Source organism: Neopsephotus bourkii, unplaced genomic scaffold (genome assembly GCF_033783945.1).
Source record: "Neopsephotus bourkii isolate Nb327-2 ecotype Australia unplaced genomic scaffold, CSIRO-AGI_Nbou_v1 NB_1328, whole genome shotgun sequence".
Classification (NCBI taxonomy): domain Eukaryota; kingdom Metazoa; phylum Chordata; class Aves; order Psittaciformes; family Psittacidae; genus Neopsephotus; species Neopsephotus bourkii.
The window spans coordinates 1,855,364-1,927,452 of NW_026901808.1; the positions used below are offsets into that span (position 1 = coordinate 1,855,364).

A 72,089-nucleotide genomic window follows, 5' to 3' on the forward strand; every position below is an offset into this window, starting at 1 on the left:
AAATGACATCTCCAGGGCAAAAAGTGACACTGGTGTCTCTGGAGCATAAGTCTAAGGAAAGTGTTCTTCTAATGGCAGAGAATTCATTGGCTCTGACGATTACTTCACAGAAAAAGGAAACTCTGGGGCTGGAGGCTCAGAAAGCATGTTCTTGAAAGGTCTTAAAGTAGTTATCAATCCTGGGCCCTCTCTTTGGACTGCTGGTGCTACACCACTAGGAGTGGTTGATCTGCTACCCAGTTCCAACAGGGTCAACAGGCACACTGTTAGTGGAAGTGGTGTTCCCACTGCAGCCCAGGTGTGAGTCAACAGACCAGTTCTGATTCACAGTCCCTGACCAGATAGCACCACCAGTCTCCGTATATCTCTAGGTCCTGGGCAGAAGGCCTGGTCGTGCCAGCATGGCAGCAGCCAGTCTCCCCACCTGAGACCCTTGTGGAGAGAACACATGTAGCAATCCCAGCCACTCTGAAAACACACACAGTACAATGAATGCACTGCTCACTTCTGCTCCCTACAGTGCCCTCAGCGCCAAGGTCTGCATTTTCAGCAGTGGAGTGATAACCTCAGAGATCTGTTCATTTGTTGCCCGTGTTGTAAGAGAATTAGGCCACTGAGTGGCATGGCTCTTTCAACACGTTCAGCTCAGCAGCAGTCTATGCTTCAGATCACAGAGAGAGGAGTCGAGCAAGCACGGGCAAGAGAAGGAAAGAGTCAGTTGATGCACACTATATGAAGGACACTACAGTAAACACCCTCTCTGTTGGGACTTAATAACCAACTCCTAGTGAGTGAACTGAGCGCCTCTTGCTAATTCAGGTAGCTCTCTAGGAAAGTGGATGATGCCTTTGAGCACAAAGACAAAACCCCTCCCGTGCTTACCGTTCACCTGCTGTAAGCTATGCTGTGACCCATCCACGCCGAGTAGTGGTCTGGTCCAGTATTTGTGAACTCTTTAACCAGCCATTATTGGCAGGTTGTTATTTGAGGATTGAAGACTGCTGGGGAGTGACAGAATACACCTGATGAAGTCAGTCAACAGCATCTTTGCCAAAAGTCTGACCATCATGGTAAGAAGGGCTTTAAAACAGAAAGATTGGGAACTGGAAGCTATGATCCACAGTTAGGTGAGGAAACACAGATTGGTAGTGGAAAGCAAATGATGCAAGTGTATGGGAACAAGAGAGATGTCAAGAATGACAAGACAGGGCAAAAGGACACACATCTCAAATGTACATCCACAGCCTGAAAAACAAGCATGAAGACCTAGAGCACTACACACAGAACTGCAACATCACTGAACAACTGAGATGTGGTGGGATAGGAGTAATGTGCGGGATGGATAGAAACTCTTCAAGAATGACAGGAGAGAATAGGATGAGCGAGTTGTCCTCTATGTGAAAAGGCAGCTTGGATGTACGGACCTCTCTTATGGGATAAATGACATACTGGGTGAGAACTTGTGGGTCAGGGTCAGAAGACAGTCCAATAAAGATCATATTGTGGTGACTGTTACAGATCACCTGATCAAGGTGAGAAAGTGGATGAAGCCTTCCTCTAACATGGAGGTCTCGTGATCACAGACTTCTCAATACGTTGGTGGGGGGTTCAGCCTCTCCAACATCTGCTGGAAGGGCACAGTGAGATGTAACCAATGCAGGAGAATTTCAGAGGAAGCTAGGGGTAAGTTTTTTACACAGGAAATGAATGGGCCAAACAGGGAGGACATACAGCTGGATCTGATATTCACAAAGAAGGAAGAATTAGCTATGGATTGTCAGTGGCAGCCTTGGCTGTAGTGACCACGAAATAGGGTTCAAGATCCTGAGGGAAGGATGGTAAGTAGGACAGCACAGATCCTGGCCAAATTTGGCTTTTTCAGGCAACTGACAGGTAGAATCCCACGGGAAACAGCTCTGAAGTGTAAAGTAGCTCAAGGAAAGCTGCCAAGGACTTAAGTACAGCATCCTCCAAGCAAAGTGCAATATGCAGGATGTCAAGTAGATTTATCAGGAGATTGGACAGTGTAAATAAGGAACTCATGACTGAGCCCCAGCGCAATCGAACGGCATACAGAAGGTTGGAGCAGGGATAGGCAACAAATAAAGAATTTCAAAAGATTGCTCAGGCACACAGGGATGGGGTTAGGAAAGCCAAGTTCCAGGAGAGCTGAAATTTGCAAGAGCTGTGAAGGGTGATAAGAACTTCTACCACGCTGTTAGTAGTAAAAGGATGAGCAAAGAAAATATGGGATCATTGCTGAATGGGGTTACTAAGCTATTTAGTAACACTGGACACACAAAAGGCTGAGGCACTTCTCTTAGGCATCTGGGCTGAAAAGTAGGGTTCAAGGAGAAATATCAGCAAACAAGTCAGGGATGATTTGCTTGATTTCAATCCATCAAGTCCATAGGACCAGACAGGCTCACCCAACAGTGATGAGAGAACTGGCCCATGTTGTCATGAGGCCACTGTAATTTTGAAAGGCTGGGGAAAGGCTCCAAAAGGTGAAGAAAGACAAACGTTACACCCATCTTCAAAAAGGGCACTGTCAGCCTCACTGCAATCCCTTCAGAAGTTATGGGGCAAGGCCTCTTGGAGCACATCTTGGGCACATGGAGGAGAAGATGGTGATTTGGAACAGTCAGCATGATTTTTACAAAGGGAAAATTATAACTAATCATCTGATTGCCTTCTATGATAAAACTCCTAGATTTGGGGTGAGGAGAGAGAAGTCACTGGATAGTTCAGCTTAATGGTTAATGGATGGTACTCTACCTGGAGGCAAGTAATAAGTGGAATACTCCAGTGGTCTATCATTGGCCCTTCCCTGTTCATTAACTTCACCAGTCACCTGGAGGATGCACCATCACAGAGTCTGAAGATGAGACCAAATTGACAGGGCATGAGGGAGAACCAGACAGTATGCTCAAGGGCACAGCAGCTATTCAGAGGGATATAGGCAGCTTAAAGGAATGGACTAGCAAGAACCTTCTGGAAATCCACAAGGACCCATGAAAAGTCGTGTAGGGAGAGCCCCCTGCAACTATACAGCTTGGGCACTGCTTTGGTGGAGAGCAGCTTCGCTGAGCAAGAGCTGGAGGTCTTGGCAGACAGCAAGCTAAACATAACCAACGGTGTGCCCCGGCAGCAGACGCTGACAGCCTCCTGGGGTGTATTAAAAGGAGCACTGCAAGCAGGATGAGCAAAGTGATTATCTCACTTGGCATTCCTTAGACCACGTCTGAAATACATCCAACTTGGGGCCCTTGGGTACAAGAGATGCTCGTCAACTGGAGTAAGTTCAGTGGAGGTTCAGGATGATCAAGGGGCTGCTGCACATGCCCCATGAGGAGAGGCAGGGCTTCTATAGGCTGGAGAAGAGAAGGTTTGAAGTGATCCATAGCAGAAGAGCAAAAGATAACAGGCATAAATTTAAATAAGAGAGCTTGTACTAGGATAGATGCTGTGAAAAACCTGTTCACCCTGAGAACAATGAAGCATTAGAACATGTTGTCCAGAGAAGTTGTGGAGCCTCCATCCTCTAAGGATTTCAAGAGCCAACTGGATAAAGCCCTGGGCAACACAGTAATCCCATAGACGACTCTGAGACCTCCTGAGGTCCCTTCTAATCTGAATTATTCCATAAAATTAATGGAGTTCTCATTGCTGTTGGAGTTTGCCTCAGTGCCCCTTTCCCAGTGGGCCTGGTGGCAGACACACCATGGATTCTGTGTTCAGGTAGAGACTGGAAGAGTAAGTTCTAATGGTTTTTAGTGGAAGTTATATTCAACATACACTTGTTTCATGATGAGTTACAATTGTCTGTGCATCCTGGGACTTGTTTATGTGAAGAATTAAGAGATTTCTATCTTGCTTTGTTTTACCAGAAAGTACCTATTTCTTCGAGCTTTCCCCCCTTCTTTTAGTGTGTCACTGGAATGGTTCTGCTGATGACTGCTGGACTTTTGGGAATGCCAGTGTGGCCTGACAACAGAAGGACTTTTTCCAAGGCTAGTGGAAGATGCAGAAAAGACACTGTTGCTCAGGAAGTCCTGGAAAAGGAAAAAAGGGGGTATGTGGAAGGCTGTGATGCACTGATTTTTTCCATGTAAGAAGAATAAATGTAACTGCAATAGCAGTTTGACAGTAACACCATGACATCAGGCCAGTGCCAGGAAATGAAAGTGGATGCTGTTCAGAGCAATTCTTCCTCATAGAACTACAATCACAATGTACACAACCAACACAATTATTGCAGCATGGCCTTAACCAGAGTTACTGATGTGATATGATGGCTTCTGTGCAGGAGTCCTCTCCTGCTGATGCCAAACAAGGGAAAATCCTGTTTAACAAACCCAGTACAGTCTACCATCTGTAAGCTGCCTACAGCACTGAGAATGGCTGGGACAACTTTAGAAAATGCTTCCTTCTTGTCTGTTGCACTCATGTCTGCTTCTCCCTTCTCTTTGGGCCCTGGCAGCAAGCTACTCAGTGAAGGACCTCTTGAGTACAGGTCACGGAGAAACACAAAGGGGAGTGATCAGAGAATGAGGTACTCACAGTCATAGAGGCATCATAAAAAAGCTAACTCTTCCACATGACTACATGGAATTAAAAACTCAAGGCCTAAACACAGTTAAATGCTGAGCCTGGGACAAAGTCTTCGCCTTAAAAAAAGCCAGTGGACATTTAAAAAGTATTTACAAATTTGTATGCCTTCATTTCCCAATATATTAAATTAAAATATTAAGTTGCCTACATGATACACTTCATAGGCTTCACTCCTTCAGTGTTCAAAGGGCTCTAAGATCTTAGGAGGATAGACTGATACAGGAGTATAAAATATATTCTTCCTGATTAGCATGTTATTGATCAAAATTTCTCATGTATTTGGAAATTCTCCCTGAACTGACTTTTCAAACCCACATAGCAGAGTTTGAGTACATGTGAAAAATAACCCAGAGACCTTTGTTCCAATTAAGCTGAAGAGATGGAAAATTTATTCAGAACGCTAGATGAATATTCTTACTTTAAAAAAATCTGTAAGGCTCTGTAAGATAATAAGAACATGAAACCCACCGAGTATAAATTCTTCTCATGTCAAATCTCTTTGGGCTTCTGATCTGGCTACAGCACGAGATGGAAAAATGTACAATTTCAGTTCTTAGATAGAATCATGTAATCATAGAATAGTTAGGGTTGGAAAGGACCTTAAGATCATCAAGTTCCAACCCCCCTGCCATGGGCAGGGACACCTCGCTCTAAACCATATCACCCAAGCCCTCGTCCAACCTGGCCTTGAATAGATAACCTATAAAAATATCTGTGTGAGATACGTAAAAAGCCATTTACCAAGGAATGTATGTAATCAACATCCCCTTAAAGAGAGGTATGTTTTCAAAATCCAACTGCATTGAGAGCATTAGCAAACCTTCCAAGAATTTGAACATGGCAATGTACCAATGTGGACAGTTTTCATTTCATTCTGTAATACAAGACCCTCTGATAATGTCATAGTCAGTGACTGATACTTGCAAAGTAAAAATGCAGTCCACTTCGTAATAGAACATACCTTTCATCTTGTCCACTGGCTAGTCCGTAGAAGATAAGAATCTACAACTGCTCCTGATGGTGTTTTTAATATTAAGAAACCTAGTCCTTGTGAGCTTAATCAGATTAAATGTGATAGGCTTGACATTGATATCATATCCAGTCACGCTAATGTGATATACAGTAGCTTTATTCATTATTTGAAAATCTGGTTTTATCCAGTTTCTTAAAAGAAATTTGTCAGTGGTACAGGTTTTACTTATCTTTGAAGAATTTAATTGTTGTGATTTAACCAAACTGGACATGGATCAGAAAAAAGAACATGTTGAAGTGCTGTGCTAATGAAGTCTTCTGCCTTGGCTGAATCAGTTTATATCTTGATAATCCATTCTACTTAAACCAGAAGAGGGAAAAATTTCAGCTTAAATTTGCCTTATTCTGTAATTATTACACCTGTTTTACAAAGCAGTATCTACTACTGACTTCAGTATGTTTATGCCTATTTCACAACAGTGTAACAGAGAACAAAACAAGGCCCAAGTATTTTAACTCTGCTCTTCTTAGCCTTCCCTATTCACACAGCTAAGTTGTATATAATTGGTATGTAAGAAATGAGAAGTTTATGCTCCAGCAGTGTCCTTGAAAACTGGAGCATCTGTCCTTGTCTGATTGCCACTGAGCGCCAGGTAGAGCCACATAGACCTGAGCTGTAGAAGATTAAAGCACTTCAATCATGCTGCTTGTAAGTGCTAGGTGTTGCTCAGAAAATACTAAGTCCACGTTTTCCCTGGGCACTTATAATCAAGAGTATTAAATTTATGCAGGAATTCATTATGATTTTCTAGATAGTTGAAGAACAGAAATTTCACAGAAGATAAAATACAACATAGTCTTTTATACATTAATAAATCACAGTAGTATTTGCAGAGTTATTCACAGGAGTATTGGAAGTTCCTGGCTTTTTATGATGAATTTACAGACTTTAAAATCTTCTTTAAAAGGACTACAGATATATCGATATGGAGAACGATTTCAGTTTGTGTAACTTACACAGTCCCACCGTCATGAGCTCACCTCCTGAACCAGAACTGTTCTGAATACTTTCACTTGTTCACAATCAGAGGAAATAGTAACTACAGCAATTGCTCAGAGGTATTTTCATTGCTTGTAGTGGCCTTCAAGGGGGATGCCTGCATTTGCAGTCTTTCAAATGGCTTACTTGACAAAGAGGGTCATCAAGAGTTGCATATCTTCATGAAGAGGTTACTGCCTGTCATAGGAAAAGGGGAACAGCTGGTTCACATCGTGCATTTTAGCCACCTTCCTTCACCATTGGCATAACATTCAAGGCATTCCATAATCTCTGGTTGTGACAATGGAGACCACCATTTCCTGGGTTCCCAATGGCTTGCTTTGTCTGAGCAACAGTGCTGCATACATAATGCAGCAACCAGTTGGACAGTTTTCTGATTTAACAGGTAGGTAAGACTGAGTAGCTAGAACAAACACATCTGATGAATACATATAGGCTTTAAAGAGTTTCTTATAAAAAGAGAAGTCCAAATAAAACCTTATCTTGCTTGTTTCCAACACTTATTAGGCTAGATAGGGCTTCCAGGAAACCCCAAATGTATGGATGACCCAGCCAAAGCTAACAAATTTAGTGCTCTGATAGACAATGAGGAGGTCAGAAACCCTGCAACCATTGGTTCCAAAGCTTCCAGGTTCATTCACTCTTCCCAGGACTTCCAGTCTCCCTGTTCGCTTCATCCTTCTTGAGCTCCAAGCAGAGCACCTAAGCTGTCCATTGCAGTTGAGGCAGGTGTCTTGAAGCCGAGCCCCCTGCCTCAGTTTCAACATTTTTGAACACTGTTTTTAATAAAATATTTGTATTTATCTTAAAATATGTATCAATATATCTTTCCACATCAAATATTGACATTTCTACATTCTTTTCAAACATAAGTAATTTTCATTGCACACGCAAGTTTCCACCAAGGCAAGTTCTGCTCCCAGTTATTTCATGTATTTATCATTATGATATGCTGGTTAGACAGAAAAGTACAGCCCTCCTCATGTTACAGGGAAGGAACAGGCAGCAGACTTACTAACTGGTAAAGAAGACTTGAAACAAGACACACCATCACAAGCTTGCAGCTAAGCAAGGGAGGTGGTAAGCAGGTGAGACAAGGTGATGGGAGCAAGAGAGGCCTTGGGAAGGATTAAATAGGTGTAAAGGGGCCACCTCAAATGCCCATACACAAACACAGGCAGCCAGAGAAATGGGATCAGCTAGAGTTCTGCATCCAGATACACTATGACATCACTGGAATCACTGAGACATTAAGAGACGGACGGACGAACCACGGACAGACAGACAGATGGATAGATGGATGGATGAGACAGACATAGGCTCACAGAGGAAATACTAAAACATTGCCCAGGCACTGAGAGATGATGCCAGGAAACCCAAAGCTCAGGTAGAGTTTAAACTTGCAAAGGGCACCGGGGACAAGAAGAGCTTCTACTACTACATTAGCATTAAAAGAATAAACAGATGTGGGCCTGATGCTGAATGGAGTGGGTGATTTACTGACAGTGGTCATAGATAAGGTTGAGGTACCCAATGCTTCCTTTGCCTCAGTCTTCACCAGCAAGGTCTCCCGTGTTGTTGTGCCTGGAGAGGGGAGAAAAGCAGAACTGTCTTCCCCTCAGGAGAGTATCGAGGCAAGAATTTCTTGAGAAAACTTTACTGGTCTAATGTGATCAGATCACACATGTCCTAATGTCCTATAAGGTGAGGTTGAGCTTATTCAGCCTGGAGAAGGGTTTCAGGAGCACCTAATAGCAACCTGTCGTGCCTACAAGGAGGCTGAAACATGGAAGGTTCCAGTTGAACACGAAGTAGGGAGTGTGTGTGTGTGTGTGTGTGTGTGTGTGTGTGTGTGTGTGTGTGTATCACTAGGAGGATAATTAAGCACTGGAACAAACTGGCCAGTGACACTGGAGAACTTCTGTCCTTGGAAATTTACAAGATGTGACACATCTTGTGTCACACTGAACAATGTGCTCTGAATTCCTTGTTGACCTGCTTTGAGCAGTAGGCCAGACTAGAACTCTTCCAAGGTCTCTTCCAACCTGCATAGCTCTGTCAGTTGTTACAGACAGTTTGAGCTGCCTGAGATCCAAACAGAAATGGTGGGAGAAGAAATGGACTCAGTATTTGCCAAGACTTCAGCTCACCTCTTCCCCTTCCTGACACATGTTCTTTCTCCTGAGCTCAAAATAGCACAGTTTTCAGAGACTACACATACACCATCACATCCAGGAATTCCCTCTAATTCCCAGGTCTGGATCTCGAACCATACCACCTCCTGAACGCACCTGGAGCTCTTGTATCACCGTTATGAGACTCCATAGCATCCTCATGACCTAACCCTGCCTTGTGCTTCATAGTAAATCTCAGGCACGTCTTGGAAAGCTGATATGCTGGAAGAGATGATAAACTGAAGAGCCAGCAGCCAGAACACTGCTGTACCACAGTACGATTCAACACATAAATTAGGACACAACTCCTCTGCTGGTTTCCTGATCTAGTGAAATTTGTGAGAACCCCCACCTGAGGGATGGGTAAGATTCCTCCAACACTGTCTGTATAACCAAGGATGACTGACCGTTTCTTCCGCATTGTCACCTTTTTCTACTGGACTGTTCATTCTCAGTCTTCTGGATTTTCAGTCTTTTCATTTCACACCCCCCCGCCCAGTATTTCCCTATGGGAGGAAAAGTGTTGAATCTTTAGAATTTCAGCACCAAATAGTACATTGTTCCTTGAACTACACATTCAGATGCTCCCGCCTCAAATTGCCAGTGCTGCGTTTCCATTCTCTCTGTAAAAGAGACCTTTGGGATTAACAAATATTGCACAACATTTATGAGTTAATTTTTATTTAAATCTTAAAAGTCTTCTTGATTTGAATCTTCTAATTGGAACTGAGTTACTATCAAATGGCAGATCTTTATGAAGTATAAGTTAAGTGACTGGATAATACATAAACACTAATAAATATACAATGACACAGAAATAAATCCTCTTAACAGTAATATGGATTAATTTCCACTTCTATGGCCAGTTTCTATAAGAGAAAAACATTACCATATAAGCCATAGAAGGATAAATCTGCAGAGAAAAAAATACATCAGATACCTTCTGCTTCCCCAGCAAGAAGAAAGAAACTCCTGCCAGAAGCAGCAAAATGGGTGCTTTAGATAGAAAGACAAAATGAATGAGAAAATGCAAACGTAAGGAAAGGACTGGTTCAGTACAGTAAAACTAATAGAGACCATGGAAAGCTTTACTGAGGATTGTCACAAGCCAATTATTCACTTTATTGGGTTCACTGGACCACAGACTTCCCAAAATATTTGTGGAATGATTATTAGGTGCTACCTGATAAGCTAAATGCCAGGGTTTTTTCTTCTTTTATGCTAAAGATTACCTCATTTTCACCTTTCAAAAGTAATACTGTTGGAGGTCTGATTACTGCTTCATCTCAACCTCAGTGTTGTTTTGACATAAAAATATCTCTAAAAGCCAGCAATCTAAAATCTCACTCCTCTTCCACTAACTTTGGGATCTCAGGATCAAGTGTACAGAGAGGCAAATGTGAAAGACACCTTGCTAATAATGATCCCAGAGGAAGGACTAGCTACAAATAAGTGTGGATTTCGGGGTATGTTTTAATTATTTGATTCATTTCTTGAGAGTACTAAAGAAGAAATGAGATGACAAGCACAAACTGAATTCAGGGAGCTTGGCAAACCAGGAGAGAAGAGAAGCTGGCAAGCACCGATTGCGTACAGGGGGCCACGCTGTAATTCAGTTCAGTGCAACTTATCAGATTGACAAACTCTCCAAATGTCACCAAAGTGAAAGAGTAAAGCCAGACCTACAGGTATCTGTTAAGTAGGTGCAATCCAAATCAAATAGCTCAAACTGGGATCCCACATCGATTCCGGATGCAGCACAAGCTGTTACATAGTATGCCTGCCATCCCTCTTCCTACTAGGCTCAGGCAGCCTTACACTCTTGTAGCACCTCATAATTTGAGGTAATGCGCTTTTTTAATCTATGCATCAGTCTGATCTGTATTGAAACTGATGCATAAAGTTCATCCCTGCCTCCTCTTCTCCTGTCACAGTAGGCTCCTATTTCCAGTTTTTATTTCATGTTTAATTACAAAGCACTAAATTAAGACAAAGGTGAGTAGAATTTAATAGAGACAAAAAAAAAACCCCAAACATATCATTCATAGAAAACTGTGTGTAATATAGTAGCAGTCTATTAATAATATAGTAGGAGCCTACTAATTTAGCCCAAAGACCTTCTTGGTGCCTATCAGTTTGCTCTGTGCATGCTCACAGCATGACTACTTTGGTGCCCACCTCTCTTCAGCCTGTCAGCATCCACAGCCATCATCCTTCTGCTTACATCCATAGAGCACTTCTAGGCCATGCTTCATGCACACTAATGGGATTAAGCTCTTTGCAAATGCAGCTGCAATCTTTCTCCCTGTGTTGAGTGAGGGCAGAAACTGCCCATGCCTTTAAACAGCAGCACTGCAGAAAGGGGCTGTGCAGATGTTCCCAGCCTGTGCCCTTCACCCTGACCCCCTGGCTACAGGCAAGCCCAGGCTGCATGCCAGCCTACTGAGGGTGATGTACTGCTGGGAGAATCAAAGATGGATGGGGTCTGACAGACAGCAGAAGAAACCGTCTCATCTATGCTGTAAGGATCGTGGGGCACAGCTCTAGGAGGATGTCTGCTGCTTCAGTGACTCTGCGTTCCACATGAATCAGTCCACAGAGATCTCGGGAAGTCCAGTGCACAGTGCAAGCACTGTGTAAGAACAGTTGTTTTAAAAACAAACCACTTCAGAGATCATTTCTGTTTGAGACACCAAAAAGATCACCAGCTCTGCAAGTAAGTGTGCACACACTGCTTTATCATCAGATATTAGGAAAAGATTTTCTTTTCCTGTGAGCCCTGGCACAGGCTGGCCAGAGAAGCTGTGGATGCCCCGTCCCTGGCAGTGCTCAAGGTCAGGTTGATGGGGCTTGGAGCAACCTCTCTAGTGGAAAGTGCACCTGCCCATGGTTAGGGGGTTAGAATTGGAGGGTCTTTAAGGTCCCTTCCAACACAAATCATTCTGTTGATTCTATGATCACTTCTGCAATTATTCACCAACACTGCTGATTTTAATCCTGCTCAAATCAACTAACATCCTAAAGTCCAGCATTTGACACAGTTTTTGCTGGTTATGGGCTTACGCTAATACTCTAAACTTTTTTCCCTTTATTGTTACCATACGAAGCAACAAAATACAGACCTAAATATAAACTTCCATGAGGATTTCCCTAGTTTCTCTGCACAGGAGAAGCCCGAGCTGTGGCACAGTCCAGCAGTACTTTGCATGAACCAGCACTGAGTGAGCAGAAATGATCCTGCATCTGTATGCCTGATTTTCTCAACTACAGCTAGGATGACTTAGCAGAATAGCCCTGCATTCTTATGCAGTATCACAGGTCCAGCCATGGTTACAAATACCCTTGCTGACTGAATGAAAGGGTCTTAATTTGTCTCTTAATCAAACTATAATCTGTGATGAACTGTTATGAAAATGGACAAACCTTGGGGCTCAGTCCTGATCCCTTTATAACCTAAATATTTGCACTCCTCAGGAGCAGCAGGAGCAAGGTATTTGCCTGATAAACCTCCCAGGTCCCTTTTAGAAAGGGCGCAAGGGGAAAAACAAATCACAAATCTGTAGTGAGACAGATTTTGTAACCTTGTGATATTTTTTTGCCAGAAAACTGTCTGTTCAGTACAGCCTGCCCTCCATAATTCTTGCAGAGGACATAAATAAATTATTCCTTTTTTTTTTTCTTTCTTTAAAGGAACAGCGTACAAGATCATGAGCGTACTAAAGTCAGTGGCAGCTCAGGGTGCTCACTGGAGAAGCAGTGCATGTTAGGGGATCAAGCCTAAGTAAAAAGTGTCTTGAGTATGTTAACACAACTACAGAGAAAAGACAGTTCAAGGCTGAAGTTCATGTGAGGAGACTGGTTGATGTCACAAGCTGTGAAACTGCATCTCCTCTAACTGATGGCTTGTAGCAAAATGCTGAATGCCTGTCCTCTACAGCTCTTCACAAATGTGTTGTTCTGCTTCACGTGTCCTCCTGCAAAACCAGCATATACTGGGCAATCACTAAATCTGTAGTCTTTCATGTTATCTACACAGCGAAAATAGAAATTCTGGGCAATCAGTGTTTTTAGGGGGTTCCAGGTTTTATTTCTTCCTGGGTATGTAGAAATAAAATTAAGAGAAATCGAACCTTCAGCTTGCTAGAATAAACAAGGAGACCTGGATCATTAGAAAGTCAGCTTCTGTCTTTCCAAACTGGACAGCTGTCATTTGGTCCTCAGACACAACTGTGGCAGTGAGGTTGAACTTTTCAAGCTCTGCTAACTCAGCAGTGTAGCCACTGTTGTCAACCTCGTATTTCTAAGACACACAACTGTACATCTTTCTCTCACATTTGAATATATACTGTGCTCTGTGAAGTACACAACAAAAATCCATCAGTTTAGCTTCAGGGCTCATCTCTCCACCATACAAAGCTCAAACATGCCCCTCAGGCACTGCGGTTGCTGTTGTTTCTGTGTAACTGTAGAGGCCCTGGTTTGAATCAGTGCTCACCATGTCAGGTGATAAAAAACCACACAGCTAGAAAGAGTCACAGCTCCAGAGGACTCACTATTTATTGTTTTACTCTGGAGCAGTAAAAACTGCTTAAATTACAAATGTTGTTCTAGACAAATGGTAGTAAAATCTTCACACCATGTCATAACATCGCAAATTCCCCACTAGCCAAACACTGCTGAAGAAGCTATTTAGGAGTACTTCTGAATCCTGAAACATATTTACTTGAAATATTTCATTCCTCTTCCTGTAAAAGCCAGATGCATTCATTATGACGAACTCTATTTGCCCAAGCTGAGCCTCAGGGCACTGTAATGAAGTAGAGGAAATTTGATTTGAGAAGCAAAGAAAATACTTTGTGCTTACTTGATTTAAAAGAAAAATAAACCCAGTGTTTGGGTGCTTGGAAAATCTGACATGTGGGCAAAGCACAGGTGATCCAGTCTAATATTCGTGTCAGCTCCCTTCTTGGACTGCATCCCACACTCCATCACCATCACTTACCTGGCTGTAGAGGGTTATTTCAGTTGTACATGAATTGTGCCAGGGACACATTCTGTATAGCCCAGAGGTTATTAATACAAAGTTTATTGGCTCAGGTGCCATGCTGCACAAACAAAGTTAAACAGCTTCCAGTGTTGGTTCGGATCTGGAAGCAGTTTAGCCACTTTTACATGATCTGGAACATGAAAAATAAGCTCTACTGACCCAAGCCAGCTCCACAGACTGTATATCTGGACCACGGTACAAAACCAGGAAAACTCAGAAGTGCACCTCCAGCTTCATGGAGCAATGCTGGATTCAGCAAGCTCTTCATCAGGAAGGTCTTACTTAATCTAATCTGCTGCCACAGAGATGTACTCAAATGTCCAAGTGCAACACTGTCTTGCCATACAGCTCACAAGGAGTCCTAAGCACTGGAAAAAAAAGCAGAGCAGATCCACTTGAGTGGCTCTTTGAGGAGGGAGCCTCAGGACTCAGCCAACGTTGGTAAACTGTGCTGGATCCACAGTGACTATGCAGAACCAGTCAGGCACCTCTGGAACACAGGAAGCCTCAGGGTGTTCTGTGGCATCTTCCCACCTGCATGACAGCATTTCAAGTTATCTCAGCTTCACGTACTCTGAACAACAAAGCAACTGAACTGCTGTTGTTGTTGAAGAAAATATGAAAACCTCAGTACTGGTTATGCAATGAACATAAAGAAATAAAAATTCACGTGCTGTGATACAAAACCATGATCATAATCTGAAACTCACCTCTTCGAAAACCCAAGGCAAGAAGTCTCACAGCATGTCTGGAAAGCTAGCAATCCAGCTCCCAGAAGAAACACATGCACTGACTTCCAAAGATAAGACCAAATGGTAAGACACAGTTCCTAAGAAGGTATAAAGAAAAACTCACTTGCTGTGACTCACACTCAGGAGCACGAAGTCTGACAAACATTTGAAGGTTAGCTGCGCTGAGGTGTGAATCTTGCTGACCCAGGTCCTGCAGTCACACAAACACCTCTTGGTAGCTGGAGCTCAGAAAAGAGATGCTATGCCATGGACTGAAAAGGAACTTCAGTAGACAGACCATCAAGCAGCAGTATTTCAACAGAATATTAGGGGGGGTTATAAATATATACACATGCACAGCAAAAGATCTATATATCAAATTACATATAATCTAATGTGACTACTCACCAGGAGAATGCCATCTCCTGTAAACCAAATCTTGCACTGGATTTAACCTTGTCCTACATACTGCATAGATAAAGCAACTCCTCTTATTTTTCATACATATTCTAGTCAGTTATTTATACAGTCTGCATAGCACGTAATTTTTAAAGAGAGGCCTTTAGATACTCTAGAAGGCAGAAATACTAGGCTTGCTTCCTTCACTGAATATGATTTTAAATGATGTATCAGAATTTTTTTATTGACTTCTATTCAAAATGATCTACCTCTCCATGATTCGCTGTGATTGGGATACTGTTTAACAGGACTACTGGTGGATACTGTTTAGCAATGAGAATTAAATTCCCAAGCCAACTAAAATCTACTTAGATGTACTTAACCAATTATGCACTGATTAACTCTGGAGCCCCAGCCAGGTATCCAAGGTGACAGAACGCTACAAGAGCACAGAGGAAACACTGCTGAGATGCTGAAGAAAGAAGTAGGATGGGATGCTTTAGGAAGGATGAAAGGAGATTTAGGAGACTTAGTCTTGAAAAACATCTACAGGCTCCACTCTGTTTTCCTCATAGCTCTACAGCAAAGAATTGCAGGCACTGAGGTGGAGAGTGACAGATGTCTGATAAACTCCAGCAATACCAGCCTGGCAGTCAGGCACCAAAGGACTTGTTGCCAATCATTATAAGCTTAAACACCACTATAAGTACTCATTGCACCAAACCTAAGGGACAAAGGAATGCAGCTAAAATTCTGCTCTTGTGCCAACATATCTGAACAGAAAAATACTAAGATAATATTAGGAGGTAATGTTGATATTTAATCTCTGACTATGTCTTGGAATTATCACACAAAGGGAGCACAGGGGATTGGTTTGGGCTCAGAATGATCAAAAGAACTAGGAACACTTTAGAAGGGAAAAACTCATACTCTGTGAATAACCATGGTGTGTGCAGATATTTCAGTCACATAGATTTTCTGTGCAACTGTGATGGGACTTTCACAGCTAGATGAAAGAAATACCAAGTTTTGCAACAGTGATCAAAGAAGGATATAATGTAATATCCATCTTCATTTGGCTGTCCCTGTATACTTCCCAAGACATTAACCTGAGGACATATTTGCAGGATAGCTTTCCTCCAAATACAGCAGCAGACTACATTATAGGCTTTAAATATAAAATGCTGACTGGACACTTCTGCTACAAGGAATATCATTTATTATCAGAAAGCCCTGGGGAACAAAGCATGTCCCTTGATTAGTATTAATTTCTTAAAGCTACCATTAGAGCTTTGTTAAAAATATCTAAATGAGTACCTCTAAAAACCTCTCAAGTGCCAAACTTTAGAAGGTAACTGTTGAAGAACTCTGACTCTATCAGGAGGGTAAATGGTATCAGAAACAATTTAGCTGAACTTGCATTTAAATTGAAGAACATTGATTTCTTGGTGTGATTCCACCTGAAGAGAGAAGGTAAGCCTCACATACATGACAAATGCTGATTTCAGTAAGCCAGTTGAACAGTCCAAAGACAGTTTCGTAGTAATAAATGGTAAATACAGCGCAGGAATTGAGTATTGAGGTTCCTAGGATTATTTCTCTTCTGCTGTTGTAACTATACTCCTACTATCTACTGACTGCTGCAAGAGTTTTATTTAATTTTTTCAAAACTTATAATATGCTCATTTTACCAGCAACCTGTGATTTAATATAGTTCTGTTTAGCATACCATTTTCTTCTAACATTCTGAAGTGTCCTAACTTCACAGTATTTCATTGCAGATACAGCTTTAGATATGTTCATGTGAGCTAAATCAAATCATTATTCTGGGTCTGGCACGTTGTAAGATACAACAAAGAGCCAGCAGGAGGAGGAGGAAGATGCTGACAAAAAATACCTGTCTAAGCAAATCATTATTAATTATTCTATTGAAGATCTGAAGATCAATCAGCACAATTCACTAGCGAGAAATGTCTTTTTTTTTAATTGAAAAGGAAAAAAAGCCCTGTAGTATTTCTCTGCCATTTCTAATTTCTTGCAACAGTTAAGATAAAAGATTGATCTGATTAAATTCACTTATCTTTTTCTTTTTACTAATCTACTTTACATTAAAATAGACTTTCCAAGCGAAAATTAAGAATTGTCTTTTGCGGCAGAGAAATTTCACCACAAAATATATACAGATAAATGATGTGGCAAAGGGGGAAATTCTCACGTAAACATCACAAAAGAAAGTCTGGGGGCAAAAAAAGGGAGATCTGTATATAGAGATAGTTTCAAATTACCCTATCATCTTCTTGTCACCTTGATGGGACATTCCACAGGAGGAATCAACGAGGAGGCAAGTACAGATAATTTCAAGAAAAAAATGTCTGTATTTAAGGAAAATCATAGTATCATAGAATAGTTAGGGTTGGAAAAGACCTTAAGATCATCTAGTTCCAACCCCCCTGCCATGGGCAGGGACACCTCACACTAAACCATATCACCTAAGGCTCTTTCCAACCTGGACTTGAACACCGCCAGGTTCACAACCTCCCTGGGCAACCCATTCCAGTGTCTCACCACCCTTACAGTAAAGAATTTCTTCCTTATATCCAATCTAAACTTCCCCTGTTCAAGATTGAACTCATTACCCCTTGTCCTATCACTACAGTCCCTAATGAAGAGTCCCTCCCCAGCATCCCTATAGGCCCCCTTCAGGTACTGGAAGGCTGCTATGAGGTCTCCACGCAGCCTTCTCTTCTCCAGGCTGAACAGCCCCAGCTTTCTCAGCCTGTCTTCATACAGGATGTGCTCCAGTCCCCTGACTGTCCTCGTGGCCCTCCTCTGGACTTGTTCTAACAGTTCCATGTCCTCAGAGCAGCTTCCCAGCCTAGCAAATAAACAGCTCTTTCAGTTTACCTAATGGAAGAGAGTAGACTGGTTTGGCTACGCAACAATAAACAAGACAGAGATAAGAAGAAGAGCTACTCAGTGCTCCAAGAAAGAAAATGGAAATGTCAACTTTTTTCCCTGTGTTCGGGTAGCAAGGAGATAACTTTGTGTCCATGGGACTGAACAAGTGGAAAAATTAAGATAAGGAAATGGTTAGTTACAATTTCATGGTGGGTTATAGCAATAGTAGCTACTGAGTTTTAATAATAATAATAGCTACTGAGTTTTACTGCAAGACAGCACAGCCTGTCAGAGGGAAGGGTACAGGAAACTCCTAATATACATATTGTCTTAACGTTTCCAACTGCTTCAGTGACTTTTTCCTGATCTATGGGAACCCTTTCCCTCCTGAGAAAAGTAATGAAAGGGGTTTCATACAGCTTGCTTGTTATTAGCAGCTGTCAGTGTTTACCTTCCTTTTTTCTTTTCCAAACAGTAAGTAAATAGTCATAATTAAACAAAAGACTGGGGGCATAAAGCAAGAGCATGCTGAAGTCAACAAGGACACAAAAAGGTAATAAAAAGAGTGTGGCTCACAGCGCAATTATGGAACCACCAGGACTGATGTAGAATAAGGTCCAAAATATCTGGATCCCATTCCTGATCTTATTCTTTGAAATTCTCTTAGATATTTGTATTTTTAAGAAAATCTGGTGAAATGTCATCTTTTCTAAATCATCTTAATAAACAGTTATTAGTTACTCGGTTTGGGGGGTTTATATCACCAAATCTCAACCTAAGTGTTAATTCACCAATGGTTTTACAGAAAAAGCTAATTTAGCAGCTTTTTAAACGCATTACTGGTCAGTAGTATTGCTGGTATTTAATGTTAGCTTGCCATACATCTGATTAGTAGAAAGGAAGAAAACCATCTCCCTATCACGGACAAGCCAATGATTGTGCCAGACACCATGTTTGCTACTTGCTCCAAAAGCAGTGTTTTATTGTCACAGAACAATTCAAGTAGCTAAATATGATCCAAAAACCTCAGGAATTTACACAGATTAGAAGACCAAATACATTATAAAAGCATAAAATAAAGCTTTTCTAAGGCATGGTTATATTCTGATCAACATGGACATGGAGGCATCCATTGAAATCTATCATATTCTCTCACTGAAATAACTGGTACCAAGTGTGGTGGAGGTAGAGATGGAGACGTTGATGCTCTAGAAGGCCAGGCTGCCCTTCACCATACGGCAACTCCAGCACCCTGGTAACAGGAGACCTGACAGGGACAGCAGCTGTTGTCATTCTCCATGCAACTGCAGCTTTTTCAAGCACGCACACATGCCTTCTGTCTTCATAAAACAACAGAATGGTTTGGCTTGAAAAGGACCTTAAAGCTCATCCAGGTCCAACCCCTTTGCCATCGGCGGGGACACCTTCCACTATAGCAGGTTGCTCAAAGCCCCGTTTAACCTGGCCTTGAATACTGCCAGGGATGAGGCAACTCTTTGCAAGTTCTCCCTTCTGACCCCATCTCTTTCTCAAAGCTCATGTGCTCAGCTCCTTTCTCCGTCATCAGACCGGCCCAAGAGCCCTGACTAGAGCAGTGTTATTGCACGCCCCATGGCTGCCGCAGCTGTCCATTTCTGACACAAGCGCAGTGGCAGACAGCCGGTCAGCTGTGTCTGTGTCACTCCTGAGGGGCTCGCTCCCCCGAGCCCTTCCACTCTTAGGGCTCCCTCACCCCACTGAGGCCCTTTCACCCCACGGGCACACGAGGCCAGGCGGCATCCCGGACGGGCTGCCGCCCCCTCTCACCCAGCCCTGCCTCTTCTAGTTACTCGCCCTCAGTGTAGCTGAGGGCATCGTCCCGCCACCGGCGGGCACAGGGCCCCGGGCTTCCCGAACTCGGCAGGCGCGGGAAGGCGGAAGGGGAGCCGGCCCTCCCTTACGGGCACGGCGTTCCCGGCAGAGCAGCTGACCCCGGTCACGACACCCGGAGTCCACCCGGCCAGAACCAGTCCCCACCTCTTCCCGTAACCACGGCCCGGAGACGACTGCCGCAGAGAACCGACACCAGACCCCCACGCATGCGCAAGCCTCTTACCGGCCCGCGCCAAGCACCCCGCACCCCCTCCCCCGCGTGCTCTGCCGCGCACGTCGCCTCGGCGCCAGCCAATAGCGAGAGAGCGCGCACCGGCCGCGCAGTGACGTCACAGCGGCAAACCCGACCCTCCGGCCCTGCGCCCGGAATCCAAGGAAAGGGAGCGTGCATCGGGGGGCTCTTCCCCGCCTCCATGATGTCAGAGCCACCGCCTCCCTCCCCTGCACCGACCAGGCGGCGGGGCCAATCAGAGCCCACCTGCAGCCCTAGTCCCGCCCCCTCCCGCGCAGTGACCTCACGGCATCTCCTTCGGCGGCAGAGACGTGCAGCCAATCAGGGGCGGGGGAGGCCGCGCGAGGCCCCCGCCCCCCGGCCGTAATCCCCTCCCGTCCCCGTCCCCTTTTCTCCTCTCTCCCCCCCGCACCGAGCGCTTGGCAGCGGCGGGCAGCGGTGCAGCCCAGTCGTGTCCGTGCGGGCGGCTGCGCCTCCGCGGGTTCGGCGACATGGAGTGCGCTGCGGCGGGGGCCGAGTTCAACATCCTTCTCGCCACCGACTCCTACAAGGTGGGCGCGGGCATGGGCACGGCGGGCGGGCAGGAGCGAGTCACCTCTGCGGGCTCTCTGGTGCCTCCAGACCGGACCTGCCGGGCCTGGCGACCGGCGCTCCACACGCAGGGCACCGAGCCGGGCAGGCCCTGCTGCCACCGGCTCCTTCCCTCTGCCCGCCTGGCCGGAGCTGGGAGCTCTGCAGCCCCCGAGGTGTGAGAGGGGGTGCCCGGCCTTGGGGCGGCGAGGGGAGCGCGGAGGCCTGGCCGGGGGGGTTGATGCGGCAGCCCCGCGCCGCGGAGCGTGCGGCCGATCCTGCTTCCCCACTGGGGTGCCCGGGGCCGCGCTGCCGGGGGGTGCCGGCTGCGGCCGGGCGAGAAAAGAAAGTGAAAGCGGGCGGGGCGCGAGGGGCGGCCATGGCGGGGGGCGGGGTGCCCGCCCCGCCGAGCATCCCTTGGCGGCCGCCGCGCTGCCCTCCCGCCCTCGCCGGGGCCGGGAGTGGGCGCACGTGTTGCCGCGGTGGGAGGGTAGAGGCGAGCGGAGCTGTTACTCTTCCGTGTCTTGTTTCTCCCGCTCTGCCCGCTCGGGGGGTGGGACGGTGTGCGGGCTGCCCGCTGCCTGCGGTCCTGTGTCGGGTTGTGATGCAGAATGCGCTGAGCAGCCGGCTGACTTAAAGTGTGTATTTCCTAATCCTCTGGTTAGGCTGTGGGCATTGCAGTGTCACACTTGCGAGGCAAGTTTTTAGTTCAGAGTAGGAAACTGCACTTCAACAATCCTCCCTGCTTTCCATGGGGTGATTTGAAAACAGTGGTGCTTGATAGCAAAGGCTGAGTGCAGGCGCGTTGTTCGTGTTCCGATCCGGTGATTTCTGACCCAGGAGCTCTTGACGTGCCTCACGAGTATGGCCAGGCTCAAGTCCTCCTGTGCAGCGCTGCATTAGTGTATATAAACAGCTTCTAGACACCAGGCAGAGCCAGTGGGTGACTCCAGAAGTCCGGTTGTACAGCTGTGCCCTGTGTCTCCTAGGCTAGAAGACTTTTCCTTCAGCATCTGCATTGCCATGTCAAAGAGGTTGTTGGTGCCCTAAACAAAGCTACAGTGATAGGCCTGATTATCATTATAAAGTATTATTATGTTACAGCTCTTTAAAGGTTTGATCACTTGATGGATGCTGGAGGGGGATTCTTCATCAGGGACTGTAGTGATAGCACAGGTAGTGATGGGTTCAAATTTAAACAGGGGAGATTTAGGTTAGACACAAGGAAGAAATTCTTTATTGTAAGGGTGGTGAGGCACTGGAACAGGCTGCTGGAAGTTGGGAATGCTCCATCCCTGAAGTGTTCAATGCCAGGTTGCACAAGGCCTTGAGCAACCTGGGCCATGGCAGGTGGATGGAACTAGATGATCTTAAGATTTTATTCCAACCCAAACCATTCTATGAATCTATGGGTTGCTGGGAGGAGGGTACTTCTAGATAGAAGAGTTGAAAAAGCAAGTACACTGTTACAGCCAGGTCTTGTTACTGGCTAATGACTGAAGTACAAGCTTCAGTTTGTACTCCCTTTGCTGACTTGTGGTGTCGTACTTTTCCTAGCTCCTTTGTCATATTATTATGGTTATTATATAGTGCTACATAAAGGTGCTCTTTTTGTAAAGAAATTAGTAGCATTTATTGTTGCTGTTAGTGGGAAGGTGTGTTGGAAGACACTGATAAATCTTAGAGCAGCTCAGTCAGAGCATCGTAATGCTGCTATTGAGGGCTCCCAAAACTGCTTTCATTAAGGGCTTAAGTGATCATTATCAAACTTACTCAAATATGGAAGATCCACTTCCATGTCTGAGACTAATCACATTAAATACTGTAGGCCTGCTTTTAAATGGTGTCTATTTAAATCTAATTTGCATACTACTTCTTCTAAATGCACTGGGTCTGCTTGAAGATTAGCGATGGTGAGGAGCACTGGAGTGACAGATGACCAGTTTGCTTCTGTTTTGCTTTGCTCTTTCATAGGAAAGATGATTCAGTAACACTGCAGGAGTGGTAGAAATCTTAAAGAGGTCATGTAAAGGCCTCAGGTTGGGTTGGGTTTTTTTGCAGTTTAAAACGGAATTTGGATGAGGTTTTCTGTGGCAGCTAGGAGCATTTTGTGTTATACTGAAAACAGTTGGAATTATCTACTTTGCTTTGTCAGGACTATCCAAATTGTCTCTTCCTGTAAGCTTTTTTTCCCAGATCTCAGGAACTCCAGCTTCTTTGAACAATACTTAAAAAAGTAGCTTCTTTTATCTTGTTGGGTAGCATGAGGTAGCATTAGGTATCACTTATCTTCTCCCTGGATTATACTGTCATTTCCTAATCATTGAAACCTGCTTAGTGAGAGCAGTTTCAGTAACAATTGCACTAAAATATCTGGTAGTTGCAACATCAAGCTTTTCACAGGAATTACCAAACACTCTTACTAGCAGTTAGTGAGAATTGATCTTGTGTGGTGTTTTTGCTTTAGGTACTTCTGCACTATCCACAATTGTAGCATCCGCTTGTGTGCAGTGCTGTCCACAGATAACATTTCAGACTGAGAAAAAACCCTGTATTAGTTCAGAAGCTTACTTGGTGATCCTATTGCAGTAGACACCAATCCATACAAACTAGTGTTGGTGACAAAAGTCATGTGGAAATAAACAGCTTGGGGTAGGGGAATATAAACATGCAGACTGCCTTAACCTGTACAACCCTAGCTCCTCGCTTAGGCAGCTGTCTGTGGGTAAAAAGTTCTGGTATCTTGGGGTTGTATCTGTCACAGTTTGTTAGTTTGAGCATTAGCTCTAGCATCCCATTTGTTTTGCTACAGTTGGAAATCTGGGGCACAGAGAAAATTGGTTAATGGCTCAGAGCCCGTAAAAATTCAGCAACAAGGTAATTTGGTAGGCAGGGATTTGTCTGTAGACAGTTAATCCAGCCTCTCCTCCCTCTAAACTATTTTCCTGTCTGTGCGTGTCACGGGACATTTCCTCTGAAGTCATAGAAGATTATCAAATACTCAGTTTCAAAATCTTAAAAGCTGTTCTTGGAAAAACAACTGAGTATCATGCTAATTTCTAGTATACTTGATATTTATATATAGAAACACTTGTTACGTTCTGGCTGCATTACTGAGCTTCTGTTACTGTCTCAATTGTACAAGTGCTCCAGGATTTTGAGGCCAGGCATCAAATGCTGCAGTTTATCTCCAACTTCCATGACAAGATAAAATGTTTTTACATCAGTTAGAAGTGGTTTTTTTTCTTCTCCACTTTGTTGCATATTCTTAAGCATCTCCAAATCCCCCAACAGTATAATTTCTCTTGTTTGCTGGGTATTATATGCCATCTCCTCAGAGTCTCAGCATGGGCATATGGTAGAGTGCGTTTGCATCTTTCTGATAAATAACAGCAGTCTTTTTAATTCTTTGAATCCTAAGACTTTTGGGAGGTTCATCAATGTAATGTTATCTGGGAAACTTAATTGTGTGAATGTCCACTATAGCAATGAGGCTTTAATAGTAGAGTTTTCTGCTGGTGACTCAGTATTACCGAAAATTACTTGAAGTCAAAATCCTTGTTTCTAAAGAGCTGCAAGAAGGGATATCATCAGGCTCATTGAAGCTCACTGTTCATGCTGCATGATGTTTTACTTTTCCGTCTGTACCAAGAAGTCCCCTCAATCTTGCTCCGCTGTGACAGCAAAGGTTCTGTTCAGTCATTGTGCTTCCCAAGCAAAAGGGTCCATGCCCTTCAGTTCTTCGTTAGTCTGGTACTGGTGACACACCAGCTCTCAGTTTTCTTTCTCTTTGATTCCCAATGCTCTGTTTATCCCATATTTATTTATTTCTGTCCAAGCAGGGTATATGCAAGTCTGAAGCTCTGTTGAAAGGATCAGCGTAGCAGAACTGTGTAGTTCAGTTGCAAGATACCAGTGACTGGTGTATACCAGTCTTGGGTTGGATAGACCATGAACTGCATGTGGGTAAAGGCTATCAAAGCGAGGACTGCACCTTGTTCTCTAAAGCAGTAATAGCTTATTTTGCTTTTACCAATGAAATGTATTACTGTTGCTTGGGATGTTTTGTAATTAAGCTGATAGCTGTAATAAGCTGCCATGCAATTGCCCCATAGGAGGAGCTGACTTGCTATCTAGACCATAAATGAGATCTGTTTCAGAATTCAATTCTTTCTGGACCCTTCAGGGAAGCCTAAAAGATATGTTTTAACTCTGTATGCCTTGCATGTTGAATTTTAAGTATTTGTCACTTTGAATGACTTCTTTTACTATGCACGGATGGAGGAGAGCACTTAACTTCTGAAGCACTTCTCATGAGCGTGTTATTCCAGGATCTGACAGCCTCTATATTCTGTATTTAGAAGGCTAGAGGTGTGCAAGGGAGATACATCTATAATCTTAACTCACTTGTTTTGACTAGTACTTAATGACTGCAAAGTATTCTTTGCAGCAGCCCATATATATATTATTTTTAATTAAAACCTTGTGGTGGTGGTGTGAATGTGATCTCTTGCCTCCTGTAATTCTGTCAATGGAAAAGCATCTGGCTCAATGCTCCTCATAAGAAGCAATCTTCACTCTATCTAGATTTGCTGTCTTCCACGTTTTGATTTGCAGTCGCGTGGTCCTGTTAACAAACCCTGAGTCATCGTTGCTCTGAAGTAACCCCTTCCAGAATCATTACAGCTTTTGTTGTTGAAAAGGTAAATGTTTTACTTTTTTCATGAAGGAACAGGAAACTTGGAGCAGTATGTGCAGTAGTACAGTTGACTTCTCACTAATGTGTAAACAGTAAACATAAGGCATTTTGTCACCTTTTTTGATAATCTTGGATGCAAAACTGTGCTGGTTTGGGCTGGGCTCGTGTTAATTCCTTTCACAGTAGCTAGTATGGGGCTATGGTTCAGATTTGTGCTGGAAACAGTGCTGATAACACAGGGGTGTTTTACCTAATGCTGAGCAGTGCTTACACAGAGCCAAGGCCTTTTCTGCTCCTCACAGCACCCCACCAGCGAGCAGGCTGGGGGTATACAGGGAGCTGGGAGAGGACGCAGCCAGGACAGCTGAGCCCAACTGACTCCAGGGATATCCCACACCATATGGAGTCATGCTCAGCATGTAAAGGTGGGGAAGAAGAAGGAAGGCGGGACATTTGTAGTGATGGTGTTTGTCTGCCCAAGTAACTGCTGTGTGTGATGGAGCCCTGCTGTCCTAGAGATGGCTGAACGCCTGACTGCCCATAGGAAGTGGTGAATGAATTCCTGGTTTGCTTTGCTTGTGCACCTTTTGCTTTACCTGTTAAACTGCCTTTATCTCAACCCACGAGTTTTCTCACTTTTACCCTTCTGATTGTCTCCCCCATCCCACTGGGGGAGAGTGGGTGAGAGGCTATGTGGGGCTGAGTTGCTGGCTGGGCTTAAACCCTGGCAAGAATACATAGAAATCTTTAGTGGTAAAAAAAATCCACTGTAAAGCATTACCTTCTGTATTTTCTCTGAGCAGTTTAGAATACATTCCATTCTAGTGCTTACACCTGACTGTTTTTTTTTAAATGAACGTGGATGTGGTCACTTAAAGCATCTGTGTTGATAATGTGCAGCTTCCATAGGAATTCAGTTGCTTGTGTGCTCTCTCCATAGTTTTCTTATTACTGACTGTTCTCTGGCCTCCTTTTTTTTCCTCATCTATATTCCTCTTATTTTTCAATACATGTAAGAGATTAAGAGATGAATTAGAATACAGAGATATTAAAAGTGGTACAAGATCAACCTTCAGTCATAACCTGCATTAGTTTATCCCTCTCATCTCATGAGAGCAGATACCTCCCAATATTCTCAGTTCCTAAACATTATCTTAATCTGCATTTGCTTCACTTATGCAAAAATAAGGGGTTTGGAGTCTCTCTAAGGCTACTTTCCTATGGTAATTTGAAGCTCTCATAATCAAATACAATCATAGAATAGTTAGGGTTGGAAAAGACCCTAAGATCATCAAGTTCTGACTCCCCTTCCATGGGCAGGGACGCCTCACCCGAGACCACGTCTCCCAAGGCTCTGTTCAGCCTGGCCTTGAGCACTGCCAGGGATGGGGCATTTATCACTCCTTTGGGCAGCCTGTTCCAGTGCCTCACCACCCTCACAGTAAAGAACTTCTTCCTTGTATGTAACCTGAACTTCCCCTGTTTAACTTTGAACCCATTACCACTTGTCCTACCACTACAGTCCCTCATGAAGAGTAAGATAGTACTGATTCTCAGGTTTGGGTTATTTTTACTTTTCTGTTTTTTACTCACTTCAAGTGTCTTGCACTTCACCTGCTGCTGTTGATGCTCTTTTTGTTGAGTTACTGAAGACTGATTCTTCTGAATTTTCCTCTTTTGTTCAAAGAAGTTTATCATTTGTAACCACCCTGATTTTTTTGTTTGGTTTTCCTTTCCAGTTTTGTTTGTGATGTGCATTTCCTTTGTGATTGCTTTAAAAGTTACAAAAGCATCCTTGTTAAATGTAACTGCTATTCACAGTTGTGGTGTTTTGCTGGTTATTGGGTTTTTTTCCTGAAGGGGGTCAGTGCTGCCTAACTGCTGTTTGTTATGTGTGTGTAGTGAGGTATATCTAATAAAGCATTCCCCTTGTTCCTAAGTACTAGTTCATAGAAACATTGAGGCTGGAAAAGACCTTCAAGATCATCAAGTCCAACTGTTGCCTCAGGATTGCCAAGTCCACCACTAAACCATCTATTTTGTCCACCACCTGAACTATTGTTGCAAACAAAGTTGTTTTCAATATGGGTTATTTGCAGCCTTTGCTTTTAACTGCTCCATTGGCTAAACTTTGTAAAGGTTTTGGTAAAGCAACCATTCAAATCGCAGCCTCTTTCCACAGTGTTTTCAAATAGCATGTAATACCATGACTTCTGGCAATTCAGAGGTGCTTCATCAAAGTCTCCCCAGTGTAAGTACCAGAAGCCACCACTGCAGTAGAATCATCTAGCTTTGGAAGTTGTATATGGGAGTGAGGATCCTCAGGCCTGACATGCCTCAGCCAAGCGCCCCAGCCACTAGCTTCCAGGACCAGGCTTCTTCTGGCTCATCTTCTACCCATCCCTCTGATTCTTCATGTTTGTGGCTGTACAGTGCTATGGGTTTGTTAGCTGGGTTGTTATGTACACATTTTGCACTAAATACTTCTCAAAATGACTCCAGAATGTTTGAATACCCTCTTAGTTGAACTGGTATCATCTTATCTCTTGTACAGTTATGGTGCGGGAAAGATCCTACTGGCTAGATATTTGGTGTTTTGTTTTCCTCACTGTAGACAGGGCTTAGAAGCATCTTTCTGATGGTTCATGTCCGCACACATCTGACCTAGGTGAGCAATAGGAGTAAACCACCAACAGGGAATTTGGCCATGCCTGATTTCTCATGTCAGACTGTTTCTCATGTTTTCAAATCGTTGGGTTTTATAGATTTAAATGACTTTTTAAAGTCATTGTACTGAAATCTGTTGTCCAGAAAAGCCTATAAGATGATTGGCTTTTATGTCAAAGGTCTTATTACTTAGCGTATAAAAATGTAGCTTTCATCTCAGCCATCTGTGTTTTGTGATGGAACCTTTTAATTTCCTTCTCTTATAATTTAACTTTTAATATTTGGAGCGGGTTTTTTGGATGGTTTATCTAAATGCAGTTTGTGCCTTACGGTTTTTCTCAATGGCTGACTTGATTTAGTTAAGTACACGTAGTCCTTGTGGAGGTATTCCTTCTCCTGAATATACCTTTATTTGGATTAAATTTAATAAGAAGCTATCACAACTGGAATAAAAGTGTTCTGTTTCAGTCATAGTACATAACCTTGTAGGTGGTTGTTCAAAGGTTGTCATACTTTTTGTGGACAAAGCCTAAACCACAGCCTTTGAACTAAATATCAAAAGGCCTTTGAAGGTATTTTGGGGTTTCGTTTTCTCGTAAGGGTCTCTTCATCCCAGTAGGGGCTTTTGTTTGTGGGTCTTTGGTTGGGGTTTTTTGTTTGTTTGTTTTCTGTAGAGGTGGGTTTCTTATCGACTTTATAGTCACTCCTGCTTATCAAAAGCCCATCTGTACAAGTCCTGTTTCTGTCATCCACTGCCTGAAAGCATAGATTTATCAATACTGTCTCGATCTGCAAGTCACATAAAATACGTTTCAAAATTCTGTTGCCAGTGGTTTGTTCTTTCCACTTTACTTTAGAATACAGAAAGATGCAAAACTTTGTCTGACAGCAAGGAAAGCTTAGGCATTTTTTTGAGCAGAGTTTTCATTGCCCAAGTGCCTTGTGGTGTTGTGCTGTTTTGGGGTTCTTTATTTGTTTGGTTGGTCGGTTTGTTTTCAGTGGCATTCTTTGTGTCTCCTGTGAGCTGTTCCCACTCCCTAAAGCTTCATCTTTTGGGAATTTCGTTACATGCCAAACCTCCTGAGCATCACTGTGGTGAATGGGTATTACTTCCCCATGTCTTAGTAGTCCAGAAATGCCGGCTAACGATCAGAGCAACCTTGAGGTGTCATGGGCAGATGACACATCTCCTGCTAAGAGAGAGCTTGGAAGCAAAACAGATGGCCAGGCAAGTGAAAGGGGATGTAGGTCTTGTGGTTAACTTCTCAGGTACCTACACCACATGACTGGAGCACGCAGTGCTTGAAAAGTGTGGTACTTCAAGTTTTGATCATGTCTTTAAATACTGGGTAGTTTGTGGGAAGCCTTGCAGACACCCAATTAGTATTGCAGCTTTACAGATAAAGCTAAGAGCATTGTGGAATATAAAAAGAAGCACAAATTGTTTACAGATGTAAAGTCTGCTTAGATGTAAACATCTTAATTGCCAGGGATGTGCATTTTTCACTGTTTAAATAGATTCTAATGTGTAAAGAATATAATTGAATCATACGCATGTAACTTGTAAAATTAGCTCATTATCTCTTTCAAGGGCTTGAAGCAGTTTAATTGATAAAATGACATTTCATTTTATTGTTTTTCATTATTATTTGTGCATGACATTGTCATGCACAAAATTTTTGTTTATGTTTAAATCCCTAGAAATAACTTTTCTGGACACTATCCAGAATATATTTTCAGCTTAAGATCTAATCTAAAGTCAGAAGAATTAGCTAAACCTGTGATTTAATGTTTGAAGGACTTGAGTGGGGTTTTTTTAGGTTAAAACTGCTAGCAAGGTAGTCTGGAGGACCTGTTTCCCCAGGTATTCTACATAAAGGAGAAATCAGGCTGTTAGCATTCCAGTCTGGTTTCAGACCTCCTCCGGTTCTGATTTGCAGCTAGAGCACTGTGTTTTGTGATCATGTTTCAAATCAGAACTGGAATGGGAATGTGTCTTTAAAAAACTGTATTTAAATGCCATAGGAAAAGATGCCACCAGCTCAAATGTGTGCACAGTACAAGTACACCTTAATTTGGATCAGTACCCATTAGATAGAGAGAAGCATTTAGCTGGAGAAACGTCTTAGAACTGCAGAAGTCAAACTTTCTTTTAGAGATGATAGCCTAAGATCATGCAAATTTTCATTATAGTATAGGTGTTGGCTTCAGCAACACACCCAAAGTTAGTAAGTTGGATAATTAAACTTTTTTGGAGGAAACCTGAGTAGGCAGTCACACACACAGATGTGTTTTCTTTGTTTTGCTTGAACTGTTGAGGTGGGAATGGCAGCGTTACACTGGTTTGCTGTATAGCTTGACACAAGGAATTCGGGTACTGGTTTGGGGTATTGTTCCTGGGATGTCTGCTATGTACACTTCAAGCTGGTGGGCTCTGTGTTGAGTGTTTACTCTGAAATCATGTAAGATGTAGCATGCCGGTGGGATGAAGAATGGAACGAAGCAGAGCTCCCAGGTGGTAATCTCACATCCTGATAAGCACTAGTGAAAGTCCAGTCCCAGCCATAAAAAAGAACAAGATTTTTCACACTGTTGCTATAACTTTCTGAAGTGGCAAGGGTGCAAACAAAATGTGGAATTTCTTCTCCTTGTGCCTTACTGTGAATGACCCTTATAATGTTTTGTTACATGTTCTTTTTCTGGGAGTCCATGTAATAATAATTTTTGTAAGGGGATTGTGTGTGTGCTCCTATTCCTATTAGAAAGACATGTAAAACAGTGTATTCTTGACTGCTCCACAGTAAGGGGGGTGAAGGGAGGTTGGCTGGGGGTGTGTTTTGTTTGAGTTTTATTGGTTTTTTTTCCCTTTAAGCATGATGATATCTTCAAGAGAGGTTAGTGTGAGCTGGCAGTGTGATTTACTGCTTTGGAAGCTTTGTGTAGAACTAGGAAAGGACATATTATAATTTGTGGAGTGGGACTTTATTAATAACTAGAATTAAATCTAAAAGCCAGGGTTTGTCTTTGGGTCTAACAGTGCTACTCTTAAGCATTCTGCTTTTGAATGGCAGTGAATTGGAACAGAATAGGTTTGTGCTCCGTTACATGCCTGCGGTGCAGTGCTTTGCTTGAAGTAAAAGCAGAAAACTTGCAATGACAAGATTGAGTTTTATTTGATTGGTCTGGAAAACCTCATATAAGTAAAGACAATGGAAAGATCTGTGCTCAGTGCTGCTCCTAAAATCCTAGCCAGTGTCTTTTCCAGTTAATCAAAGCCAAGTTATCAGGGGAGTGGAAGAGCTGACCATGAAGATTACTCTAGGGGTTTGACAGAAGCAAAGAATAAGATAGGGAAGTCAGTCTTTGGAACTGAAAATTGAAGGCAGCTAAAAAAGGGGAGATCCCCTAAATACTTACTGTGTACAATGTGCATGGATAAATAGTAATAATCCAGAAGAGCTGGGAATTACTCTTAAGATTTAATGTACAAATATAATTTCTCTTGTGCTTTGTAGTGATGTTTTGAGGTCTTACTGAAGTTTTTCTTAATATAGGTTACACACTACAAGCAATATCCACCTAATACAAGCAAAGTATATTCCTACTTTGAATGTCGTGAGAAGAAGACTGAAAACTCCAAATTGAGGAAAGTGAAATATGAAGAAACTGTTTTTTATGGTTTGCAGTACATTCTGAATAAATACTTAAAAGGTAACTGTGTCAAATTCCAGTAAAACTTTACCTGTAAATAAATACCTGAACTTTTCCTCAAGCCTGGGGTCTCATAGATGAAGCAATTCCAGATTATCTTGGTACAGTGTAGGTAGTGACATGTATAAGATCTGATTTATGACTGTGAGAATTATATGTCCACCCTCATAAAATGGTATTGACTTCTCAATTTAGACACCTCTTAACTATGTTTGTTTATGCCAGTGGTTTATTAAAAATGGAGAGGTGTTCATATCCATCCCACCTTCAGTGGGCTGAGGTGAAATGAATGGAAGTAGAGCAAGACTGTGCATAGAATCACATGGAGATAGAAGATTCAAGGAAAAATACATTTTGTATTTTAAACATAAATTTCAGTCTGTATTTGCAGGTTTATTTACTGTGTAAACTAATAATGGGTTTAATTTCACTTAAATTTTGATTGCCTCTCTGCTTAGATCATTGAATACGGCAGGTATGTGTCAAACTGTTTTCAACATTGACAGTTTTAAGAGTAACATCTGAAAATGCCTTGGGGCCATTTAAGTTTTTGTTTGCTTTTTTTGCATTATGTGCAAACATCACCTGTTCTGACCTAAATACAAGTTGCTTTCTGCCAAGCTTCAGAAGGAAAACTTTAGTTGTATGGTTTAATATCATTGTCTTGATCCAGAATCCATAAATAACTCTGCCAGTTCCACCAAAGACTGGAATTCCATTAAAATCAAAACACTCAATCTTGTTTTGTTTCTCTAAGGATTATTTTCTGATGTATGCAGTAGGTGATTGCTCCTATAGCAGTAGCAATGCTCATTCAAATCATGCGGTTAATCTGGCAGTTCCTATTGCGACGTGGTTACCACCAAAGACTGGTTGTAAGGCCTCCCATGGGGATTCTCCCTGGAGCAGCGTAGCTTAACCCTTGTGTTAGTCTGGTTATGTCTTGTTGCATGTGCCAGTTTGCACAGTCATCCCATTCCACTGGGAAAAACACTGCCACTGAAACTCGTGACAGGTGTTTAACCATCATAAAAAAGTAATAACCTCAAATTGTTCCTGAGTCACCTGCAAGCCATGAGTGTACTTTATCCTGTTGGTTTCTTGAGCATCCTGATCTATATAATAAATTAAAGTAAAATTTGGTTTTAACATGGGAAACTGCATTTGACGTGTTCTTCATGTCTTTGTTAGAGGCAAGGTGACTTTTCTGGGTCTGTCTTTTTTTTTTTTTTTTTTTACTTAGTTTATAAATTGGTGGATATCATAAGTTTCTAAGGTTTCATCTGTTTCTAAAACTACAGGTAAAGTGGTGACCAAAGAGAAAATCAAGGAAGCCAAAGAAGTATATAGGGAGCATTTTCAAGATGATGTCTTCAATGAAAAAGGATGGAACTATATTCTGGAGGTAAAAATTCATGAAAATAGCATGAGATCATTATGAAGGATTTGTGAATCAACTGTAGAGCAGTCTCTCATTTTAATGATAGTAAAGACTGGATAAATTTAGCTTTTTATGTTTAGTGTACAGGGAGTAGCAGCTGTCAAAGAATAATCATGTAATTGTAATTCCTTGGAGAAAAGTAATTTTCATCCTTTCAGATGCCAAATATGGCTTTGTAGGTAATAAGGATTTATGGTTGCCGTCAGCCAGCTAGCATAAGAGAGGGCTTGTTGCCAAGTCTCCATATGTGATAGAGTGCTTAATGGTCGCTTGCATCGTTTACATTACTTTCTGTACCTAATCATAAGTATTTTTATTCTAATGCAGAAAGCATTACAACTTCTTGCATATGTAAATACTTCCAGAAAATTGATATTTTATTCAGTTGTTTCCTAAATTTTTCAAATACTTAAGTTGAACTTTATTATGAAGTACAATGCTTGAGCACTTCTGACACAAATATTATTCCAATTAAGTCTTTCCACAATTACTCTTTCCCTTTTGTTTCAAAAGGTGCCAGTCTTCAAGTAATAGCAAACATCTCTTCTCTGCAAAAGCAGCAGATTCAGGCTAATAGCATTCATTGGAGCTGTTCTAATCTCTGCAGATTAATTGAATGCTAAGTTTCATTGTAAATTCTAGTGCATGCATATTTTTGGCATTTGAAAACACTTTTTTTTAGTTCTATGCATGTATTTTTTTCCCTGGGTGATCTGACTGCAACTATTTTATGGTGGCATCTGTCTGGTAACATCTGGATGTCATCTTGCAACCAGGGTGGACCATAAAGTGAGCAAGAGAAAAGTGAATTTCAGCTAAATGTTGCAAATGGCAGCAAGGTAAATAAGCCCACTGTTTTCTAAGAGGGAGCTATGGAGATGTTTGTAGATTACTTGCATCCATCTCAAGTAACTACAGATGTGAATTCAATGTGTATTCCCTTTTAGGCTGTGTTATATGTTGTGAACTGCTCTCATCTGCATTTAAAGTAATCTTGATCCCTCCTTGACCAAACTGAATTAATAAACTTTTAATGCTGCATATCTGTCCACACTGAGTTTTAACTAATTCTGATCAACTTTTGGTTCAGTTAAAAGAAGCCTTCCTGCATACCTCCTATATAGATTGCTCATTACTTTGTCAGGGTTTCTTGTTAAAATTGTGTGTGTGTGTGTGTGTGTATATATATATATATAAAAATGAATATGATTTCTACTTCTTGATCTTAGATGCTGGTGCGTCTCAGACAGGAAGTGTATGTACCCTTTGGGCCTTTGTATGCTCTTATATGCACACACAGACCCTCCTTCTGCTAGCTGAATTCCTGTGTAATTCACGTACCTACCACAGTTTGCTCTCTGGCTCTGTTACTGAACCTGTAGCGTTGGTGAAGCGGAGGGAGCAGTGGCTGTATGAATGAAGTGCCAAAATGAATTTGAAATGTACATGTTTAATTTGTACGGAGAGTAAATATGAGTAAATACTGATAGGGTGAAGGGGTGAAAGAGAGGAATGGACTGCCTGGAGAGCAAGGGGGTAGTGTGAAGGCTGGAAGTTGGCAGGAATTGATCCAAGTGATTGAGATGTAAGCCCTGAATTGTACAAGTTGATCCTACCTAACAGTTTTGAAAAGGACTATAACACAGTGCTATGGAATGACCATATTGCTTTTTTTCCATGGACAAAATCAACACCTACAGCAACTTTGAAGTGTTTTGTTCTTTCACTTAACTTTTGTCTTCACTGAGTCACTGATCAATTATTTTGAGCCATTTTGAAGACTTCATTGTCCTTTGTTAATCCAGAACAGACATCTCGCAGTCTGACAGCTAAACCCTGTGTGGTATATAAACACAATATGCTTCAGCATATTATACTTTTGAGGGAACTTTTTAACTGCAATGTAGAAGACACTTCTGATATGTTTGGGGCATGGGAGAATAAGCTTAGGTACTACTTACGAATCAGTGTAATTACTCTGAATTAATGCAATTTTTATTGCCTTTAAAGAATAGTTTGTCAAGAAATATTAATATACAAAAATAAGTATTATCAGTTTGGCTTGCAGGGCTCTTTCAGGAAGTTAAAACTACCCTTTTGAGGTTGCTGTTTGCAACTCACTCTTTTTCAAAAGGCATATTTCACACAATGTTTAGTCCTTAAGGGATGAAGGACTGAATTTGACAAAAGAATGACACTTCAAGATTAGATGTCATGTTTAGAGGCTAATTGAGATGATAAAATATTCTTTAAAATAGACGTTAAATGGATCCTGCTCTAATAAATTAACAAGGCATGCATCTATACTAAGCAAAAGGAGAGGTTTCTTTTGAAACCCTAGATAATGCCTAACCTTTTATGTTTTTTTTTATTTTTTTTTATCTTACTTGATGTTTCTTGTTCTGTGGGTAGAAGTTACATATTTTAATAGAATATTTAAGTCTTCCTAACTCAGTTTGCACAAGGAGTACAACTGATAACCAGCGTTTGGCTTGGTAAATAGACCATTTTTAAACTACAGGATTTTCCTCTTAATTTTGATAAACATGGATTTTTATGTATTTATTTATTTGGGCTGATGGGTAGGCAAACAAATAAAGTTATTTTTAGGGCTGAAAGAAATGAGTAAGAAAAAGGCTTTATAAATAAACTCATAACCTGACTTTTATATGTATGTAGTTATGTAGAATGTGAGAGGTAAGTCCTAGTCTTTCCTGTTGTCTAACAGTATTACTGTTTCTTCCACAGAAATACGATGGCCATCTTCCTATAGAAATAAAGGCTGTTCCTGAGGGCTCTGTAATTCCCAGAGGAAATGTTCTTTTCACAGTAGAAAACACAGATCCAGAGTGCTACTGGCTCACAAATTGGATTGAGGTCAGTTTTGGAAAGTTTGCGTATTTTTTCTAAGTAAATATTAACGCACTTAAATTAAAGGCTGAATCACACTGGTTTAAGGGGAAATCTCTGGCAGCTTTCATTTTCTGCTTAAATAAGCCCGGATTCTTCATTTAGGGCTTCTACAGAGACTTTTTTCACCTACCTCGCAAGAGATTAAAGGAAAATCTCACAGTGCTTTTATCCACAAGGAAAGGAGTTTGGGGGGAATTGTGTGGCTGTAGCTTGGGAGTGGTAACTCCAGAGATGGTCAGTAACTGGCCTGCCTTATAAAGGTGTTATAAAGGCTAATTACTTTGGCCCTAAAGCAAACTTTTGGAGGCATGGATGATGAAGATAATTAGACACTTTTGTGCCTGATTAAATGCCAAGTGGGGATTTCTCAAGTCCTAAGTAAACCTACACCTAATAATGTGATGGGTTTTGTTTTAGACCATTCTTGTTCAGTCATGGTATCCAATCACAGTTGCTACGAACTCTAGAGAGCAGAAAAAGATTTTGGCCAAGTATTTGCTAGAGACGTCTGGCAGCTTAGATGGACTGGAGTATAAACTGCATGACTTTGGCTACAGAGGAGTTTCTTCACAAGAGGTAATATGACTTGTCTAGTAATTCGAGGAGTCTAACGGTTCTTGACTATAAAGGATTGTAGCATGTATCTGTTACCAGTTGTGTCCTTGTTGAGCTGCATTTGGACTTACTGTGGAGAGGGGAGATCTGCGGTGAGGGGATAGGTATGTGTCAAAACTGTAATACTAGACTGGGGGAGCTTTCTTCTATATGGAAGGTGTCTTTACTGTGTAAATGCATGAGGAGGTTATTGGTTAAACAGGAACCAAGTCAGTTTTGCTGTTACAAACTAGTTCTAGGCGGTGACTGGATGGTATCTATATTTGGCATGGCAGCTGAAAGTTGTGTCTTTTTCAGACTGCAGGGATAGGAGCTTCAGCTCATTTGGTGAACTTCAAAGGAACAGACACTGTAGCAGGAATTGCATTAATTAAAAAGTACTACGGTACAAAAGATCCGGTTCCAGGGTATTCTGTTCCAGCTGCTGAACACAGGTAGGGCTGTGAATGTCTTTTTGCTATAGCTTAACAAAATGTAATTCTTTCCTATGCATCTTTGTATCCAGAAGTATTAAGCTGTTTCACTTATATCATACACTATTAGCCATGACTGATCCAGCTGTTGAGGCTGAAGTTCAATACAGATGCCTCTGTATGTTCTAGGGGCACAGCTGTGGCGTTGTTCTTGACTATAATGTGTTCAAATATTTTAACTATAATCTTATTATAAAGTCTAAGTAAATATGGATGATTCTTTTTAGAATGGACTTGAAGGCTTACAGGTTAAAGTAGATATTGCGGATTCACATTATGAACTTTGAATTTTGTTTTAAACATAAAATCCTAAAATGCAAACCCATATAAGTTGCAATTCTGGATTCTCCCACATAATGTTCTCCTTCCAGAAGAGGCAATTGGTCTGAAGATTCCTATTAGCATAACTAGTTTAGTCAATGGTAAATCCTTGATCTCTCACTAGGAATTGTGAATGAGTTTTTGAGGGTAAAGAATTGAGACATTTGAGATTAAAAGCTCTGATCTTTTTTTTATATTCAGATCCTGTAGAAGTTCAGAAGTGAATACAGATCCTTGGATTTTACTTCCATGTCTGTAAACTGAAATGGGCAGAATATAAAGGAAAGGATTGTCAGGTTTTTCCTATCAAGTAAAAATCTAGTGCTTTTACATAGTGAATATTTTTCACTTAGGACTGCAAGACAGATAATGGAAATGCTTACACGAGCAACCTGTGTAGGGGTAGTAGGCATCTTTAAAGGAACACATTATTTTCTAGAGCATTGCTGTAGTGCTGTTCTAGACCTCCTGCTTGATCAGTAGAAATGATAAATTTTGTCTGAAACTCTTAGTTTATTACTACGGTCAAGTCCAGAAATGATGGCCCAAGCAACTATAAAATTCTTTGTAATGAAAGCAAGCCCATGGAGCCAAGAGAGCAAGCGTGTTTTGCACAGCGTATTGAAGTGGTGGTATGAGAGCAGACAGCTCAAACTACCCTAGTTAAAGTTCACATTGCCAAAGGCAGACTGCAGTCACCCTTTCCAAGTTAATACATAAAAAGCCTCTCGTGCAAAAGACTTGAATTTTTCCAGAGCTGATCTACTGTTACACAACCTCCAGTGTGAGGTTGTGTTGTGAGAGTAGTGCTTACCTCTGGCATGCCATGAGGGTGGTGTCTTGGGCTGCCCCAGTCTCTTTGAAACACATTTTGCTTTGTCTCTTCACTACTGTGATCTGGGACCTCTCCACAAAGTGGTTAATGGTGGCATTTTGTGGTAAAACTTCAATGCCCTCTAGCTCCTACTGCACACATGCGCTTTGCATGAGAGCATTTGTAGGTGTTCACACACAGGTTACTAAAGTCAGTTGATCTGTACAGTCTGGTCTGTGACAGCCCCATTCAGAACAGCTACCTGCAGGTCAGCTGGCATTCAGTAACTTATTACCTCTCTTAGCAGCGTTGTTTTATGTGCTTGCCTGTACCCTTGTACCAAGGGTAATGCCCTGAGGTTCCTCTAGAAGAATGGTTGTGTGAGTGACCATAATGGTTTTATATCTCTATTAAAAAAGAAAATACATAGTGTTTTCTTCTAAGATTTTCCTAAACACGCGCTGTTAGTGCTCTGCTTCTCTCTTTGTAGTCTGAAGTTGCCAGGGCCGATGTTCTGTTCTTGCATCTGTAGTTCCCCAACTGCCTGAATTTCAGATTTAAGAATAACGCACAAATGCTAAATAAATAAAGAAAAAAAAATCACATTGACATGTGAAAGAGGTTTTGTGTGTCAAGTGTTTGTCTGACTTGTCAAAGATAACAGGGTGCTGTTTACTCAGTATATAGTGTGTTTACTGTCCATGCAACACAGAGCTGATAAGCACATAATTTATGCTGTCTTGTAATCATATTGCCTGGTGTTATCTTGAACTGCTGCTGGTAGGAAACACAGAATGTGTGGGTTTACATATTAATGCTGCTCTAATACAGATTTTTCAATTGATTTTACAGTACCATAACGGCTTGGGGGAAAGATCATGAAAAAGATGCTTTTGAACACATAGTGACACAGTTTTCTTCAGTGCCTGTATCTGTGGTTAGTGACAGCTATGACATTTACAATGCTTGTGAAAAAATATGGGGTGATGACTTGAGGCATATAATTGAAGACCGAAGTCCAGAGGCACCGCTTATTATTAGACCAGATTCTGGGAATCCCCTTGACACTGTTTTAAAGGTAATCAATCCTTTCTTGAAGTCATTGATAAGGGTAATTGTTTGTTTTGTAATGGCTAGCTAATAAACATGGGGAATATAATGTCTAACTTGATATGTGTAGTATGTAGTTGATGCTGGATAACTTGGACCTATGAAAAATGTAAACATTTGCTTCATTTCAATATACACATGAAAGCTGCAGTCTGAATAGTTTAATCTTTTTCATCATCAAACCCATTCTTGCATACCATTCTTGAAGCTTTTACAACAGTTACCAGTTTTACTGGGTCTAATGATGCTGAAATGGTTCTCTGTAAGGAGAAATTTTTCATCACTTCATGACAAATAAAATGGGAAACAACTTGAGTATTAGTAAATGCCAGGCCAATAGAACCTCTTAGCACCAGGTTTAGTTGTGTATTAATGTAGTTTCCTGGTTTATGCTACAAAGACAAGTTTATCACTCTTCTCTCTTAAGTAAGACATGCATTTAAGTCAGTGGCACGTCCAAGTTAAAAAATGATTCTAGCCTCATAGTTCTTTAGAGAGCACAATGATTGTTGCCATTCTATAATAAAAGCTGTTGATATTTGAGTAGTTGCCAGCCCTGCTTTATTAAGAAAGTAGGGGAGATTTTAGTTATGTTGATGCTGTATCAAATCAGATATGTACAGCTTTATCCCTTTTCTTTTAGGACAAGTGACATCACACATGAATTTTGAATAATCTTTATCAGAGCTGATAAGAAAAACTCCAAACTGAAGTGTTTCATTTTAGTTATTAGTGGCTAACAGGATCTCAGAAAACCAAAAGCTTCATCCAACATCTTAAGGAAGGACAAAAGAACAGCAGAATCTTCAGTTGACACATTTAATAGCAAAAACTGACAGCAACTAAAGACAGAAAGGAGGGAAGGAGGTTCTGATTAGCTCTTGGGTACAAGTTCATAAAGGCTGTATGGTCTCTGACTGCTTTAATTTAATGGCTTCTGTCACAATGGCTGGCATGCTTTTTTGTTTCAGAGCCTATGTGGGTAGATTTAGAGCTGGATATGTGGGCATACTTATGGATTTTTCTTTTTTTTGAGAGAGCGTGACTGAAATGTGGAAGTTGTTTCTTTATTGGAATGGCAGGCTTATATTCTAATTTTGAACGGTCTCTCTTTTCAATAGGTCTTGGAGATCTTAGGGAAGAAGTTTCCCATTACAGAGAACTCAAAAGGCTACAAGTTGCTGCCACCGTATCTCAGAGTTATTCAAGGGGATGGTGTGGATATCAACACGTTGCAAGAGGTAGGAGATCCTGTTCATGTGTCAGGGTGACACTGGCAATCTTGATATTTAATCTGGACTCAGTTATGACTAGTCAGATGTTGCAGCAGAGACTGCTGACCCCACCCTGCCCTTCATTTGACACTGGCAGGATATCCTAATGCATAAAACAAATTCATTATAACTCCACAGGGAATTATTAAGATGCATAAAAAAAAAAACCCTAAAAGGCATTTCCTACTCCCTCTGTTGTAACCTTCTCCTGCCACTGTCTCTCCTTTTGTTTGCTTTCATCCTACTTGTCAAGTCTAATTCAGGTCAAAGTCTGGCAGTATTTAGCCTTTTCATGGATACCTAAGGCATACTGCATGATTTCTGTGCCAGAGGAATAGTAGTAACTAACGGGTTTGGCTCATTAGTTACATAACATCTGAAGTGTTCATATATTGAAGGTGTAGATTTGAAGGAGACTTTTTTTTTTTTTAAAACAAGGGAGGCCAGTTCATTGATTCAGCAACTAGTGGAATATGCACTGTTGAAGATCAGACTGTAGTCTGAGTCAAAAGTGCAGTTCATCCAGACAAAAATTAGTTATTTAGTAGATGCTGAATGCTTGAAACTACTTATTCACCACTATTGACTAGATGGAGATACTAGGTAATATAATGTGGTCACAAAGGTACAAACTGCAGTAACTACAGATGAGAGGTGTATAAAAGGAGGATTTGGCTTTATCAGGTTTGTCTGTGATCATTCATTGTCAGCTGAATTAGAGCTGAAAACCAAAAATAAGTTGGGTAAATTTAAGATAAATTTTACTTGATTTTTATTGACACTTGTCTTGGCTTTCTAGATAGGCACATCCTTAGTGGCTTCCTAACAAAGCTGATTTTCGATGCTTCGAGAGAGAGACATTGGTCTTGGGTTTTGGTTAGTCTGCAACTATCTGAACATCTCAAATGGATGCATAATGTGAAGCTCAATGATGGAAATCAAGTTTGTCACTCAGATCCTTAGAGAGCACTTAATATTGAGATTGTTACTGGTATGCCAGCTGTACTGCAGTCATGCACTATATTTTGTTCCTCCTCCAATAGACTTGAAGCAAACTTTATTTTTTTGTCCCATGTGGCTATTGAGAATATACAACTGTGTTGATATGCTCAACAGAGCACAGGCATGAGAGGTTAATAGCTGGAAAGAAACTCTTATCATTAAATACCAGGGGAAGAGTCTTTTAAATAAACTTCTGCATGTTCTCAACAGCTGCTTAACAGGACTGATGCCCGTGTTAGGCAAAGTATGTTGTGGTTGAGATTTTCATGAGTTGCGACAGGAAAGAAACTGGACTATAAATCCTTTCTTGTAAGGAACTCAAAGGTTGCTTTCTGTAAGTTATATACAAAATTCAAGGATGCTCATATAGTATCAATTGTAGTAAAAAATTAAAACTAGTATTTAAAATCTTGACATTAGAGATAAAAATGCACTGCTTTCCAAGTTCTAAGTAGAGCAGGAAAATAATTCCATCAGCTAATGGGAGGGGATGAGAGACAGAAGGAACAAATCTTTGTTCAGGTGATCTGCCTGTGTACACATTTTCCTTATCAAATTGTAACTGATTACGAGAAAAAGTCTACCTGCAATACATAGTAGAAGATCCAGTTCCACAAGTTGCTAGGAGCAGATACAACTCACTCCTGCCTAGTGGCCACCTTGTCATCTCTTCCTGACTCTCTGATCTTGCAGTGCACCTCATGTCAGCTTTGGTCATCGAACCACTCACTGGTCATTAAACTAATGTAGCCCACACATGTAGCAGCAAACCAACTAGGCCAGAAGTGATCAATCTGTGGTTCAGTGAATTAAATTGGCCCTCAAAATGGGCCAGCATTCACTAGCACAATACAGGAAAGAAAACAAACTGTTGTCTTGAGCTCGGAGAAGCAGGCAGGAAAGAAAGAGATACTTCTCATTGGACAGCAGCAAGTTATGTTGGAGCAAAAAGACCAATGTTCTTGCAGCCTAATGTTAGTATTGCATAAGTTTAGTGCATCTCTTTATCCTCTCATGTCAACAAACCCAAAGTTACGATGCTGACTTCTGAAAGACTGAGTAATAGCTTGCCATTTAAAAAAATAATGAACAAACCAGCCAAACCCAAGCCAACTCTGAAGTATAATTCATCCCTTTCACAAAGGAGTTTACATGAATGAATTACATGAATGTATTGTTTTCCCATCCTTCTCCTCCCTCCCTGCCTCTTATAGCCTATGCAAGTGATTATTCTCATTACTTCCTATCAGTCTTAGTTTCTAGGCATGACTTATTGTTATGGGTCAGATGAGAGGTAATGGGTACGATAGGGAAAAGCTAGAATGAGTAATGATAGATCAGTCTCATTTGACTATATCCAAACTAGCTGTTCGCTAGTTTAATAGTTAGAAACAACAATATAGAAAACAACTCTATATCAGTATAAACTGGATTTTAAAATTCTTTGTTTTAATAGGGAATGCTGGTAGAACAGGTAAGGAACCTTTTCTGACTTTCTTGTAGCATTTTCACTTCTAAAAATCATCCAATCTGCTAACTCCACACTGTACTACACTTTCAAAGGATTTTCTTTGAACATTCAATTTCCAGATGTCTTTAATTTTTTATACAAAGAAAATCCTCTAATCTGGAGTCACAGTAGATACATTAATCATGTTCATAATGATCAGAGGAAGCTGGTCAGAACCTTGACACATGAGCTGTTCTGCCTGTATATGTTTGACAGTGTGAGATAAGATTTTTTTTTTTCTGAATTGTTTTCCTTTGGTGGAGGCTTCAGTTATTTCAGATCTCCCTCTTTTCTTCCCTATTACTGCTGCTGTTTGCCATCTCTTCCCCATACCTAAGGAAGCTGTTCTCTGGGCCTCTGCTGTGTGTCACTGGTAAAGTCAGAACTGTCTTTCAACTTAGTCTCGATTTCCCTTCCCCACCCCTCACCAGCCAAAGGTCAGTCTGAGTAAGAAAACCCCTTGGGAGAGGAAAGGTGGAAGCTGATTCTTCAGCCAGGGTAAGTGAGGAGTTGTGCCTGTAGCACAAGATGAACAAGCCGTTTGCAAATGAGAGCAGGAACACGAGTTGAAAGGGGTTTCACATTTCTTCTCACCCAGGCAAGAAGGTTAAGCAGCTATGGCTGAACTATGCTATACTCGTACTAGCATCTGTTAACCTACAAGTACCAGCGAACATGAATTCTAAGCCTTGGTAGGATGGATGTTGTCTATACCAGGTGTTTGTGCCACATCATGCAGGCATGTTGCAGTGAGTTCAGTGTCAGACCTGATCTATAAAACTGGATAAGGAAAGGAGTAGAATACGTTGCTCAGGCTTGGCCAACAGTTCACGTAGCTTCAGGCTAGGTCAGCAGCTGGACAGAACTTGATAAGAGTCCAGGTGGGGTTTACTTACCTTTGCCTTCTGAAAATACGGTGTAGATAAGCAAAGCCCATATCTAGGCCCAGTCAAGTTTGGTTTTTTACAGCACTATTGGCCTTATGCTTAAGTAGAGGGTATACAGAATCCCTTTTCTTACCCTTCCTTTGTCATCTTCTGCTCGTTCTGAGATGCTTAAGGCAGAATTTAATTTATTTCAATCCTGTATTCTCCCTGAGTACCCCTTTCAACTGCTTCTGGGAGAACCAAATCACCTGAAAATACGGATTCCTTTTGTGCATGGTCACCATTTGAAAGGGCACGACTACTGCTAAAATTCCCAGGTTTCTCGTGTGGTGAGGGGGTATTTGTTCAGAATACAAAGTTTCCAAAGTGAAAGTCATGGTGGTAGTGCCCAAGGCTCATTTCCCTTGGCTTCTTAGATGAAGATGAGTAAGCTGGTACCATTAGGATGATAGAAACACACTGATGAGATCTCTACTGGGGAAATCCCTGCTAAAACTGTAGTGGAGATGTGTTTAGAGCATACCTTCAAAAGGTGGTAGTTCTGCAGTCCACCTCTTCCATTGGCTGGCCTTTCTCAGGTGTCAGACTGAGAGTATCTGTGAAGAAGGAGTCTGCATGTGATTAAATGAGTAAGCAGACTATTCTTCTGTTCCCAATAGTATGCCCTTCTGTTTACATTAGTCACCGGTTTGCCACTGTCTGAAGTTGGTATTGCCTTTTTTTTTTCCCCTTATGAATGAAACTTTAGTTTTGCCTTAGCTGTCCCTTAAAAAAAGTGGTTTGACATCACTAGCTCATGAAATCGCTCTGTTCGGTGCTACTCTGACATTTCTGTTTGATGCAGTAGGCTGAGACTGCGCAGAATTAAGATTACCAGATTTCTGATGTTGATTTCTGGAACTGTGCTGTTCCCTATAGATTATGTCATTCCATTCTGTTTCTCACCTTCCTTTTTTCTGGAGGGATGGGATTTTTGCAGTTTTACCCACTCCGAAGTTTTCTCGCACACTTTTTTTAGTAAAATGGTTGGGAGATAGGAGTTCAGACTCTTGTGCATCATTTCACACTGTAGTAAGGGTAACAGGTCAGGGAAACAAATCTTGGCTATTTATGAGCATGACTGAACTAGCACCTACTACTCCAGGTTAGAGGATATCATGTTTGTCTGGATAGAATTAAGGTAGGAGGAAACGATATAGTAAGTTTTAACTGACTGCAGATAGCAGTGAAGTGCCAATTGATCTATACCTGCCTGAGAAGATGGCAAAGCAAACTTTTTGAGCAGCTTTATGTATTTCCATTTCCCAACTTCATAATTGTTAATCTGATTCTAGTTGATGTGATTTTGGGGAGAGCTGCTCTGTTGAAATTGTTGTTCAAATGGGTAATAACTTTCTGGAGTTGCTGAGCAAGATGACTGCTTTGTTTCAGGATACATGCTATGCTTTGAAGTCTTCCCATAATTCTGAGTAATTGGAAGACTCTGAAATACTCCCTTAAAGTCTTTCTTTTTCTTTAGAGTTCTGATTGTCTGGGCACTGTGTTACTGTACTACCCCTATTTTGGGAAGTATACGTGCTGGCATAATAAATAGTTTTAGAACAAAAGCTTTCTACAATTATGCCATGCTGGAATCACAATAAAAAATGCAAACCCGGTGCCAAGTATTGACAGAATTGTTATGTACAACTCCTGGAAACTGAATGTTAGTTGGTTTAATTGTCTGTAAAAGCATCTTGTTTAAGTAGTGTAATATTTTCATGGGAAAATGCCATCACCTGAAAGTATGCACCATCATAATTTTCTTTCTCCTTAGATTGTGGAGGGAATGAAGAAGAATAAATGGAGTATTGAGAATATTGCCTTTGGATCTGGTGGAGCTTTGTTGCAGAAACTAACCAGAGACCTCTTAAACTGTTCCTTTAAGTGTAGTTATGTGGTGACCAATGGTCTCGGGGTAAGTCTTAGTAGAACTTCTACCATTGTGTTTTCAATAGAGGCCTCCCCACTTGAAAACCCTTGACATTTCCCATTACACTTCCAGCCCCTGCACTGGTACACGAGCTCCACAAAGCCCTTTCCTTTAAAATAAAGTACTCTTTGCACTTTAGGTAAATGTCTTCAAGGATCCAGTTGCCGACCCGAACAAAAGGTCGAAGAAAGGACGACTATCATTGCATAGGACACCTGCTGGAGATTATGTGACGCTTGAAGAAGGCAAGGGAGACCTTGAAGAGTATGGACAGGTATGGATTTCCAAAGTGTATTACATTGTTCGTTATGCAAAAGTAAGCTGAGAAAAATCAAGTTTTAGTTAAAAACTTAATTTCAGAATTTATTTTTCATTATCTTTGTTCAGCTCCCTTCTTATTACCTCAAATGTCCCTGGTGCCAGAGTCAGTAACAGCAGAAAGTTAGGAGGCCAGTTGAATGTTCAGGCTTTACAACTAGAAATCTGTCCTTTGTTTATCTCCAGAAAGTAGAGAACATTGTTGCTTTTCCCCCAAACTAATGTTGCAGATTATATGCTAACAAGTAGTTTTGTATGGGCTATTTTGCACAATTTGAGTAGTGCTCCGAGATGGAGGTGGGAGAGGGACAGCCATAACTAAAATTTGTTTCTACTTAACCACTGGGATTTTTAAATAGTTCCTTCAGGTGTTAATGCTCTGTACATGGAGTAGTTACCCAGTGTTCAAAGATGTAAATTTAAAACGGGAATTCAGTTTCCCTGTTGATTCTTTACAACTGCAAAATGAAGTGCTATTTCAGTAAAATAGGCACAAACTTATGCCAGTGTCAGGCTTTCAGTTTGGTATCTTCTGTATTTGCAGTGTGCAAGCAATGAAATGCTTAACTTTAGCGCATGTTGAGTCTCCCTGAATTGAGAGGGCTGAAAATAAGTTATCAACTTGCACTTCAGCCTTTAGAAGCTGGAAGTTTTAGTTTTCTGGTATACAGAAGCACATTTCTGTGCTGCTAGGCAGAGGGGTACTAATAGGTGTGCTACTTTCTGCAACAGTAAGCATAAAACTGAGATCTGAGAAATTTCAAGACAGAAAACAATATATTGTAGATAACGTGTTCTGGAAAAAAACATCTAGGAAAAAGTATTTTTCAAAGTCATATATACAAATATGCATGTATATGTTTGTGATTAATATCATCATATATTTATATTTATATGTATAGAGGGAGGCACCTAATAGTGAGAAATCTAAACAAATCACGGGTCTTTGGCTCTCAAATTAGGCAATATATATATATATAGTCTCCTTAATTTTTGATGGGTGAAATAATTGATTAAAAGAAATTGTCCTGGGACATTAGAGGGGTCTATTTGTTGCACAGGTTCTGGGGCTTTCTGGGAAGTTACAGGGAAATCTATTCTTGTGGACGTAATGCCACACGTCCTTGCAATAGGTCATCAGGCACAGCAACTGCTCAGTGTTGTTGCTGTGCTAACACACAACAGCAGAGCTTCTGCACAAAGCTGTGCTTGTTGCTGTTTCAGTGTGCTGTTTGCGAGCACTTCTTGTGCACTGTTCTACAGAATGTTTGTGCAGAGGGGACTCTAAAGATTTTGATTTTGATTTTTCCATAGTTGCTCTAGAGGAAATCACAGACGTTTAAATGAAATCTTGAATTGTATTTAATTGGTTGAGTATCACCTTTCTTAACAGCTGTAAGCTAGTAAGGTGTATTTAGCGTGCATATTTGGCTTTGGCCAGATATGGACAGCTCACTTTAGGGCCTACTCAACACAAAGCTTTTGTTCTGCCTAACCATTAGTGAAAGGTGTCAGAGGAAGCTGTATAGATTTAGTGTCTTGACAGTGTAAAGCTCTAGTCTTACCAGGGGTAAGGGTTTGGGTGCTCATTTTTGAGTTTGTATAACCTTGTTGTTGCTGTATAACCTTTGTTGTTGCTGAAGCAGTGGTGTTTCTTGCAGGATCTCCTTCATACAGTATTTAAGAATGGAAAGGTAACGAAGTCATATTCGTTTGATGAAGTAAGACAAAATGCCAGGCTGAAGAACAGTGAACTAGAAATGGCGTCTCACTAAGTTTCATTCCACGTCTGTGTATGTGTGTGTGTAACAAGTACGTACTGCATAGCTACTGGGTTTATTGTACAGATTTGTGTGTTTGTGTTTTATGACATTGTAGCCAAATTATTTGTTGGTTTATGGACATACTGCCCTATCTTTTGCCAGTCTTTAGAAAAGATGAAATCAGGAAATGGTACTTACATTGTAAACCATATTTAATGCTAAAGTGTGCTTTTTAGGGTCCTTTGCCAGTGGTGATTCAATCTGGTATTGATCTTTTCACAAATGAGACAGAGCTGAGAAACTTTTTTATATATAACAGAATATCACAAAATGGATTTACATAAAATTATCATGATTGCTTTATGTTTATATTTAACTTGTATTTTTGTACAAACAAGATTGTGTAAAATATATTTAAAGTTTCAATAATTAAGTCTTTCCAACTTTTCATGATTTTTATGAGCACAGACTTTCAAGAAAATATTTGGTGGGGAGGGAAATCCATTGCCTTTTGTCCATTAATCAGCAAATAAAACATGGCCTTAAAGTTTGTTGTGACATTGTACCATTTGACAACTAAATCAGGACTCATATCTCCTTAAGATCCCATAGAATTGCTGACCTCACCATTTCTTGTAGCTGTCTGTATTAGTAAATCTGCATTAAAGCAAATTGCTGTTCTTGCTAGAAGGTTTAGGTACTACAGACCTTGCTAGCACAGTAAGGTATGTAAATGAAATGCCAAATCTGAAAGGATTCTCTACTGCAACTTAACTTGCCAAGTCTATCCCACTTGGCATATGCACCTCAATATTTTAAGAGTAAAGTTTTTAAGAGATCTCCTCTTCCACTATAGAGTATATGTGTAAAATACTGAAATATGGAAGCGGTGTATTTTAAAGTAATTACACTTCTGGGTTTATTTTTCATATGCTGTAAGTGACATGACTTTAAAGCAAAATACTGGACTGGGTAGTGCACTTTTTTACTTTTTTGTATTTTTTTCATTGATTTGCCTTTTGTCAGACTGGATGTTAAATTGTAAAAATGTTTAACTATTTTTGTTAACAACTTTAATAAAACTTTATGCTAGCCAAACTCCTACACGAATGGCAGACCTGCTTCCCCTTCTTGCCCTGCCTCTTTGGGGTGAGGAGGGACTTTTATTTTGCAGAGGGTAGCTGTAAAATAATGTGCTTGAGAGATACTTTGGAACTGTCTGCACTCGGTTGTGTTTGCTCTCTGCATCTGCTTGATTTGAGTATCTGCTGGAGAATGAAACTGATGAGGATTTTATTTGAGAAGCTATGTAGTAACCTCTGAGATGTTCACTAGTGCTGTAGGATGGCTCTCACTAGAAAAGTACCTCCCTTAAAAACAAAACCCAACAGCAAATGGTTCCTGCGTTATGTTGGTGATCAACTATCGGCCAATGGCTCAATCTAGTGATGTAATTAATGCTTCTAATTAGTAAACGATGCTATAGAAAAATTGTAGGGGTCCTCTAAAATAATTTAAGCTACAGAATTTTATAAAATGTGCTTTTAAAGGAAGATTGAAAAGCCATACTTCATTGTTCTTATTCTCTTGCCAAAAAGGGCCACATCAAAGCACCCATAATGTTTCCAGGGTTTGTGGTTAAGACATTTATGCCCAGTCTCAATAGTTCTTGTTAATAAAAACTTGTTTTCCACTTGTAGTGTATGTAATTATACATTGAAGTGATGTATTGTTTCAAAAATAGTGCTTTAGTAAGTCTCTAAATGCTGACCTTTCACACTGAGGAACTGCCTTCCCTTTGCTATTAATGATACTGTTTGTATTTGGCCAGGAAAGATTTTAAATCTGGACCTAGGATCAGTAGCAGGTAAATAGTACAGAGCCTATTTCACTCCTCCCCATGTGTACTAGGGAATTTTATGATGTATGGTTTAAAAAAAACAATAAAGTAAATGCTGCTTTCATTCTGTACCAATAAAGATTTTGATAACTATTGACTACCCATAACTGATATTTTTGTACTTAAGAACTGAGGATATACTGTGGAAGCACTGTTTTCTTGTGTACCGTAAAATACATTAGTAACTGTTCAGTATTGTCTAAAACTTTTACCTTGTTAGTTGGAGACTTGAAGCAAATTGTCTACTTGTGCATGTCACTTTCAGGAAGTTGTCACATCACTTATTTTATTAAGTGTTAATAACTTTAAAAGGGGAAAAAAGAAAACCACCTGGTGCTATTCAGACCTGAATTCATGTGCATCTGTGTTTGGCGATTTGACATTCTAGGCATCAAGGAGTTCACAGAAATGACTGCAGTGCTTGAACCATACAATATCCTAATTCTTCCAAGTGAAAGCAAACAGCATGTTTGTTTGCCTGAAATTGCTAGATTTGCAGTCATGGATATATTTTAATTATGCCCATTTCATAATATAATACAATATTTGTATTTAAAAATAGGAATTGGGAGTTTTGTGTTTAATACTTTTATTTGTAACCATATTTAGCATAAGAAATGGATTTTATAGGACTTTTTTTTTTTCCCATCAGCTGCATGATTATGAAAAGATGCTTTTTTTTGGTACTTTAAAAGGTCTGAGGAGAGAGCAGGAGAGTGCTTAATTGTTTGTTTTGCCAAAATCAAAACAAAGCTTAAAACGGGTTTTATTTCTTGTAGGTTTTTACATTCCTTCTTAACCTGTTTAGTGAAGAATAAATATTCCTCACTTAAATCCTCTGTTAAAGTAATTTTAATGTACTTGGCATAAAACACCAGTATGTAATACACATGGTAATAAAGTTTAGTTCTGGCAGTGAAAATAATAGCCATCTGACTGTGTCTTAAAGTTGTGATGTTGGGCATCAGATGTCATTCCTGTGCTCTTTGTTGCCAAACACAGAGCAGAGCAGAGCTGTGCTGTCATTACAGCCCTCTGCAGGGGAGCTGCTCAGCTGGCTGACATGCAGTTAGTGGTTAAGGGATTAAGTTTCAGTCAGCTCAGTTCTGGAGAAGGGAAACCGGCATCTTTTTTACCTCCCTGTTTTGGGGGGAGGGGGTGCATCTTGCCTGTTAGTGTGCAAAAATGAAGCACTTGTAATTGAATTTGATATAAGAAGCTATTCTCTATTTATATTTGATATAATCCTTTCTCAAATAAAGATTCAGTATTCAAATTTTACTTCTAAAGCTACTACAAATCCTTGTTTAAAAGCAAATTAACCAAAGACATTGCAACCTTCTGTTCATTTCAGGATCTTTCAGAAAATAATGTCAGCTCTTCAACTGAGAGAATGTCTCATGTTAGGACATGATTTTCGTTATTACTTACGCTTCTAATTCCTTAGATAACTTGTAGAGGGTACATTGCAAACACAGATGCTGTTAGTATGGGTGTATAAAGCAGCTTTTTCTCCAACCAGACTTTCCTATCCCACATGCCCTTGATCACTGTGCTTGTAGTAAGTGTGGGTAAAGCCCTTCCCAAATCTTCACTCGCGAAGCCAAGCCGTCGATCAATCAGTAAGGCACCTGGTGTAAAGAATATTATCATCACTTGTTGCTGGTCTGTCTTGGTCATACTGTAATGTAACAAGGGATCTCTGACAATGGTCTTTTCTTAGCACCTGAATTTAAAGTCTCTGTTATGTTCTCTTTACCCATGGCAGGGGGGTTGGAACTTGATGATCTTAAGGTCCTTTCCAACCCTAACTATTCTGTGATTCTAACATGCACCACCTAAGTGGCAGGCAGGCCTCTTCCTCCTCCTCTCTGTGCTGGTAAAAACCTCCAGCTATTCCAACTCCTTCCCTTCTAATCAGCCTTTGTGTAAGTTCAAGGTGTTTACCAATGGTGAGCGTGTGGTGGTGAGCTCGCAGGTCATCACACAAAGGAGTCTGCAAGGAAATTCCAGGCCTTGGAATGCACAGGAGAAGGCGAGGGACTGATAAATGTGTCTCTTCATATGTCCTCTGATTCTACAGTAATCAATAACATAGTACCTGTGCTGAGCTGCTCAAGGTAGGAGCTGTGAGGATGCATGCATTTGAGTGATGGTTTTTCTAGTAGCACAGCTGGCCTTGTTACTGATTTTAAAACACCCTTCAGAGTTACCTAAACCTTCGGTTTTAATTCAGAATATGAAGGTATGAAAAGCACTGAGTGATAGAGCATTTCCAAAAAGTATTTTCCTGTGGCACAGTGTATTATTGAAGAGTACCCTGATTGCTGCTGCAACGTAATCCAGAGCAATTCAAAGGAAAAGGGAGCAAAGTCAGCAGGATTCTGCTCAAGTAACAGACTTTGTTCCATTTACTTACTAATCTTCATCTGCCTACTCCTAACTGCTTTCTGAAGAGAACTTCTAGAATTTTCAATTTATGGTGAGGTTTCCTGGAACCAATTGCAGTCTCTCCTATTCCTGGCTAGAGCAGAGAGGTCTTTTAAGGACGGCTAGGGAGCCATCATGCCTCTAGCAATGATTTTAATTCCCTCTTATACAACTCTTCTGAGTAGAAGGGCAAGTTTCTGGTTTGTTTACCTTAGAGCCAAAAAATCAGAAAATTTGAGTTGTATAACTCCTTTTTTTCCCAGAAATTTCAATTGTGTTCAATTTAATTCAAGCTGTTTCTAGATCTGTACTTACACAAGCATATTCTGTTAAAATGTATAACTACATTGACTTATGCTTCAGTGATTAATATTGGTCTATGACATCTGAGGATCTGATTGTTACTAGTTGTTCCAAAGTACACATTGTATGTAGCCAGGTGATCATAAATTATTGAATATGGCTTCAGAATTATCTATACTTACAGTACTTAAGAAATTCAAGTGGGTAGATAAATAATGCATGAAAGGATCTGGGGGCTGGAGGGTTTTACTTTGTCACTAGTTTAGGTTATTACTGTGGCTATTTAAAGCTCTTTTATACAAAAGGAAATGAGGAAACTTTTAATGGATAAGTATTTGTATCACCAAATATTAATAAAAGTAATACGTGGCAGGCCAACTGAAGGGACTCTAAACCTTTATAACTTCTAAGGTAAAGCAAAGAACATCAGTCTCAAACATTCTTTCCCACAAAAGGGAGAAGAAAAAAAGCTGCGCTGGGATGCTGATTCCTCAGCTTTCTGACTGTAAAGAGCAAGGCTGGCATGCTCTTCCCTTTCAAGGAAGTTTTCCTTATTCTGAAAGATGCTGCCCTATTTTAAGCATAAAGAGTTGCAGTTTGTTGTTGGATGTGTCAGAAGGATGACATACCCCAGCAATTTAAAAGCACAATCTCTGTGTGAAATGCCATTGGGTAGAGATATGCCTGTAGGTCACAGAAAGGTCAGAGCATGATGACTAATCTGCCTCTGATGAGGGTGCCTCCCATGATTTGTCTCAGCTGAGCAGGTTCAAGTCGATGCTATAATCTGCTGTGAAAACATTGAGGCTGTTCAACCAAAACAGAGTGTTGGTGTCACTGTGATAACAAAGCAGTGGTCTGGTAATGTGCCCCAGTTTAACCTTAATCCATTTCCAAGGTTTGTAGCTACTTGTTAAGCCAAATGCCAGTGACAAACTTCATTAAAGCTTCTGTTCTTCCCACACACGGTGGTTTTTGCAGCCTCACCACCAGCACTGTTGCTTGAAGACCATTAGTTGGTTTTATTGCAACTATAAATCTCTAGAAGATAAAAAGGAAGATTTCACCTCTATGCAAGGTTTTGCAATCCTTACACCTTCAGACAAAAGCAAATAGATTCACACACTAAAACCAGAGGAGAAAGGTGTCCCTTTGTTGGCTTTCGTGTCCCGAGTTGTGACTGAAAATGTTAAGACATGCGAGAACCTGACAGAACTAAGAATTCATTCTCTTACAAATGGGTTTCTTTAGAAAAGCCATATGCTGAAGCATACAGTTACTATCTTTATAGTAATAAAACATTGCTGAATACTCAAAACAGTTTGGTTTCTGCACGTGCTTCTTAACTCACCAGTCTCAGTCACATTCCAAAAGGTTTACATGCAGTTAGTCCCATCAAGACAGAGGTGGCACCTTCTCAGGTGCTGTTCTGAACCCCAGAGATAAAAAAAGCATTTTTGGTGAGTTTTGGAGCCTAATTCAGCTCCAGCTCTACTTATAGCTATGGAACCTGTTCTATAGCTGTTTTCTTGTAGGAAGGTATGTATGTGTTTAATCCCTGGTCTACCTTCCCCAGCCCGTACTGAGCTAGGCAAGACCTGGAAAAAGTTTAATCAGTTTCTTCCCTGTTACCATGGAGTCCTGCCCAAAGGCATTCTGAGAGTAGAACCCATATGGTTGTTGAGTATGTGGTGTGCTGATGAGACAAGGGAGTGACTGCAGGTTGTGATAGGACTGTAAATAATAATTCTTTCCCAAGTCAATTGGTTAGATGTAAATGGTGTCACCGATGTGGTTGTTGTAGCACTGCAGCAAAGGCTACTGCAGGGTATCAAGGTGTGTGTTGGCTGCCTCTGATTCTTTTCCAGATGACTTTATTGACTACTCTTTTAAAACACATGGAATTTGGGAATTACCACTCTCACCAAGCAGCCAGGTGAAATTTTCCTACAATGGAATGAAGCTCTGTGTAACAATCTCTGTTCTTGCCTAACATTTGAACTGCCTGGGTTTCTCTGGGTTTGGGTTTAGTGCTATTGAGCTTTGGACTGGCATTTTTACAAAACTATTTTTCATAACACCAGGATTTTGTATTTTAAGTGGTAGTAGATGAATTATAACACATCACATGAGGTTAGGATTATTTTTACCTGTACACATCAGTTTATGTTTATGCTGCATCTCATCTCCCATTTTAACTTGCAGTCACTGTTTCATAAGGTCTTTTTGCAATTCTTCACAATCACCTCCAATCTTTATTACCCTGAGTAACTCAGCACCTCCAGCAAACTGTCACCTACTTACCCATCCCTCTCTAGATTGTTTAAGAACATGTGGAGCAGTGGTAGTTGCAGCACAGATCGCTATCACTATCACAGATCACACACTGGAAAGCTGAATATTTTTCCTGCTGTTTTCTATCCTTTGATCAATGTTGTATCCATGTAAGGACTTCCCCCATGTCTCAAAACTTCTTAGCTTCCTTCAAGACTTGATTAGAAACCTTGTTGAATGCCTTTTTGAAATTAAATTAGGTGATATTAAAAGGGTCTCCCTTATCCTTTGACCCCTTCAAAGGACTTCAAAGAAAGTGATTTTCTCTTGCACAGTTCATGCAGAGTCTTCCCCGGGAGCTTAAATTTACTCCTCCCACTGTAATTTCAAAGCTAAACTTGTTCACCTTCAGCATCCAGCCCCTTGGTCTTTCTGTGCCTTTGCCCACAAGACCAAATGTATTTTGAAAATTTGGAAGATCTGGCTCCAGATAACTCAGGGAATTTGTGAAACCAATCCTTGTTCTCTTGCTGCCTTTGCCATGTTGCAGTACAGCTCTTGGTGGTGAATGGCACAGTGCTAACAAGATTCTGCAGTCTTATTCATGTGTGGACAGCCACCTGCTTCAGTGGAGTACTTGGGATAAGAAAAATGCTTAGCCATTGTGGCAAAGCAGTTCTTGAGGTTTGAATTGAAGACATACTGTTACCAAGTGACAGACCAACTTGTGGGAGGCTTCTCAGGGACATGAATGAACAGGAAAGCTGGGCACTATAAAAGGGACAGTCCCACCAGCCACTTCATGAGACGTTTGGTGTGGACTAGGGGCAGAGAGAACTTAGTTTGCATGGTACTTATACTTGGACTCCAAAACAGTTCTTGTATTCAACAAGGAACTCTGGACTAAACCAGACTCCAAAATACTTCTACGTAAAGGGCCATTTGTTTTAGAACCTCATGCAAGGCTCTGTGGACATGTCCCATCTCTCAAAAAAACAGGTATATAAACCTGATATATTGAATCTGCTGAGATGCCTCTGTCATATTTGCTGGGCTTGAAGTGAGCACTGGCAGTGGGTATTTTACATGTACTGACTGTACAGGGATCACATGTATGTAAGTATATGCACATGTATATATGTACATTTTACATCCACAAAGATGCAAATTATCTATACATAAATAGACAGATGTGTATATATTCTATCTAGAAAATGAAATATCCATAAAGACTAGAGACGTTCCAGTAATGGTGATCTTTCATGGGCTATGATCTTTCACAATCTCTGCATACTGGGATCCTTGCCCTACTTCTTCCCAATGATAGCTTGATTTATACATAAAAGGGTTGTGTAAGCAGCCATTTCAGTTACCACCTGACTGGCAGCTTATGCTGAAATGATCATCTATGATTACTCCTAAATCTGTCTCTGAATTACTGCTTGCCAAGACAGTCTGCATGTCTGTCTCTGGTGTTGTGCAAGTTGGTATTTAGCTACCTGCCAGTGAGTGTCATGGGACCATGACCAGGCAAATCAGGTTTGTGCAACAGCAACCTGCCTTTGTCCCTCTTTATACATATTCCACAGGCTTCAGCAGCAGAACACACTGACCGCAGACCCCAGCCCTTTAGCAGCGCTGCTAAACGTTTTTGTGCTTATTGATGACTCTCAATGATCCATATTTTGAGATTAATGAAAGAGTCAGGTTTTAATCCATGTAGTTAGTTACCTGGCAGTCACATGTTGCTGTTTTTAAAACCAAACACAGTGCTGTACTAATGCCTTGGAGGAATTAACATTGCATTATGATGGTTTTCTTCATTCAACAGACCTGCAATCCAATCCCACCAGCCCTATTCAGTTCCCTTTGTTCCTACCAGCCAGTAAAGTGCTCTGAACTGAAAGGTTGAGGATGATGTCCTTCACTTGGGATCTCCTTCTCCCTTTAGCTTTGAGCAGGAAGTGCTGCCTGCCAAGTCCTGGTTTCTACTGCAATTCCTAATTAAGAAAGGAAATACCTTCAGGTAAGGAATGTGCTGGGAATATTTGGCTGCAGGAAACACAGCCCTGGAGAAGCAGGGTTTGTGTGATAGGTAGGTAAAGTCAGAGGAGAAATGGGCACCATCCCCCTGGGGACTGTTCTGCCTGGCACAGCCTGGACCTGGCACCTCATCCATCCCTGGGCAAGCGTCCATGTTGGACCAGGCTTGCTAGCCACAGGACTGCAGGGGGGCTCCTGGGCTGCAGGCTGAGGTGAGGCACGTCAGAGCCTTCATTTCTAAGAATGAAACCCCGCATACTTTGGTGATAAGGTGGAAGACAGCTGTGGTGAACCTAAATCTAGTTGACCATATGTCCTCAACACACTGCTCCAGCAACATTTAAAAGCTGCTGAAATGAACATAAATGCAGTGTTCATGCCTGTTTGTGTGCCAGAAGTCACTACAACACAGTGAGCAATGCTGATGAGGTGGGAAGAGACAGTAAAGAAGCAACATTTTTAAGGGAGAGCACAACTTCTTGAGATATACATGGTCCAGGCAAAGCCAGTGATATCTGGTGGTAAGCCAGGGATACCTGAGGGCAGCTCGCCTCCAGCCACTGTTACTCCAGTGGTGGTCATACACATAACAGCACCCAGGTGGTTTTGTGTCCTGAAGGTAATGCACACACGGTTGAGGAAGAATGAGTCTGCGGTCTGCTTGCCTTTCAAGCATAGCAATCATCCAAGCTTAGGAACTTTGTTTGAAGGGGATGTAGGGCTCTGGGGTGTCGGGATGCTGTGGGCATAGCCACTGTCAGTAACTGGACCACCTGGCAGGCAAGCTGGCGTGCTGCATCTGACTGACACCGGGCTTTCCTACAGAACAGGCATCCACAAAGTATGGAGAAGAAAGTCCTGGCCTTCCTTGCAGGTGGCAGGTAAGTGTACAGAGAATGGGTATTCTGTGAAGGGACTCAAAGTATGGAGAAGAAAGTCCTGGCCTTCCTTGCAGGTGGCAGGTAAGTGTACAGAGAATGGGTATTCTGTGAAGGGACTCAAAGACTGAACTGCTTCAGCCAGGACTTGCCAACACACAGTGGCTCAACAGGCCTCTCTGGGAGATGAACTGTGCATTTTTTGAGCAGCTCTGATGTAAGTATGTAATTTTAGGACTATCTATAGTGCCACAGAGGGAATGCACCATAACCCACCTCCCAGAGCCTGCCCTGTTTGCCTGCCTGCGTTCCTCCAGCCCTGCTTGCTCTCATGTCCTACAGAAACACTCACACAGCCACTGCAGCCACAACATGCAGCTCCCTGGGGGCTGCCAGACCCCCTGTGGGGCACCAGAGAGCTCTGCCTGGTGTGGTTTCTACCTGGAGCTCCATGCCCTAACATGGAGCAACCCCATGGTCTCCTTCCTTCTTCCGTACTGCCTGGTGGAGCTGCAGCCCTGCCCTCCCAAACTCTGGGAACAGTGGCCTTGGGCAGCAGCCTCCAAATCTGGGACTAGAGAGGCCACTGTAGTGTTCATGTTTCCAGTGAATGTATGGCTGATGGCAGGAGGGAATTTAAACTGCAGAGTTAGATACAACCCAGGTATGGATCAGGGAAGTGTAATGCCAAGGAGAAGGTGGGGCGTAATCAGCCAGCAAACCAACCAAGAGTGAAGAGGAAACTCCCCTCATGCCCAACATACCCCGGGGACAAAACATAGGATTTTGTTTGAATTGTATTTTCCTCTTCCACATTGCTCCTCCTTGTTTAGGTGTAAGCAGGGACAGGCAATCATCATTTAGCATGCAAGATGCTTCCTGCCAAGCCAAGCTGTCCACATGAGGTGCATTTGTGTTTCAAGATGGGTCAGCCTAGCTGCAAGCTGGGGCAGAGCAGTCATACTTATCAAGGAAGTCTGTAGGAAAATGGCTGCTCCAAGGGTGCCAGATCCTTCTGTGTGCATTGAAGAGGGATGAACACTGCTATGGGCATCCTAAGGGACACTGCATGCTGAGCACAGGCCAGATGCTGCTTTTCAGGAGGAACCTCTCTGATCTTGCAGCCCTGGAGCGACTTCACTCCCTGTCCCAGGTAAGTCTGAAAGGCGCATGAGTAGCCTTGGGCCAATACTGCATCAGGTCTTCAGGCAACATCAGGCTTCTGGTCAAAACTACTGCACCCACCTTGTGTCTGCACAGGGTTTCTTTCCCCTGAGGAGACACCTCACATCTCAGGGTGTAGGGTTTTTCTCTGCTCTTGGTGCAGGCACAGGACAGGGCACTCCTGGATGATGGGCAGGTGTTGGCAGAGCCACCAGCCCATGGGAGATGCACTATGTTCCTGCCTCATTCCTTGGTGCTTCCTTCTGAATAAGATAGTCCCTATGTGTCTCGATGTCAGTTGAGTGCCAGTAGGAAAGGGCAGCACCTGAAAGGAAAAATGATTTTGAAAGTGGAAGAATTCAGGGTTCTCCAATGCCTTCCTCTGGCGGGTGAATAACAAACCACTGGCCACAGCATTTGTAACGAGACTCGTCTCTGTATTTTTAGCAACTGATCTATGAGATCATTTTGCTATTTTCAGTTGTTTGTGACTTGGGACTTTTCTGCTAGGAACATGCTGAGTGGGAAGGAGCACATAGTGGTAACTTCCAGCAAGGGCTGAGTGGACCCTATGTACCCCGTACTCATTTTCTGAGCAGTTTACCTCCCCAGAGCATCAGCAAGCCAGGGCATCAACAACAGTTGCTCCTCCAAGACAAGAGAATAAGCATATACCCAGGAAAAGTCCAGACAGCCTTCATTAAACTGACTTGATCACTTCCAGAAGCAGGCAGAGTCTGTCTGTAAGCCAGGATGTCATCTCCTGTGCCCCATTCACAAGCAAACAGTATCTTGCTTAAAGCAAGAAATACAATTTGGTGATCTGGTGGTTTCACTGCAAAGGATCTCACAGCAGATCATACATTCTGCATATCTTACACCAGTCACAGCATTAACGCAGTGCTTGCTACAAACACATCTAGCAGCTGGGCACGATTGGCAGCCTCAAATGGGGCAGCTTGATTATCTCCCTCTTGCCCACTCCTCTCCTACTTGCCCTGCTGCACTACACACAATGTGCCTTACATCATCTCTTGTCTCAAAGTACAGAGAGAATCTGACCCTGAATGCTGTTGTTCATTCATAAGTGCGTAAGGGTGCAGTAAGTGAGTGATAAGCCACAGCTATAACTTTACATCAAGCCTGCAAAATTACCTGCAAGATTCCCCTAATGCCATCCATACTGTGCTAAAACAATGGGTTCCTTCGTCTATGCCAGAACTTTAAACAGTCATTAAATAGAGACAACCTCAGATGAGATTGTAGGGCTCAGAGAGGACAAGTTACTTGGGCTGTCTGTAAGTGACATGGCCCTGGCTGCTGGACCCAGCTTGACACACTGCAGCCACTAGGCACAGACTTTGCTGCCTCCTGTGGATAACAGCTCCCCCTCCAAATTTGTTTCACATTGTAGATGTGATTTCTTGGTAGCAGCATCCTCCTGGCATCACATCTCACCAGCCCAAATCCTCTGTAATGTCACTGTTTCTCCCCAGGTGGCTATGTAGGGACATGCATCAGCCACTTCCTATCCTCTGACTGGATAAATTATCTCCCACTCCAGAGGGCTTTATATTGAGGAGCTTATCCTCCTTCCCTAGCAAACCTGCACCACATCAACAATCCCCAAAAGCCCCTGCAGCAGTTGCCACCCGGACTCCAGCAGTGCTACCAACCCCCAGCTCAGTGTTCCCCTGTGTCCAGGCCTATGTGTCACAGCAGGATGCTTGGACTTGGCTCACATGCTGGTGAGTGAGCCCTGCTGACCTGTAAGACCCTGGCAGAGCAGCAGGGTTTCCAACCAGGATGAAATTCTGGCTCTGGAAAACCCAAAGGAGCACAGGAGAGCTCAATTTCATCTGAATGGACCCACAAGCTCAAGGTAAGCTTTGGGATTTTTGCACATTGGAAGCTCTGACAGAGCTCTACCAAGGGAAACATGGCCATGGACTGAAGCACAGCCACCAATCTGACACTGGAGCTGCTCAGCCTGATGGCCGACAACCTCTGCAAGCCAGTGAGTGTGAGACGGCTCAGCCTTGGGACTTGAGCATTTCCACAGCTTCAGGTTCACCAGCTCAGCTGCAGAAATTTTAAGCTACTTAATGGCATTTTCCTATGGTGCTTTAAGTGTATAAAATGCTTACGGAGGCACAAAATGGCACTTTTACTCCCAAAAGAGGACTGTTTGTTTCCTTTCAAGTTAGAGGAGAAGAGTGGAAGAAAATACGAACTTGCTTTCTCCAAGAAAACAAACTGACCTTTGAGTGTTATGAAAGCTTTTATACAATAATTTGGGCAAAGAGAATTGGAATTTCTCCTGTGGAGCATATTTTTCCTTTCAAAATGCCAGTTTGCTAAAACCAGGGCAGTTTGCAAAAAGGCTTGGTTTCAGTGAATCTGCCCATTTCATAGCTGTTTACAAACGTTCTGAAACTGCTGAAATGCTGAGTTTGTCAGCATAAGTCTTCAACTGCAAAGTTTATTTACAGCTGGAGTCAAAAAGATAGAATGGATAAATAAATAATTATAAAAAGACAGAAGCAAACCCAAAATGAAGTATTTTTGCATTGCTTAAAATGAAAGCGTTGTAACTGACCTGATCCAAAACACATCATGATCATCAATTCACAGCAGCCTTGATATTTGGATTTCTGAGGAGTGGAAAATTCACCCCATACAGGAGGAGACTGGTAAGGGAAGCTGCAGGGTAGCTGGAATCAGAGAGTGAGGCTTTCTACCTGTGCTCTGGAATAAACCGACAACCTTGTGCAATGGCATCACTTTCTTTGCAAGTATCTCTTCCAAAATGGGCTCAAATAACTTCCTGACCTGTGGCTGTGGCCACAAAAGTCATGCAAAGCATGAACTCTGCATTTGGACAGCATTCAGCCATTACTTCCTCTGAAGAGCTGCACCCACAATAAATGTGTCTAGTGCACTGATGCAAAAATCGTGTTGGTTAGGAGTCAGGAAGCTCCTTCTGCCTCATCATGTTTTCCCCCAGCAGCTTGGAGGTGGTACACAGCCACCACATGGTTTGCCCGAGCCTGCACGCAGCACACGGAGGGCTGGGGTGATGTCATGTTCATAGGATCATGAATCACAGGGTGGTTTGGGCTGGAAAGGGCCTTGAAGCTCATCCAGTTCCAACCTCGCGCCACCAACAGGCACACCTTCCACTAGAGCAGGTTGCTCAAAGCTCCGTTCACCCTAGCCTTATTTGAACTTACTTTACTGATCTGCTCCTATCTGATGGGTTTGTCTTCAGAATAGCACAGCTTCAAAGCAACAGGTGAAGAAGCATTTCTAGCTCTTTTCTTCTTCACCAAAGGCAGTGCAAGACTGCAATGATAAAAAAACAAACATTAAGCTAAAGACATATGTCAGTCTTACTAACCAAAACTAACCTTAGAAAGCTTATTATGGTTTTGCTGCTACTTTTTAACTGAAAAAGGAAGTATTCTGTGCTGGAAACACCGTGAGGTGTGTTCAAAGCAAGATAAAGGTCCGGTCAAGATCCTGCCCTCTGTTAAAGGTATTTTTGTCCAGGAAATAAATTGGGAATAACTGGCGGGTGGGGAAAACCAAAAGGAAACAATTAAAAGTAGGTGAGTAAACTTTCTTTTTCCCTTCTTTTTTTTTTTTTTTCCTTCTTTCCACACGAGAGAAGGAACACAAAACCAATTACACTCATTCTAATTTGGGAAGAAGTGGAGTTTTTAAGGCCAAAACAAAAAAGGAAGACCCTATCCTAGAATATCACTTTGCCAGAGCCTGCACTGGCAAGGTACTAACGCAGTTCCAGGAGGGGTGAAATGATACTGCCTTTGGCCTTAAGCCCTATGGCACACTGAAGGCATGAAGCTATGGCTCACTGCGGATATCATTCATTGTGGCTTAGGGCCAAAAAGACAATAATAATGACTTATATTTGCACAGCACATTTCATAATCCACTGAGGTTGCAACCAGGTGCGTTGTGCGCAGCTGCGCCCTTCTCAAATTCCTAAGTACCAGATTAATGTGCCGGTTTGTGGTGTAGTGAAGACACTGAGTGGCCCATCTTTCCTCCTCGTTGCTTGATAATACATCCTGCTGCAAGTCCTCCTGAGAGCTGCTGCTGTTGATTTTTATTCTCTTAGGGCTGAAACAACATGTTGATACCAGGCAGTGTATAATCAGTGCAAACTGGCCCTTACTTAGGTCCCCATGTAGCAAGAGATGTATCTCTTTGAAACAGAAAAAGACAAAACCATTCCCCCTCAGCTGATCATTTCCAAGCTGCTCTCCCTGGCATGAGGCTCCTTCATCTGGAATTAAGGCCTGCTCCTCAAAAACTCACCCATCCCTTTCTTTTTTTTGCCTCCTTGCTGCTTAGCCTAACATTTTCTTGAATAGCCAGGAATAAAGTGTCATTGTGAGGGTTTCTAAGTTCACAGAGCTATGTGTGATTAGTAATAGCCAAGAATCAAAAGTATTATACCTAAACACGTCTAATAAATATAATGGAGAGAGGCAGAAGTCTGAAGGCTTTTCTGCATCTGGAAGAGATAATTTAAGGGTCATAAAAAATTCACTGCCATAAAAAATGTGACTCCCTGGAGCTTTTGGAGTAAATCCAGTCTGAACCCAGAGTGTCAACTAGGGATGCCTTTAATAAACATTTAATTAACCAATCACTGGTTCATGGGGCTCCTGATTTTCTTCAAGAAGGCATTTTCTCTGTCATTAGTTTATCTGTACATTGAGCTCACATCAAATTGCACCAGCCCTCCTGCTGGGCAATACCACTGGTGGATGTTTGTAAATGGTCTCCATAATCCGTGGCACAGCCACACTCAGAGACATGTCTAGAGCTGAGCTCAGTCACCCAAACCCACAGTGCCCTAACAGCTAGATCAGGCAGGTGCCTATGCCCAACGCTTGAGGGGTGGCTAGGGATCCAATGTCCCCCACAACAGGCAAAGAGGGATGTGTCCTCCCACCGAGACCTGGCATGATGCAGTGACTTCCCCATTGGGACTCTCTGTCTCCCAGCTCCTGCTGACACTGTCTTTGGGAGCTGCAGGGGCAGGATTCCCCCGGGCTGATGGAGACTTATCCTCACCTTCCAGGAGCCACAAATCTTCTAAGGCAGTGGAATGGTGGGAGTGGTGAAACCCAGAACATGTGCACCCCAGCTTGGGCCTCTGGGTCCCCCAGCCACCTGCAGTGCACTGGCAGGAGCCCCAAGGAGCAAAGCAGCCTTAATAATGTAATCTTGCAGCTCAAAATAATGCCACTGAAGCTGAGTTATTGTCAACTTGTGTTGTATGTGTTTAGGGCTTGTCCTGTCCACCTCTGATACGTAGGCTGACACGGTCCCTTCAGGCTCTGGCTTCACTGTGCTAGTGGGAAGCTCAGCCCAGCTCCTTTCTAGTGGCCACCACAGTATCCAGCCTGGGAGATGAGCCTGACCTCAGATCTGCAGAGCATCGCCTGCCTCCTGTGATGTCTAGCATAGTCCCACATCCAGCCCATGCTATAATCCCAGTTCAAATAGCAATAGTAGGAAACTGTGTTTTATTTGACTTAGTTTTGCTTTCTATAAAAAAATGGTAATAAAGTTTGTTTCACTAACTGAACTGGGGGAATACATCAAATAACTATGAGGCCCCTGTGACATGTACCTAATGTAGGAGGGAGGTATGGATGGGAGGAATTCAAGAAAAGGAGGAGATACCATGTAGACAAACATGGAATAGGAATTTTTTCCAATGAAAGACCTACTTTTTAAACAAGAATAGAAAACCCTGGAGGATGTGGGGATGATGCTGATGCTTCATTCTTTGCTTCCATGAGCAAGGCAGGGAACTGCAAAGCAGCTGCCAAGCATACCCCAGAGAGTGCAAGTTCAAGGCATGTGGCAGCTACAAAGGTATTGTCTCAGCACCAAGGTTTTGTCGGGCCAGAAAACCTCCAGGGTGGTTATACCTGACATGGGTCTCATGTAAATCACTGTAAAGTAGACATAGGTGCCTAAAGTAGACACAGGTGCAATCAAGTCAGTAGATGCATGTTACTGCCTTCTGTTCCCCATTGCTCAGTCTCTCGTATGCCACTTCACAAGGAATCTCCAACTCTTTGGTGCAGGTCTCCTTCTCCACACAATTTAAAGAAGGTAAATTAACCTGAGCATGTTAATATGTTGACCAAGTTGAAATATTTGCAGGTAAACCATATTGCTCAGGCTGAGACAACTGAAAACTAGAGCAAAACATAGCACCTGGAAACAAAAGATCTGGGGATGCACACGAGGCTATTGAGCTGGTTTGATGAGCAGCACTGATTTTCCTCTACAGTCGACTGCTGCCACACAGCTTCACAAATACTCCCTGCTCCCACTTTGTTCAAAAGTCAAACCAGCCTGCAGTGCTGTGGAAAGGGTTGGTGAAATAACAGCTCATTTTGTCTTTTCTCAGCAACACCGGGAGAGTAAGTTGTGAGGACAGAAAGTAACAAACACCTATCTATCTGTCACAATGAGGTTTGTCCTGTTTGCCAGTGCACTGAGCAGACGGTGTAGCATCTTTCGCAGAGGAATCCCAGCAACTGCAGTGAAAATTACAACTGAGCCAACTCTGGTGCCAGGAAATCCCAAGTTCTCCCCATGAAATGACCAGGGAAGACTTTTTTCTTGTTACTGAAGACTATTACCCTTTTCCCCAAAGGCAACCCAGGAGATGAGAGCTCAAGCAGCTGCTCTCAAGTGACAGGACTATAAATCTTTGTCTCAAGGGCAATGGAAATGAAACTGCCTCAAGTGCTATTGGAAAATCCCTGCTTGCTTCTTACAAAGTTCAACCAAACACAATTAAATCACTATTTTTCCTTACTCAGGGCTGTGCATCTTGCAGATAAAGGAAGATAAATGTAAAACCATCCACCTCTGGCAGCCTGCATGGTTGATGCTCTGTGCACAGGAGCTGTACAAAACCACCTTCCAGACTGAGCTGACAGATCATCCATAAAGGAATCAGGCCTTAATTTTGTTGAACTTACTTTGTTTTTCAGCTAGGGAAGATCCAACATCAACATCGCTGTCACAGCAGCTGCACAAGGAAGTAAGTAACTTCCTGTCTGAGCATGTTCCACCACTCAGCATTTTGTTTTTGCGCTAAACCACAACCATGCATGTCATCCCACCCCGTGCCAGCGTACTCTGACCCATCCCCTCCCACCAGAAAGGCACTAGGAAAACATCACAGAGGCAAAATGTGCCACAAAATGCACGCTCAGTACTTGTGCCAAATGCCCTCCCTAAAATGTGCTGCCAAGGAGGACTTTTATGTACTTTGGGAGTAGCTAAGGGCTCTTCTTGCAGCATATGCCCCTTCCTCCAGAGCAGTCACAGAATCACAAGAATCACAGAGTAACAGTTTGGGTTGGAAGGCACCTTCAAAGCTCATCTTGTCCAACCCCCCCCCCCCCCCGCAATAAGCAGGGACATATTCAACTAGATCAGGTTGCCCAGAACCTTGGCCTTAAATGTCTCCAGGGATGGTGCATCCACCACCTCTCTGGGCAAGCTTGACCACGATTTCACCACTCTCATTGTAAAGAATTCCTTCCTCACATCCAGCCTGAATCTCCATCTTTTAGTTTCAAACCGTCACCCTTTATCCTGTTGCAAGGTCTGGCTGAAAAGTCTTTTCCCACTACATTACAGGCCCTTTTTAAGAACTGAAACACCACAATAAGTTCAACCTACATGGGGACAAGAAATTAAATTCCTAACCCTAACCCTAAACTTACTCCAGAACCTAGAGATAATGAAACTCTCTATCTCTCTGTGCAAATAATGCGGCAAAACCCCAAACACTGACAAGCCTCTTACTGTTTTTCCTTTCCTTAGTAATGATTGTTACAGTACATCAGAAAGAGCTAACCTGCGTCCTAAAAGTAGGTCCTGCCTGGGTGCAGTGCTGCTGATGTCCATGAGAGGGCTATCAGCAAAGTCATTTGGATGTTTTACCGTAACACAGAAAGAGAGAAAACACATTGCCGGTTAACTGCAAAATTCATAGGCACCCCCTGCTCCCTCGCAAGCTCCTGCACAAGCTCTGGCTCAAACGAATGTGCCCTTGCACCAGCTGGATGTGCAATGTGACCTCCTCTGCCCAAAGCAGCTCTTGCAGCAACATAGTCTAGTAGTGACTGTAGTAGCAGCGTGGGGCAGCTCTGGAGCTGTGCTGCCTCCAGCCCTGGCTCCCCACACGCTCCTGGACAGTGTTCTGCATTGTCAGAATGTCTGAGACAAGTCCCATGCCGAGGACAGCTTTTCTTAATATGGCAGCTGAAAAAAAACACATTTTATTCACACACAGCTGAAAGACATGGTTGGATCCAAAATGACATGTTCTGTGTTTGCTCAGGTTTGAATCTATTCTCGTTATTAAATAAGGCAAATTTCAGAATAAAGCAGGGTTTCAGAATGAAAAAAAAAAAAACAACAAACAAACCCTATAGCATTTTTAATTGAAAACATGTTAAAATGAAATCTTACTTCTATACATGTATACTTCACATACATATGTAACATATTAATATAAAGATTTCATACCTTCTTCTTCCCTGTACATATCATACCATTACCTTCATCCAAACGATACTTTCTGAATTAGACAGAATTTCTGGTGAACACGAGGGGTTTGTGGGAAATAAGCCATCTATAAGAAAGAAAAAAGGGAAAAAAAGACCCAACCCCCAAACCCTTTTCTAGCTCTGAGATTTTGCTTCCATTCACTTTTTCGGTCACCAGGAGGGCTGTTGGCACTTCTGAATACACCTTGAGTGAAATTCAATCCAGTCTTGAGGTCAACATGAATGTCAGCATTGCCTGGATAGAAAGGTCCTGCTTGGGAGATACGTGATCTGAAGACTTGCGCTGGTAATTGCACAGGTCTGAATGTGACCTTTAGATTTCTCCTCAGCTCATCTGAGACTTTGTACATTATTTCTGGGACATTAAGCACAGCAGGATGAGCTCTTCAGGGAAATTCTGCAGTGTTGTCAGCACCCGGATTGCAAGCCTCGTGGGACACAATGTACTTCTTCTGTCTCCATCTTCTGGTGTCTTATGATTATGTGAGGATCTCAGCTTTCCTGACAATGAAAAGTAGGTTTCTAGTCATTGAGACTAGAGAAAAGCTGGCATATGTCACCTCCTAAAGGTACAGGATCAGAAGACAAATAAAAAGGAATCTCAGCTGTATCAAGAGCCTGATTTTTAAGCTAACTGCATGACTTAACAGTGGCATAGTTTTGAGGGACAAATATTAACTTCTGAATACTTGGAAAAAGAAATAGTATTCAATTCTTGAAGAGAGAAAAATTTGCTTCTTGCTTTTTCCTTCTTCTCTCCCTGCCCTTCTTCCTTCTTTTCTAAGGCTTCTGCTTATTGCTTACACTGCTTCTCAGTCCGGAGATGCCATTGGAGGATGCTGCTGTTATCTAGTCAGACGGAGTGTGAGTACCCGGAATTTTCCAGGGTTACAAAACGTTTTCCTTGCATCTGCCAAAGCTAATGGCAGCAGTCACTGAACACGTGCCACTGGAAAATCACAAGCAGGCTGCCTGCCAAGCATGCAGAGCTCTTGGACAGAGGCATGTCAGGGTCTTGTGAGTGTGAAAGGACACGGCCGTGTCTGAGCCGGAAAGGCAGTGCTCCAGGCTGGAACCTGGCACGTGACAGCCCACCACTGCATTGCCAGCCAGGAGGGCTGCCATAGACCTGCATTGCGAGCTGCTGGGCTGTGTGTCCCTGACAGCCTTGCACGAGCAGTGTCCACTCACCATCAGAAGAACACATTTCTTTTTAACGGAGCAGTTTAAGTGGAAGTAAAGTGGTCGGTACAGAATAAACAATCTCGGCTAATGGCTTGCTGACATTCAATCACAGTTCAGCAGCGACATCTCCAGCATCCCTTGAATCTTGTGCCAAGCCGTCACACCCCTCTCACTTGGCAATGGAAATTTGCCAAGAAGAGGCTAAAAAGGAAGCTACTGAGGAGTTATTCTACTGTGAGCACATGAAGAGGAGTGTCACCAGTGCAGGGTGGGGAATTCTAAATTTATACTGCCCACATATATCCATACTAGATCTGTAGCCCATCTGAGCCTATAGTCTGTTCTCTGGCACTGCCCAAAACCAGGGAAAAGATACCTAAAACTATACAAGTGTTTCTCCCAGCCTCAAGTGATTTGTGACACATGTGATTGGGTGAGGAAATCCATTCATCAGTTGCATTGTAGCAAAAAAGGAGATCTTTTGTACAGTTCAGTGAATCCCATGGCTGTCATAATGTCTCATCCAGAGAAAAGTTGGTGGGAAAGGGTAAATCCATGTAATTTAAGAGGGATTACAATTTTTCATAGAATCACAAAATGGTTTGTGTTGGGGAGGACCTTTAAAAATCACCTAGTCTAATACCCCTACCACAGGTAGGGACACGTTCCACTAGACCCGGTTGCCCAAAGCCCCGTCCAACCTGTATTTGAGCACTGGGCAACCTGTTCCAGCATTTCACCACCCTCGTCATAAAAATTTCTTGCTTATATCCAGTTTTGGTAGTATCTGTCCAGGTGAGAACATCATGTTATGTATATAAATGAGAGTAGAGTGATGCACACCTCTGTATCAAACTGCTCTCACTTGGGCTGATTACTACCTTCACACTTTCACTCTGAAGCTAAATTCTTCAATGGAAGTGATCTATTTCCATGGGAGATGCTCAATGGCACCCATTTTTTAGGATAGGACTTCCAGAGAGATTATCTTGATTTCTATCAAGTTAATGAAAAAATCAAATGAAGCTTCATCAACACTTAGGCCCTAAATTCTGCCTATAATAATACACATTTTAATCAGGTGCTTGAAATGTATAGCTTAATGTAGATTATGTATGCATGTGTTATCTGCCAAGCCTAAATATACCCACTTGAAGGAGCTCCAAAAAAAACCCAAACCTCCTCACTTGGATGTTAACAGGAGAATGGTGAAGGTAGAATTTTCAGGCACTATGTATAGCCAAGAATTTGATGCATGCTCAGTGCAGAAAGGATGAAGGGAAGAAATAACGTGGATTTATGCCTTTGCAGAGCCAGTCAAGCTGTGACAGCCTTGCAGTTGGCTGCCTGTGGCCCTCAGAGGTTTGTTCCAGCTTTATGTTTCACTAATATACGCTGCCTGGGGCTGACAGAGTACCAGCAAGACTGATTAAACCAACTGCTGGAAAAAAAAACACCAGGAAGCTAGTCAAAACACAGCATTTCCACACTGGAATATGAGCTGTACTACCTCCTAGAACCGACTTCTCGGTTTGGTTGTTTTGAATCGCACTTTCATACACACACACAGACACAGCAGCCCATGACCGTGAGACGACAGCAGGGTGTCTCTTACAGCACAGCAGAGCTGGAGGCTTTAAAGCACTGTACACAGGTAATGCACATCTTACTGGCCATGCTCCTACTGACATACAGGTAGCTGCTGAAGGACACATTGCAGTGACAGTTGCACCAGTAATTATAAATGACCCCAGAGCAACCACATAATTAGGCAATGCAGACTCCTCCTAAGCTTTCTGTTCTTCAACATTTTCTCTGAGTAAAAGGCTCATTTGTGAATATGATGAATAGCTCATGAAATGGCTTGTACAGCAGGATGCTTACAATAAAATGGGTTTGGAGCAGACAGGGCAGCATTATTATTGACCTGCCTGCCTGGCTTCCTGCCAGCCTCCTGCTGCCTTCTGTCTCCTGTCACAGGAGGCTGGAACAATTCCCCTGGGACTAACATGAGAGAGATCCCGTGAAAAATGAAGGTGGTATGAAGGAGGGAGGTGATGGCTGAAGGGAGAAATCAGGCTTGCAAGGACTGACACAAGAAGTTAAGCACCTGGAGAGGTGGGACAGCTACAAGACTCACTGCAAAAGGGAACAAGAAGGAAATCTCAGGCAACTTCTTCCCTCTCTACTGGTGCTCCAGACCTCCCACAGAAATGCTGCTTCTATAGAACAGAACAACAAGAAGAGCCACCCGCCCTTGAGCACTGTTGGTCATCAGATTGGTGAAGCTCTAGGGGTAGAACTGGACACATGGACATGCTTCCACATAATTCCCAGGTGCAGTTCAGGAGGCAGGCTGGTTCAGAGATGATTCCCACCGTGTCATACAGCCAATGTGATTTGGAGGCTGAGGCTTTGTGAGCAGAGAATCAGATCACACCACGTCAGCTGGTCTCATGTCCAGGAAGGTCCCTGGCCACATTTAAATTACTGCATCTTGTGAAACTAAGGTTTTCTTCTGTATGTTATACTATATCTTACATTGCATTTATACTGCCACTCATCACACTGATAAGGCTCTCAAAAGATAAGAAGACATTTTAAAAATTAATCTGTAAAAATTCTTACAGCAAATCTTAAACCTGATTTTAAAAATCCTTTCTGTGAGGGCCAGTTTTTTTACCCCCCAAATATTCAAATGACTGGACTTGTCAGGTAGAGTAAAGGAGATCCTTTTCTTCTGGTTTCTCTGTGGTATTGTTTTCCTAGGATAATTTGGCAACATTACAACATCTTCTTTCTCAACTGGTATCCTTGTTTGCTCCATTTCCTGCCAAAAACTATGCTCCTGTTGCAGCCTGTGGTGTGACTGGCAGGTATCAGCAGTAGCCAAGTTTATTCCCTGACTCTGGACGAAGGAAGAAAAGGCCAGAGGTCACTGTGTGCCTGCTCGGTTTGTTTCTGCTAAATGTCAAGTGCTGAAGTAGTCTGGGAGGAAAGAAGTTAAATGTGTAGCTCCTGAATTACAGTGCCAAGAGTACCGTTTGCTTTTTCTACATGAAGCTGGACTTGGCCGAACTCCTGGTTTGCATCAAAAAGAGAACTCACCCTTGCATTTGTAAGACTATGAACTTTTGGACTAAGGATTTATGAACTATTTTCTTTCATGGAGTAGCATTCACATTTAATGGCATTAGAAACACTTTTT

General features: G+C 42.1%; 1 protein-coding gene and 1 long non-coding RNA gene across 3 annotated transcripts; one reads left to right on the forward strand and one right to left on the reverse strand.

Annotated features, from left to right (window-relative positions):
* The first annotated feature begins 20,319 nt into the window (after window positions 1–20,319).
* NAMPT (nicotinamide phosphoribosyltransferase) lies at window positions 20,320–50,052 on the forward strand. Of its 2 annotated transcripts, XM_061366274.1 has the most exons (11): window positions 20,320–20,550; window positions 31,490–31,646; window positions 32,948–33,051; window positions 35,836–35,964; window positions 36,418–36,576; window positions 36,913–37,049; window positions 39,076–39,301; window positions 40,455–40,574; window positions 45,823–45,963; window positions 46,118–46,252; window positions 47,958–50,052. In XM_061366274.1, exons 1-11 carry the CDS (start codon window positions 20,491–20,493, stop codon window positions 48,069–48,071), a joined length of 1,482 nt encoding a protein of 493 aa, XP_061222258.1. In that variant the 5' UTR covers window positions 20,320–20,490; the 3' UTR covers window positions 48,072–50,052. The 2 variants fall into 2 exon arrangements, with proteins under 2 accessions (XP_061222258.1, XP_061222259.1); XM_061366275.1 differs by lacking the exons at window positions 31,490–31,646; window positions 32,948–33,051.
* Window positions 50,053–51,277: 1,225 nt separating this feature from the next.
* LOC133219162 (uncharacterized) lies at window positions 51,278–51,712 on the reverse strand. The gene is made up of 2 exons (XR_009727365.1): window positions 51,591–51,712; window positions 51,278–51,465 (listed from the first exon to the last, which is right to left on the reverse strand). It is a non-coding gene; the product is annotated as an uncharacterized LOC133219162 (long non-coding RNA).
* Window positions 51,713–72,089: the final 20,377 nt, after the last annotated feature.

Bases quoted from the DNA above. Each gene is read 5' to 3' on its own strand.
- NAMPT (XM_061366274.1), top strand. From the start codon at position 20,491: ATGGAGTGCGCTGCGGCGGGGGCCGAGTTCAACATCCTTCTCGCCACC. The intron at 31,647-32,947 runs GTAACTGTGTCA...CTAAAACTACAG, and splicing joins TCTGAATAAATACTTAAAAG to GTAAAGTGGTGACCAAAGAG. The intron at 33,052-35,835 runs GTAAAAATTCAT...TTTCTTCCACAG, and splicing joins GATGGAACTATATTCTGGAG to AAATACGATGGCCATCTTCC.